This window comes from Pyrus communis, chromosome 2, assembly GCF_041283825.1.
Source record: "Pyrus communis isolate YQ-2024b chromosome 2, ASM4128382v1, whole genome shotgun sequence".
In the NCBI taxonomy this organism is placed as follows: Eukaryota; Viridiplantae; Streptophyta; class Magnoliopsida; order Rosales; family Rosaceae; genus Pyrus; species Pyrus communis.
The window spans coordinates 17305388-17376368 of NC_142566.1; the positions used below are offsets into that span (position 1 = coordinate 17305388).

Below are 70981 nucleotides of genomic sequence, written 5' to 3' on the forward strand. Positions count from 1 at the left end.
TGTAAGCCCACATCTACTCCTTCCAAGCCACACACACAGATTCTTGTTGGTGAAGGTACATTGTTGTCTGATCCAAGTCAATATCAAAGTATTGTTGGTGCTCTTCAGTACTTGACATTCACAAGACCTGATCTTGCATATTCCGTGAATATGGTTTGTCAATTTATGACACAATCAACTGATGCACATTTTCATGTGGTCAAAAGAATACTCAGGTATATTCAAGGCACTGTCAACTACGGTTTACACTATACAAAAAGTTCCAATTTTCAGATCACTGCTTATTCAGACTCAGATTGGGCTGCTGATATTAACACTCGAAGATCCATTTCGGGTTTTGTGGTCTATATTGGATCCAATCCTGTTTCATGGGTACTCCCGGGAACAGATCCAGTGGAGACGGGGTGGGGCCTGTAGCTCAGAGGTCAATCAAAGAAGCAATCTACAGTCTCCAGAAGCTCTACTGAAGCTGAATACAAAGCTTTAGCACAACGTGCCGTTGATGTGTCTTGGATTCGGTCTGTGCTCAAAGATATTCATCAGTTTCTCTCTAGTCCTCCTTCCCTTCATTATGACAACCTGTCTGCACTTGCATTAAGTTCTAATCTGGTGTTTCATTCTAAGATTAAACACCTTGATACAGATTACCATTTTGTTCGTGAGAAAGTACAAAAAGGTGACATTAGTGTTCATTATATTCCAACAGAAGATCATGTTGCTGATGTGTTCACCAAGGGATTACATAGTCCTGCTTTCTTGAAGCATTGCAGATATCTTGGCTTGGGATTGTCATTAGTTGTGTAGCAAACTAAGCTAGATTGCTCAATGCTTAGTTTGAGGGGGGAGTAATAATCATAATTGTCGGTTATGCAGTTGTGAGTTTGTTAAGTAGGATTGGGTTTTTTTAGAAAGGATGAGGATATGAAAAGGGTAGTATTGTACTTTTGTAGTAGTTAGTTTCTCTACATAAACAAACCTTGTAAGGCATTTTTCATTGTATTCTTCTCTCTCTAAAGAAACTTAGTCAACAGTATTCTCTCTAGTCTCTCTCTCTAAATCTGCTTCAGCAATACTTTCATTCTTCTTTGTTAATAATTGCAATATTCAAAAAATAAGATGTAAAATTGTTACATATCCCACAGTTGAAGAGGTAAAATATAAATTACCATAAAAGTAAACTCACCAACTACTTGTGCCACATCCCATTCACAAACAACCTGGCACTCACTTCCACCCCGCCTAGTCCTACGACCCTAGAAATTTGCATGGGAAAACACGTACACACATAACGCTGATGACATGCATATGGAAAAAGCAACTCCCTCCCTTTGCGTAAAGAGAGGCTTAGGCAGAAAGCTAGACAGGAAATTTGAAGAATAAGCACTATAAAAATGGTCAAATTTATGACCTTTAGAGGAGCTTAAATATCGCCCCCTGATTCGTTACCCCCTCCTCTTCCTAATACATTTGTTCCTTTTCCGCAAAAACCAGAGCCACAAGCTATTCTTACCTTACTCTCTAAGTCACACCTGCATAATCTAACCCTTCAACCTTCTAAAAGCCAGCAAAAAGATTAAATTCCATTAGAGGCCTGCAAAAGGGTATTGTGTTTCTTTAATCAATTTGATCATCTTGCACCAAATCTTATTAGAGCACCTGCAGGTTATTTATTTTGTCATGGCTACCTCGAACGGGGTTCTTGTACCCTTCATCGTCTTCTTGGTTTCAACGTTTGTGTTTTCCCCGGCTAGGGTGGTGTTTGGGGAGCAGAGTGGCTTGAACAGACCCGATCCCTTGCGCCACTTAAAATCCTACAATGGAGGCTACGACGTCACAAATAAACATTACTGGGCTGTAAGTTCCAATCCCTCATTTACTACATGTATTAAAAATTGCAATCCAATGGGTATTATATAGATTAGAGAAAGATCACAATCTAGCATGTATATGATTAGTAGATTAACAATATGGTAACACAATTATATGTAAAAAATTTAAGAAGATTACAGTTAATTCCTTATATACGCATATGATCTTAATTTGACCATTCATGTACAATTTGGTGACTTTGAAAACGAAAAATAAAACTAATCAAGGTTAAAGAAAAACCTAAGAGAGAAAATTTGTAATGAAATGGAATTTCTTATTTTGTGTTTCTCTCATATTTTCCAGTCTACGGCATTTACAGGAGTCCATGGGTACGTGATTGCAGGAGTTTGGTTGCTGTGTGGCCTGGTATTTATGATTTGCATAGCCTTCTTGAAGAAGCCGAGCATTAGGAGCACTTGCCCCATTAAACACTTCTTGGACCGTAACTTCATCTTAATGTTCATACTCCTCCTCCTCTTTACAATTCTAGCCATGTAAGTGCATCTCAATCGATGTGAATTTCATTTCATGCATGAATTCTAGTATGGTAGTAATTAAGTCCTTAGGGTTCCAATAGAAAAAGATAAAGAAAACGAACTTCCTTAGGTTCGATGGCTTCTAACTAACAACTGCCCAATGGGCTAGGATTAGAACAAGTCAATAGTTGGAAAGCTAGGATTAGGACAAGTCGATAATTCGATAGCTTCTAACTAACAACTGCCTAATGGGCTAATTGGTTCAGTATATTTTGCGGGAATCGGCTTTCTTGTAATTATTTATATATTTAGTATTTGTTAATTATTTTATTCAAGACTCCAAGTCTGAATCTCTCACTTAGTAGTTTAAATTAATTCGAATAAGAAAATATGTTAGGTGTTAGCCTAGCTAGGGGTTCGATATTTGATGAGGAGGGCTTTGCCTAACCTGAAAATAATAATTAAGCTATATATTGGGCTGGATATAGACCTAGCTCGGGCATAACTTACCAAAATTATTGGGAAGATAAAAATCACTATACTGAATTGGTGATTCTAGAATTGACTTTAAACTTTTTTTTAGCGAAACTAGTACGTACGATAGGTGATCATTTTCCTCTACTTATTCATTGATGACTTCTAAGTTCTAACATCTATTTGGTTTTTTCAAATTGAAGAGTGGCATCAAGCTTGGTGCTGGTAGAAAATGAAAGATCAATGAAGAGAACAGAAAAAGTGAAGGGAGCCCTAATGGGGGTGGCTCAAAATGCTCGACGAACCATCCGAAAAGTAACAACCGCAATGGGAAATATGCAGTACCTTTTGCTGCCTTATGATCCAGCCTTGGCAAGCAGTTTAAATGTCACATCCCGTCAGCTTGGAAAAGACTCGCAAGATATTCAACGTTTTGTTGATAAAAATGGGCATACAATTGAGCGGATTATTCAAACCCCGTAAGCAATATTTTCTGTTAGTACTTAAATATGTTAGTAATTTTATTTTTTGTTACAAAATATGTTAGTAATTTTGTTGCTAGGATAATTGATTTCCTTCTGTGTATTGTAGGTATGTTGCTCATATTGTGGTTGTAGCAGTCAACTTGGTCTTATTGGTCGCTGCAACTGGTAAATTTTCTTTGTTGTGAAGTGATGATGGGATTAGTCATGTGACCAAGTTACTTCTAATTTACAGATATCAAAAGTTTAAACAAGAACATATAACACATTTGTTTGCCAAATAAAGAATAAGAACAACATATTATGATAGAATCAACTTAATCAGTGATTTAGACTCAGTTTGGCAGCTGACTCACAATTTTTATGATTCGGACAAATAAGAATGTGGAATTATTGGAGAGGATTTTTGAAAAACACTGAAATAGTAGTGATCAAATAATTCTAAAGTATCATTCATATGTTATTTTACTTTTATAAAAGATTTTTGTGTGCGGTGCTTAACATATCTTATAGCCAATATATAAACAAACATGTACCTAAAATGTAACTTACTTAGACTAATGAACTGCTGCTTTGGTCATCAGTTCTGCTGTTGCTGCATTGGTACCCAGGACTTGTAATGTAAGATTTCTTTTCAGCCTTGGTCTTGCTTTTCTGCTTTCTTTATTAAACTAAACTATATATGTGACACTTTAACTTCTTTCATTTCAGTGTAATCTTTTTGTGTTGGATATTAACAACTCTAATTTGGGTCTTAACTGGCTTTGATTTCTTTCTTCAAAAGTGAGTAAAATTTAATTTTCCCTTTCCATTACAAATGGTACTATTAAGAAGAAATTTGTTTCGTATTAATGCGTTTAGGGTTTCTACAATTTTAATCTGTTGCTAAATGTGCAGTTTTGCAAAAGATACATGTTCAGCTTTTGAGGGTTTTGAACACAACAGCCACAACAGTAGTCTAAGCTCCATTCTTCCATGCTTAGATGCTACACGCTCAGAGAAGTTGATGGGTCAAATTGGCTACACCATACACACTTTCATAAATAAGGTATTATATGTCAATACATTTAGATATTTATAATCAACATATTAATAAGGGATTAATAAGATTATGTTCTAATGAAATCTGAGTATATGATCTCTTGATGATGCAGTTGAATTCTAAAGTGACAGAAATTGCTAAGACGCTTGGAGTAAACGAAGAAAATGATGATTCAGTTGGATTTCTACGTATATGCAATCCTTTCTCCGGACCACCTAACTACACCTACGTACCACAAAGTTGCTCAAACAATGGCATTCCAGTTGGAAAGTTACCAGAAGTAAGTAAAATATAGGGTCAGTTTCTGAAAAATTTAGGACTAATTTGGTAAACTTTTCCTTTAAATGTTTGTTACAAATAAAGAAGCAATAGTGGGAAGAAAAGTGAGAATTAAGGAGGAGAATGCATGAAACAAACCTTGAAAATGAAAGCAGCGTTTTAGTCTTTTGTTTCAATTTTATGTATCAAATAAAATAAAATACTACAAACTAAAAACCAAAAAAAGAAAAAGTTACTAAACGGCCTTAGAAAACTAATTGAGCTATGTTAATTAAGGCTAAAGATCACGGTTAAAATTGAGTTTACACATGAGTGGAAAACAAGAGTACAATAAGATTTAGAATCACATCTCGACTCATAGATCGACTTCATCTTGGTCATTTAAAGTTCAACATTCAAAATTTTATAAAACTTAGATTGACAAATGGCGATTCACGCTACCTAATAAGGCCAAAAGTAAGTAATAAATTATGAATTGATAGTATAAAAACGTTTCTTAAATTGTTGAATGCTATAGTTTTTAGCGAGTGCAAAAGCTTATTATCTTGATTGAAAATTCATTTTCATGCAGGCCATTTCAGGAATCACTTGTTACCAAAACGACATGGAAAATTGCAAAAGAACTGGAAAACTTGTTTCCCAGGACAACTACAACATGGCCTGGGCTTTCAGCCACTCTATTCAACATTTTCTAGATATATATCCAACTCTGCAGAGCTTATCAGATTGCACCTTCGTTAAGGATGGAATTTCCGACGTCGTTTCGCATCAATGCAAGCCATTTAAGAATTCACTGAAAATGCTATGGGTCTCCATGCTATCCCTAGCCATTTCCATGGTGTTTTTAGTACTACTTTTGGTCATCAAAGTTTTTCAAGATAGGGGAAGATGTTTCACTAAATTTGCCATCATCCCTTGCTTGCCAGTGACTCCATAGCTAGGAAAGTTAAAATTCCAATTGGGGAAGAACAAAAAAAAACCAAGAAACAAAGAAGTAGGAAAGTCAATTATATATACATTCTTTCTCCTTTTTTCTTTTATGTAAATTCCAATTGGAAAGTAAAGTACTTCATTGTTGTCGTAAGACATTTGGTTAATCCATGGAAATGAAAATGTATATACAAAAAGTTCTTAGCTGTATCTTTTTCTCTCTTTGAGAATTGAAATTTATGCACAAAACTAAGCGCAATAGCTTTCTACGATTCATACAACCGACCCCACTTAGTGGAAAATACTTTGTTGTTGTTGTTTGAGAATCGAAATTTATCAATTGAAGTGTACACCATAAAGAATGGATCTACACACCCATACCTCCCCAAACACCCTTTGCTAATTTTTGTCTTTTGATATTTTTCAATTAATTTAATCCGATTACCAAAAATAGAGAGATATGTGAATAGCACCACCCTTTCTTTTTTGTCATCAAAGCTTTGCAAATGCAAATAATTAGTTACTCCCCAAGTCAAAAAGGAAAATTTGTGGTGGCTACCTAAACCAGACGTTTGGAAAAGTAGAATTTGGGACAAACGGATTAATATCTTGTAAGTATGAGAATATTAACAATAATGGGATTAATGTTGCGATATGTGGTCGAGTTTGAGGGACTATAGAAACTAAAATTTAAGTTGGAACAAATAAAATGAATACAATAAATTTGATCATGTAACATGGTAGATAAGGAGGGATTTTTCAATGTTGCTAGAATACGAAGAGGAATATCATGTGTCATTATACAATTGGATTTTTATTTTTATTTTTTCAAGTGTTCTTCCAATTCTACAGACATATAATGTTATGCTCCGTGTTCCCTAATAAAACTAGTAGGACGTTTTATATCTAAAGTGCTACACTATATTAATTACCACTAGATTGAAAAGCCTTTACATAAGATTGATGTATTATTACTACTTAGTATTACAATTTAGTAATATTCCTCTTCGCTTGTAAGTGAGAGGTCTTCAATTCAATTCTCGCCAACAACAAATTAGAACTACATTATTGCTAGGTTGTTGTGAGACTAAGTTCACATCTTCCCTTTAATGTAAATAATATCGTTTATTAAAAAAAAATATTGATGTATTATTTTATATATTATTCTTTCGTTTTCTTATTGACGTTCTAGGAATTATTGTTCTGTATTTTATTTAATTTTTCTCTCAATTTTATAGCTTATACATACTTGGGATTGGGATTGGGAAAGTTAAGAGTTAATAATTGCAGAATCTCTTGGCAAAATTTTAGTTTTAATATTTTTTATGTTAGTTAGTTAATTAAAATAAGATAGGAAAGAGATAGACACGTCAAAAGACAACAATATTATTGTTTTGTTAAGCAACAAACACAATCATTGGTCCATAGTTTGACGGACACCAAACAGAAAGAAAAAAACTACAGGTCCATGATCATGTCGTCCTAAATACACCTCCAAATTTAATGGAATACACCTCATTAATTGGAAAATTTCTTCAAATACCACGTAAATATTAAGCTTTTTTTTCCTAGATTATTTACTTTTCTTTCCAATTTGACCAAAAAAAAAAAATATTCGTTTAGGGAAAACTTCTTAACAGTTTGAGTGATTTCAAATTAACCTCAACCCTAACAGTTCGATCTTTTCAAAGTTAAAGTGTAAATTTATTTGGCTAAAATGCGTCAATTTGGATAATTAAAACTTCAGAAATGACATGAGAAATAAAACACAATTTAATTTATCTACGTTATCACTTGATGCTAACGAACTTCATAGATGTTCACTTTTCAAAATGTTAGGTAATAACCACGAGCTGGTTATCCAGTGATAAAGGATAGATTGTGAAACTTTTTTCAAATTAAAAATTGGAGGTTTTGGGTTTGAAACTTGCTACTGGTGAGGAAAGCCAGACTTGTAGCCAGGGGAGCTGAAATGCTTCTGTGAGTCTTTTCGGCCTTAAAAAGAATTTTTTTTTTTTTTTTTTTAAATTAAGGCTAATTTAAAATCACTTTTAAGTAGATATGTGGACACATTATTTATTTATTTATTTAATAATTTCACAACCTTGAATAGTATTGAAGTTCCACGCGTAAACTGGGACTCACGAACCCTGTCGTGTTTACAGTGAAAATTTAAAGGCAAGAATTTTGTTTTTGGTTAATAATATAAGTGGTTGCTCATCAAGTAAGTAAATTGAAGTAGTAAAAATATTTAATTCAGAATCCAGGAAGAAAATATGTTTTCCTTTGAAAATCTTGCGGATATATCTTTCTCAAACAGCATAGACCTCATTTGGTCCCAAGTCAACATCATCAACCTTCAGATCCAATTTCATCAGAAAACAAGGGCCCAGATTTTGTTTTTCTCAGCTCTCTCTGGATTTTTCTTGGTTTCCCACTTTGTTCAAGTAGTAATCGAGCAACAATATCATTAGCAAAACGCAGGAATTTCAGCACAAACTCATGCTCAGATGTTTTCAGGTGAGTTCTTTCTTTGATTTTTGTCACTTTTTCTGCTTGTGGGTGGTGAAAGTTTTGATTTTTATTGCAGTGTTAGCAGACCCATGTCTGGATTCTTTAACTGTGGTGGTTAATGTGGTTTTTAGGTGAATTTTTCAAGTGGGTTTTGGACTCTGATATGCATGTTTTGAGTTGTGTTGGTTGATTCAATCTGTTTTCCGAAATGGGTCTAAGTCATTGGTTTCTGTTGTCAATTCCTGGTTGTTTCATTTGCAACTAGCTCTGTTCGTGTTTAATAAATTTTATTGCAGTAAATTTAACAGTGCACTGCTGTGCTTTCTGAATAACAAACTAGTTAATGATTGTGGGCGAGTAACATTGAATTGTGCACATTCGGCCGTTGACGGCGGATTCTTCTAGAGTTGATGACTGTTAGCACTTTGAAAACAAGTGTAATTCTAAATCATTTGAGACTGTTTTAGTGCCAATTTGTGCTGAAGTTTGTTTTCATAAATGTTCAAGCGGATTTACTACTTCCGTGCATTATAGGTTAGCGTGGTTGTGAGCCTGTGATTGTATTTGTTTGGGTTTTATTTGATATCCATAGGTTTCATTTTGTTAATTGCAGCGTTATCTTGGAGAGAATAAAAAGGATGAGAAAATGACGATCAGGAACAAATACAGGAAACCAACCACTTTCCGTTGCAATGCAGGGAGCAGATGTTCAACGTCTGCTGTGGTGTGGAGCTTGGTGGGATGTGTTCTTATGTTTCATCTGTACACTCTTGTTCGGCAAAAGGATAGGTTAGGAGGAGCAATTCAATTTCGAGCGAGTCATCACCCACTGTTCCAGGAACTTGAACAGGTGGAAGAGGAAAACATCCAACTTCCTCCGCCGCGAAAGCGATCCCCACGTGCTGAAAAAAGAAAACCAAGGCGACCAACTACTCTGATTGATGAATTTCTTGATGAGAATTCTCAAATTAGACACGTATTCTTTCCCCAGAAGCTTGATATTGATCCAATGAAGGACACAGGAAATGATAGCTATTACTATTACCCTGGGAGGATTTGGTTGGATACTGATGGATATCCTATTCAAGCCCATGGAGGTGGTATTCTATTCGATGAAAAATCAAGGACATACTATTGGTACGGGGAGTATAAAGATGGCCCCACATACCATGCTCACAAAAAAGGAGCAGCTCGGGTAATTGACTTACCTTCCTCTGAATAGTCATAAGATCAACTATGGTTTTGCTTTAAAATATCAGTCCTTGTGGCTTTTAGGGATGAAATTGCTATTTTGCACACGCTAACAGTTTGCTTTCTTTAGAAGCATCAGGGTTATGTAGTTGATGCTATATATAGATCATAATTGCATATGTGATATCTCTGTGAATAACTTAACCTTGAAAACCAAGTATATTTCTATGCTGACCTAAATGAACCTAATTTAGAGTGTTGCCTTCATATTTGTTGATATCAACTCTAGATTATGGAATTATGGCTGCTATTCAGGTTACTACTACTATAGTATTTTGTATGTGACTTTATTCCCCTACCTTGTACATACCTTTCCTACTTTAGTAGACTTTATAATAATTAAATAGGTACGGTGGGATGGTAGAAAGTTAAAACAAAAATACCATTTATAATTGCACAATAACAAAGAACCAAAGTTCCGGAGACAATAGTCTATGGTGATTCCATAGTTGTTGGTTCTTGAACTGAAAATTGCATTTAGGGTTGTCAGCATAATTGGCATCTTGTTATAGCCATCACTGTTTCTATTACAAAGATAATGACATGGAGTAAGAAAGAAATTTACCTGAAAATTGCGTTTAGGGTTGTTAGCATAATTGGCATCTTGTTATAGTCATGACCCTATTTCTATTACTAAGATAATGACTTGGAGTAAGAAAGAAATTTACCCTAGTTGATTATTGAATGAGTTACTTCTATTTACAAAAGTACAGTGACACCATGACAGTTGATCTTAAAGAAAAAACAGAATATTACGACGTAGTTGCACAGCAGCAATTAGAAAACATATCTCACAAAGGAATTAAAAAATAGACCTAAGATGATGCAAGAGCCGCTTCAATTCGCAATGGGCCCTTAGGGCCATCCCTGATAGCCACCGAACTCTTAGCTGCATCTGATAATGTGCTCTCACTTCAACAGTTCCTTGTAACACGTTCCTATGGATTAGAGCCTTTCATGTGAATACTATAAAATCAGCCACTTGGCTAATCCTAATGAGAAAGCGTTTGAGTATCACTAAAGTTCAGTTTCAAGGTATATGATTCAAAAATGTATTGATATATTAAAGATGTAGCAAGCAACTTCATGTAGTCATATGGATTAACCAACTGTAAATCATTTATGTAAAAATCAATAGGCCTGCCGAAACCTTTTGCTGGACTGAGAATATTTTGTAACGCCATGCTATAATTTATGTACCTGGGTTTTAATTGTAGACCCTTATGGCTGAGATAAGAAAGATTGTGCTCTACGATTGAACTGTATCTATATTATTCTCAGTTCTTGAACCTTTTATGTAATCAATCAAAGCAAAAAGGAGGGTTTCAGTAGCCAGTTGGTGAAGATTTTGATTTGTAGTACCAAAGAAGGAATGAAGAATCCCCAAGATAATGTTAACTTGTGGAATAAAGGCTCATTTGAATGGGCCTTTTCTGTACGTGAGAATTTGAGGACAACCCATGATTATCCTCATGGATAATTTGCCTTTCTTTTTTCATGTTGGAATCTGCAGAAGAGATGCAATCTTCTCCTTCATAGGTGAGAAAAACCATGTCAGTTAAAGTGCAATGACAACTATCTTACCAAAAAGTGGGATCTGAACTCCATCGCCTTCAAGTTGGAAATTATGGAACTTTCCGGTATTAATTAATTTTGCGTCCACTAAAAATGATAGGGTAGTGCTACTCACACACCCTTTTTTACTCCCACACACCCTTGTTAATTTTTGTCCATTGATATTCTTCAATTCATTTGATCCGACGGCCGCAAATTGAGAGCGGGTGCGGGTGTGTGGATTGCACCACCCAAAATGATATCTTGTATTTGTTTAAAACTAGAAGAGTTTTAGTTGTTCGATATGGACTTTGGGGGTTGAAAATAGTTGTTTTGAAAGGTGTTTGAAATAGACGGTTCACTTATTTTAGTGAGGGGTATGGTGTTTTTTTCCGAGCAAGTGTTACTAGCTTTCCAATAAGCCATGTGTTGCTATTCCAGACTTCATTACGTAGCATTATAATTGGATGCATACTTTTTCCACCATTGCTGCACGGCAATTGAGTCCTTTTAATTCATCTGTTTTTTTTTCTTTATTTCTTTATTTATTTATTTATTTTTAATTCAAGCACTGAATTTCTGTCTTATCTGTTATTTAGGTTGACATCATAGGAGTGGGTTGCTATTCTTCCAACGACTTATGGAAATGGAAAAATGAAGGTGTTGTATTGGCAGCAGAAAAAGCAAATGAAACACATGATCTCCACGAATCCAATGTGCTTGAGAGGCCGAAAGTGATTTACAATGAGCATACTGGGAAGTACGTTATGTGGATGCACATTGATGATGCTAACTATACTAAAGCTTCTGTTGGCGTTGCCATTAGTGATTACCCAACCGGTCCCTTTGATTATCTCTACAGCCAACAACCCCATGGATTTGATAGTAGGGACATGACAATCTTCAAAGATGATGATGGTATTGCTTATCTAATATACTCCTCCGAGGACAATAGTGAACTTCATATTGGACCACTGACTGAAGATTACCTTGACGTGACAAATACCGTGAGAAGAATTCTTGTGGGACAACATCGGGAAGCCCCGGCTCTATTCAAGCATGAAGGAACTTATTACATGATTACTTCAGGCTGCACCGGATGGGCTCCTAATGAGGCACTGGTGCATGCAGCAGAATCAATCAAGGGGCCATGGGAGACCATGGGAAACCCCTGTGCTGGAGGGAACTAAGTGTCTCGACTTGCTACGTTTTTTGCACAGAGCACATTTGTGCTTCCTGTGCCTGGATTTCCTGGTTCATTTATCTTCATGGCAGATAGATGGAACCCGGCGGACTTGAGAGACTCAAGATATGTATGGTTGCCTTTGATAGTAGGGGGGCCAGCTGACCGGCCCCTCAATTACAATTTTGGGTTCCCGCTATGGTCAAGAGTGTCAATATATTGGCATAGAAAATGGAAACTTCCTCAGGGGTGGAGCGGGTCGAAATGAAATAAGGTCTCTCTTACGTCATCTGTGTGTCTTATGTATGAAGGCCTTGGATATTCTTTCACTGGCTTGCCATGGTGGTTGTGTTACTGTAAATGAAGAGCATATAGTCCACTTGCCCGCAGAAGAAACGAATACGAGTTTGTAGAATGTTTCCGTCTCAAGCATCGCCGGTGAACCCCTCTTTTGTTTAGATTGTGTTAATATTAGCTTTGAGGAAGAATGCTTGCTTGCGGAAACAGATCGCTAATCACATAAAGGTTTTCGAATAACACTTGGTTTCGTCGTTAGTTCAAGTTCTATTGCGAGTGTGACTGAAGATTTTCCTTTGATCCCTTCTTTCCAGGTTCTTTGAAAGTGTAACATGTCCGAAAATATGAAACAAAATGAAAGATTGATTGGCAATCGTAGTAAGTTTGGTGTGTCATCTAAAATTCAAGAATACGTAGATTTGGGCTTGGAAGAAAGGAATGCCAAATTTAGATACAACAAATACCAGGTCCCATGAATACCGTGTTTCCACAAGTCAGGATTGTGGTAGAAGGAAAAAAAGGACGTGCGAAAATTATTTCCCAAAAATTTTGTTACCCTGCTAGTTGGTATTGTGCTAAAAGTTGAAAGGTAGCCTCAAATTCAAATCTGCTCGTGAGTTGAAAGCTTTCTTGTACAAGTACTATGGGATGATTAGTTGTGTTAGACGTATCGCTGTGATCCCATTATGAAAAATGTATGGTAACGCCAAGCGTTGGAGAATTGGAGGACTTGTATGGTATTGGTACATTGCTACAGTGGTGTTCTGTGCCAATGAAATAAAGACGTGTAAGTTTATAAACACATATAAGTTTTTATGTGGTGTTCCGTGTCAATGAAATAAAGATGTGCAAGGAACACTACATGGTGGTGTACCTAACGTACAAGCTTCCTGAAACACGAGTTCAAATCAAGCAGTTACCAAAGAAAATAAGTTGTTGTCGATTAGTAAGGCACTAACTTTTTGGATACAACGATATATTTACAACTAAGATGCGGGATAATAAGTAGATATCAAACTCGTTATTTACGAGTGAGGAGAAATACTAAATTTCTGGTCAAATGTTCTACCAAATTTGCCCCCACCCTCTCTATAACTCAACTGAAGGATTCAGACCTTCACGAAGTGGTGGCTTGATATCCACAGAAAATTAGTTTTGATTGGTTATTGCAGTCCAATATGAATAAACATTTGAGAGAAATGTAACCAATTAATCCAAGAAATCTGTAATGCATATAAAACAAGGTAAGGGCAAGGGCAAGAAGTACTACGAATGTTATCAGAAACTACTCCTGAAATGTTAACCTATAGAAAATGTAGTGAGAGAAAGAAGATAGTCGAGAGATTCTAGAGAGAGAGAAGTAGAAAACAGAAACTTTTAGTATATTGATTTTCTTCTTAGCTAAGTAATCTTATACAACAGTATTTATACACTTCTCACAAATCCTAACAAACTCTCTAATATGAATACAAGTGGCAGTATCTCAGCCACACAATATATGTCTATCATCCTCCCTCAATCTCATGTTTGGATGATCCTAACATGAGATTGTTACAATGAATATGAAACAATGGGGAGCTAAGGCCTTTGGTTAAGATATCAGCAAACTACTCCTTTGAGGACACAAACTACACCAAAAGCTTGTTGTTGGCAACTCGCTCACGAACAAAATGTACATCAATTTCAATATGTTTGGTCCGTTGATGTTGGACTGGATTGAAGGACAGTGCTATAGCAGAAAGGTTGTCACAAAACAACACAGGAGTTGCAGATATATAAAAATGCAGAAATGTAAGGATTTGTTGGATCCAATCAAGTTCTGCTATAGTAGAAGATAAGGCACGATACTCTGCTTCAGTGGAAGATCTGGATACGGTCTGCTGCTTCTTAGAGGACCATGAGATAGGGTTATTTCCTAAGAACACAACAGACCCTGTTGTAGATCGCCTATCATTGGGATCTCCAGCCCAATCAGCATCACTAAAAGCATGTATTGCCAAATCCCCTTTAGAGTAGGTAATGCCAAGAGTCATAGTGCCTTTCAAATACCGCAAAATCCTTTTGACTGCAGTGAAATGAGAGATCATGGGATTCTGCATAAACTGACAAACTTGATGCACAGAGAAAGCTATGTCAGGCCTGGTAAACGTGAGATATTGTAGGGCACCTACCACACTCCTATATAAGGTAGGATTAGAATAAGGGATTTATGCAATTGACATACCAAAGTTGGATTCTGGGGATCCTCAAATCCAGGTGGCTGAGCCATATACACCTCATCTTGCAAGATTCTGTGGAGAACTGCATTCTTGACATCGAGTTGCCTGAGTAACCAATTAAAGTGAGCAGCAAGTGCTAAAACAATCCTCACTGTGGTGGGTTTAACAACTGGACTAAAGGTCTCACTGTAATCTAGACCAGGTTCTTGACTAAATCCCTTGGCAACCAATCGAGCTTTATGGCGTGCAATTGAACCATCTGAATGTCTCTTGAGTTTGAAAATCCATTTACACCTTACTAAATTCTTGTTGGCTGGTAAAAGAACTAAACTCCATGTTCCTTGAGTATGCAAAGCACTGATCTCCTCCTTCATTGCTTGAAACCACACAGAACTCTTGATAGCAGATTTGTAAGTTTTGGGTTCACACATGGACAAGTCAACATCCATAGAAGGAGCAAGTGTAGACAAAAGAACCTTCTTCTTGCTGATACCACTCTTACTCTTAGTCTGCATAGGATGTATATTTAATGGTGGTATGGAGTGAACCACTTGCAGTGTATCAGGACTATGATCAAGTGCCACAGGGATGTGATTAGTGGGTGAAACTGCACCAGTAATGGACTGAGTAGAGCTCTGTGTATCAAGTAAAAGGGATGTGGGTGGAATGAACGTATTAGATGGGGGAATGGTGACTACATTCTGTAAGGAGACCACAGGCAGAGATGGCATAGCAGTAATGGGAACAAAATTGATAGAGTGGGTTGTGTTTTGTGTCAATAAATCTGTATAAGGAAACTCATGTTCACTAAACACCACATGTCTAGACACAAAGAATTTATGTTGAGAAATTGCATAACAGATGAACCCCTTGAAGTTTAATGCATCCCCCAAAAATACACACTTTGTAGTCTTAGCTTGGAGTTTGGAAGCAGTATATGGTCGTAAGAAAGGATAACAAGCACAACCAAACGTTCTCAAGTGATGAATCACTGAAACAACACCCTATAAAGCTTCAAAAGGAGACTTGTTATGTAGGAGGCGAGTAGGCATTCTATTAATGAGATAATTGGTGGTTTGACATGCAAATGACCAAAAAGGTAGTTTAGTTGTTTGCAACAAAGTAATTGTGGTTTCAATAACATGTCGGTGTTTTCGCTCAGCCATGCCATTTTGTTTTGGGGTATAAGGACAAGAAAGGATTGAAGAGACTTGCTAATGTACTCACCACCACCATCACTTTGCAATATTTTAATGTGTGCAGAAAATTGAGTGAGAACATAAGCATGAAAACCAATAAAGGTGGCACAAAGATCTGATTTATTAATCAAAGGGAATATCCAGGAATACCTGGTACATTCATCAATAAAGGTAACATAGTACCTATATCCATCCACAGATTTACAAGGTGCAGGACCCCAAAGATCACTATGCACTACTTCATAAGGAGTTACAGACTTATTGACACTCAATGCAAAAGGAAGTTTGCAGAATTTACCCTCTAGACAACTTTGGCACATAACAGGATTGGATTCTTTAGTAAATGCAACTTTTGACTTATGCAACATGAGAGACACAACAGAATTAGATGGATGGCCTAATCTATTGTGCCAGGTAGTAGAGGTAACAAGCTGACCAAGTAGAGCTTTATTTGGAACAATGCTTTGAGAACTTGCAGGATACACATTGGCTAGAGATGAGATTGGGTAGAGTCTATTACGGCACAACCCTTTATAGAGCACCCTCTCTGTGACCTTGTCCTGGATCCAAAAACAGAAGGCATAAAAAATAAGCCAACAATGATTATCCAAACAAATTGGATGTACTGATAGGAGATTCTGTGTTAATTTGGGGACATATAACACAGAATTCAGTTTTATAGTATGTATAGATGGTTTTAAAACATTACTACCAATATGGGATACAGGCAAACCTTCACCATTGGCAGTTTGAATGACTTCATTAGTGGGATAAGGAGAGGCAAGAGACAGGTTGGAGAGATCAGCAGTCATATGATTTGTTGTGCCGGAATCAGTTATCCACACTTGAGAATTAGATGAAGATGCAACTGGAGGAGATGGATGTGTCACTATAGTATGGAAAGCCTGCATTGGTGCTTGAGACTGAAGTTGTTGTTGGGCATGAAACTGTGATGAGGATCCTTAATGTGGATAAGAAGACATCTAAGAATATTGATTCCTGTGTTGTGGATACGAAGCCATCTGAGAGAGATGAACTATTTTCAGCACCAATATAGTTAGGACCCTTGTCATTGTAGAAGCAGAACCATGTATTGTGATTCAACCTGCCACAAATTTGACATCCTAACTTCGCAGGAGAATTTGATGGACAGAATGACGCAGAATGGCCATCATTGTTGCAAAGCTAACATGATAGTAATGGGGGAGCAGAAGGACTGGATTGCTGCTGATGAGGAAATGAACCAAGAACACCCAGGCTTGGAGTTTGAAGAATATGTGTTTGAGTGGGAAAATATGGCCTGGATGAATAATTCCTGTTATTTTGATGAAACCTGCCCTTGCCCTTGTTTTTGTAAGAATTAAATTGCTTGAATCCACCAGATATAAAATTAGATTGATTAGGGGCTCGCTGAGGTGAATTACTTGCAACCATAGCAGTCATAAATGGCACATTAATAGTAGATTCCAGAATAGCTTATTCAGCAAGTAATTGTATCCTAAACTTTTTCAGAGATATAACATTCTCACGCCCCCGGATTACGGTTGTAAAAGTATTATATTCTGGTGACAAGCCATTTAGTGCAAGAATGACAATATCTTCATCAACAAAATACACCCCAGCAGCAAATAGATAATCTTTGGCCTCTTTGATTTTCTGTAAGTATTGTGCAACAGAATCAGATCCCTTTTTAATAGTTTGCAGATTGGACTTCATCTGGAATATGCTAGTCTTGGAGACAGTGGAGAACTGTTCTTGCAATCGAATCCAGAGAACCCTAGAGTTTGTACTACTAATGGCACAAGACATAACCATAGGACTCAAAGAAGCAGTAAGTAACTGCATCAAAGCTTTATCATGCATCATCCAAACCAAATATTCATCACTATCAGAAGAAAATGTGGAGTTGGAAGAATTAACACTAGAGTCTCCAGATTGTCAAGGAGGACAGAGGTGAGTGCCGTCGACAAAACCTAGAATTTCATTACTCTCAAGCAGTAATTTCATTTGAAAGTGCCAATTTGAGATAGTTCGAATCATCCAACTTAACATTCACAGATGTAGAAATTGATGAAACTAGGGCAGTTATTGGAGATTGAAGAAGTTGAAGTTGAGAAGCAGTTACCATTGTTGCTGAATGACACTTCGTACAACAACCAAATATCTGCAGAAATTCTCTGAGACAATGCACCAAACACCTGGAGTGCACGAATTGAAGAAGGCGAAGACACAACCAGATCGTAGTTGCAGAACACCAGGGAGCAAGAAAACCCGACAAATCAGAGAAAACAAAGTCAAATAGATCAAGGCACCCGTTCACGAAGCAAGAATTCAGAGGAAGACGAAGAAGCTGCGGAAGACTCGGATCGAAGAAGCTGATCAAGCTTTAATGGCGATTGATACCATGTTAACCTACAGAAAATGTAGTGAGAGAAAGAAGATAGTCGAGAGATTCTAAAGATAGGGAAGTAGAAAACAGAAACTTTCAATATATTGATTTTCTTCTTAGCTAAGTAATCTCATACAACAGTATTTATACACTTCTCACATATCCTAACAAACTCTCTAATATGAATACAAGTGGCAGTATCTCAGCCACACAATATATGTCTATCAGAAAGCACAAATATCAGCTTGAATTAGTACATATTTTGAAAAATTGAAATTGATCTCTGAAGTCAAATCCACTCTTATTACCATCCACCGAAGGTGAGTAACTACCATATCACAAGAATGAGGAAATACGACTTCATCTAATCATTTACACATTTCGACTACAGTGTTCATGGTATTGGCAACCGGCAAATTCTCAGGATACACGAAAACTTCTTCTGTATGCGTTTGGATCAGATCTTCTTGTTTTTTGAAAATGTTCCCGTCTCAGAGAAGTAGGTGTTTTGAGCTCCGCTGCCAAGCTGGTGCACATGAGCCTATGGATTCGAAAGCTCAATACCCTGCACGAAAAAAGACGATTGTTAATAAGTATGAGTCTCCAAACAACTTTTTATGTCACTTAAGCTTTGGAAACCAATTCATTTGTAAATAAGAGAGAAGAACTCAAGTGCAAGTTAAGAAGTCAACCTGCACGGGCATAAATGCCAAACTTGAAGTTAGTCTAGATGCTGCACCACTACTTCCATAATGTTTTTCCCTGAACCTGACAAGAATATGATGCTCATGATATCAGTGAATCTCTATCTCACACTATGACCAATAAATAGTATAAATCAGCACAACTCAAAGATCCAAAGGCCGAGATTTAGGATACTTGGAACCTACATTTCGGCTAGCAAATGCCTTCTCAATTGAGTTCTTACAATGTCTATCCAACCTTTATTCAAAACCTCCGATGGAGCTACAACTTCTTGCACCTCAAGAGTATAAGATACTTGGAATGCTCAATCACCGGACAATCGAATCATAGGATCAAGGCAAGCTTATTAGGCAATTCCTCACCAAAACTTTTCATTTGATTTATGGTATCAAACAAACGAGTAAGATATGCAAACAAAGATTCATCATCTCTTATCCTAGTGTACTCAAACTCTCTATGCAACCCTTGCAATTTTACACTTCTAACTTAAGCTATCACCTTTGAATTCTTGCCGAAGGATATCCCAAGCTCCCTTCGAAGTTTCAAACATGACTCACGTGTTGTGCACATGACCAACTTAAAACGCCTATCTGCTATGACAGATGGCAAACATCTAGCATATAAGCTAGTTCTATTCTGAACCATTCATTTACAAAGCAAGAACAGAACTAAAGCTTATGCAGTTTCAAGGGATCCTTCGTGAATTCAACTGCAATGCTTACATTCCAACATTGTATCTAAAGTGCTTCACTAAATTAACACCAAAATGAAAAGCCTTTACATAAGATTGATTTATTATTGTTATGTTTCATTTTCCTATTGATGTTCTAGGAATTATTGTTCTGTACTTTTATTTATTTATTCTCTCAATTGCATAGCTTAAACATAATTGGAATTTGGCATAGTAATAACTGCAGAATCTCCTGATAAAACTTTAATTTTTACTATTTTTTTTATATTAATTAATAAAAATAATATAGAAAAGAGAGATTGACACATCAAAAGACAACCATATATTATTTTGTTAATCAAGAAACAAAAAATACACCTCTATTTTCCAAAGAGTAGTGTACCTCATTACTTGGAAAATGTTGTAGTCATATTAGATTAGAAATATGATCGTGTAAATCCTATCATACATATATGAGATATCTCTTAGACTAGATATTATCTTATTAGAGTTGTAATCCTATTAGGGGTAAGGAATTTACCTTCCTTACTATTATAAATAAAGGCACAATGGAGGTGAGATAATACACACCTCACAATTACACATCTCTCTCTTTCTATCTACTATTGCCACACCCTCCCTCTCTCTGTCCTTTATATGATTCAATAAATTAGGCTTAGAACACGTTATCAGTACGCTCTTAACGCTGTTCAATCAAGGGAGTATTACGTTTTAATCATTCTTTTTATGATTAATTTATTATTTTATTGAATAGATCTACATGGTATTGATTCAATTTATTTTTTTTTTTGTTGAACGTGATACAACGAATTGGAGATGCAATTCCGGCTTTCCGAGAAGGATTTTCTACAAATTCGAAGGCTCAATTGTTTTTTGTCAATCAGGTTCCTTTAAAATAAATTAGGATATTTGAAAAGACCGTGAAGCATGACAACATTCCCCATGATGTATGAATCCCCTACATTTATATTTTCCTTTCGATATATATATATATATATATATATATATATATGTTCATGCATTACGCAATTATATATCTCTATGTGGAATTGGTGAGTCAAAGAATCTAAATAAAATAGAAGCATAATTATTTTTTATTTTATTTTTTGGGTTTTGAAAACCTTAAAAAAAAATCGAAAAAACATATAGAGAAAAAAGGGGTTTTTAAACCCTAGCCATGCGCTGAGCAACGGCTAGAAGTGGACGAGCCGAGCCGCCAAGAAGTCGAACTGCTCATGCACCCAAAATCCAGAAATGACAACGTTTTCCGTCGTCTTTGTCACCAACCCTCAGGTTTGGTTGAAGTCGAACCCCTGCCATCTTTTTTCACCGAATGCACGACAGTTGGATGCTGTATTCAACTTCCAACCTTGAGATTCCAGTTGAATCTCGATGAAATTGTGAAATCCATTTTGAATTTCACTGGTTTTGGAACACCCTCGTCACCATCAATGTCGAGAAGCTCTTCCGTTGTGAATCCTAGGGTTCCTGTTCAACCCTGGCTCGTCTCGCCGTCTATGACCACCACTATCAGTGGTGGCGCCATCGTCTTCTCCGACTTGCACACACCCAACATCGCTGGGGTGTGTTTGGATCAACCCATCGAGGCCTTGGGCGTCTCGGTGCTCAACCCACATGCAAACCCAACCCACTGTTTGGGCTTGAAAATTATTTTCCAGATTGGACCTCCAGTTTTGGGCTTTCCTTGGTTCAACCTATATGGGCCCGCAGCATCCCGATACCCCTAGCCCAATCTGGGGCTGGTTTCTCTTTTGTTTTAGCCCGCAGCCAGCCTGATGCTGGGCTACTGTCCCTCACAGCCTAAATATTATTATTGGGTTATTCCCTTGCCTCGACCCGTGCCATCGCAGCTTGCTTTGCAGGTTATTGGGCTGCCCATCGTAGCCAACCCGAGGATTTAGGGTGGCTTTATTTTTCTTGTGTGGCTTGCAACCAACATTAAACAATAAATGGGCCTAGACAAATGTTATTTTTTGCTTCTATGATCAATCGCGAATGGTCTCGATCTATTGAATTAATTAAAGTAACCAGCAGTCCACTAAAATGACAAGACATTCAAAATTATTGGCATGAAGCCTACTTTTGGACATTAACGATTCAATATTTTATTTATTTTTATTTTTTTTTGAACCACTGACTCTTTTTCGTAGTCCTAAAGCATTCATACTTGAGTTCTTGAAGCAACCCAAATCTACTACACTTAGTTGTATATTGTATTCTGTGTTCTTGCGGGAACCTCTCTTTTATGAACTAAACATTCATAAACTAAATTGAACCCGTAACTTCAAATTTAGTGCCTTTGAAGCCCAAAGTTTTCATAAAACAATACACCCATGAAAACCCGACGTTTTTCATGAAAACCATGTATTAGAACCTGAATGTTCTAACTTTGATATTTATGTATATCTTATTTCCATAGCACCAATCACAATCTTGTTCTCTCTATTTAGTGGATTGTCGAACTGTAATAATTTCGATTTCACTGATTTGGATGTTTCTTAATAGAAACTACTTTATGTGGGTACAAGACGTGAATCTTCACTTGACTATCAAGAAGCTGAGAAACCATTTTAGCCAACAATGGCATGGAAAAGCTGAATAAGCCTCTGCTATGATCTTCATACGAAGGCTTATGCCCAAAGCACAACAAACGGAAATATCTCTCGAACGAGGATTCCATGGCTCTTTGAATCGCTTCTACGGACCATCTAATCATGAAAGATATTGCCTAAAGCACATCATGATTACGTCCATGAATGAGTATAATTCTGAAGTTTATAAATCCGATTGAATTTGACTGGAGAATATTTTTCTCGTCCTTCCATGTTTCTAACTCACTCCTGAAGCAGTAGTATAGAGAGTGGATGTTTACCAAATTCTCGGATCTAATTACTACCACAAATATGAGATAACGATATAGACCCAGCTTTGGCTAGAGTATACTAAACGATATTAGCCCAGTTTCGGCTAGAGTCTACTGAATAGTGGTGTTCTGCTTCGACAAGGGACGCACAAACATGCATGCTTTGTTTTGGCAGAAGTGCACCAAATGGTATTGCTTTGCTTCAGCAGAGGCCTACTGAACAGACCTCTTCGGCTTCGGTTGGAGCCTACTGAACCTACGTCTTGGTCTGTCTCACTCACAATCCAATTTCGGGTTTGTTTGTACAAATATATGATAGAATTAGGGCATGCCAAGATGTGGCATCATGCTCGAAGCATGATCCTTGGCACCTAAGACCTAAAACTTCAAGAATAAAGGATATTGTTTCTAAACCTCAACCCTATAGAATCTACTTTCGTCTCGATGAAATAGATAATTGATTATGCACCTGTTTATGGCCCTACCAATATCATTGAGGAGTACCATTCTCGTAGTCAATATGTGAGACTAATTTTGCTTCACCAAACATTGTTGAAAGAGCAGAATTTTGACATGGATGTCCTTAATGGCCAAATCTCCTTAGTAAACCATTTACTTTGTGAACATTCTTCTATGTTCTTGGATTCAAGTATGGTGTTTGTTTTAGTTATGGATAATCTTATCGATATTGTCCTCGAATATGAGTTAATTGAATCATATTTCTTCTATACATGTGACCAAATTCAATTAAATACATGATCAGGTACAAATGTGGGAAAATTAGTTGGCTGGATGAATACGGTACTACGCACACCATCTTTATACCTAAATCACATATCTAGCAACGACTTCAGGTCTATCCAACCTGATTAAGAGCATTCGCACACTCCTTGTTGTACAAATAGTACTAAATTACCATTTAAGAAACCTTATATTCTCCCCATTCTGGAAGAACGTCGTTGAGTTGTAAGAATATTCAAGATGACCATGATCATGAATGAAACCACTGAAGAAAATAGAGTGTAATATATTTGCACCACCTCTAAATATGAGCCTGAAGCTTCATTTTGGGGCCAATAGGCTACTTCCTGACTGGGTTACGCCACGTGTGGTCGGCCTGAAGTTGGGTGATTCAAGTAGTTTACTTGTCTTGGCATAACTTTTTGGGACACTTAGGTCGAACAACGATGTTACGACGCATCTCCTTACCTGAAGTAAGGATCTTGTGCCTACAAGCACATTTTGCCAAGCCTGCTCGTTAAGGAAATTGATTTTCTAAATCATCTCTAGCAATTATACGACATGGCCCTCTTTTCACAGTGAATTCAAGGGAATATATGTGGACTAATCCAACTAAAATAAGGACCATATAAATACTTATGGTTTTGGTTGATGAATCGACAAATTGGTCACATGTTTGTCCACACACATTGCTGCAAACCTCCTGGCCGATTATAAGTGTTCACCACCCTAATTATCCCATAAAGTCTAAAAGACTAGATAATGCCGGAGAGTTTATATCGAAGGTTTTTGATAAGTATTGCATTGCTTTTGGGTTTATAATTGGACATTGAATTCTCATGTTCACCCCAAATAGCCTCGCAAAGCGATCATAAAGCTCAATTTAATTGATCATCTGGACCTTGGTGAACACACCAAGCTTTCGATTTCTGCCTAGGGCTATGCAATCTTGTACGTAGCTATGTTGGTCCGCCTTGAGGCCATTGTTACCCAACCATTTTGACGTTACAGTTGGTTATTGGGTACGAACCTGACGTTTCGTACTTATGCTATTAGGTGTGCATTCTATGTGCCAGGTTGCGCGGCCACAACATACCAACATGGGTCCTCAAAGAAGGATGTGAATCTTTTTTCGATCATGATTCTCCTTCGCACTAGCTTTTTAAAGCCCTTGCATACGATCTCTTTACCGTTCATTTGTGGATGATCACTTCAATGAGATAGTATTCTTGCCGTTAGGGGAAGACAAGAACGTTAACGTTCTTGTAGAACATCGCAAATTTACGTGGATGTTACCTACTGTATCGCATCTCAATCCTTGTACCGCACAAGTGTGATAAGCAAGTACGATGTATTTTAGCTTTCACAATGTTGCTCCAGACACATTCTTTTGATCTAGCTAAAATGACGAAATCATATACCAGCTGCAAACATGCTTGCAAGGGTAGACGTACTTAATGGACGTCAAGTTAACATCATCGAAGGATGTGCCACCTCTGTTGTACAGTTTGGCTACCCTTGTTGGATGGTCCGATACACTGATGGATAGCCAATCAATCTGTCTTGGCCTGAAGCATGACAAATCACTCGGTTCATAGGATTCACTTCCCTAGAAGAGGAAGGTCACGACATAAAATGAATCTATACTCGATCATTGCCTCAAATCATTTCCATCTCATGAGATTAATCCAGATTACTCCCGAGACTTGAAGTTCTTGCTCTAGTATCCTAGTTTGGATGAGATAATGGAATTGGAATGAGATTATCATCGATGATGTTTTCACTTATATGGTAGCTACTAACATAAATGAAAAGGGACGATATCGAACCGTGTTTCGTTGATTAATGACAACGTAGAACTGATTAGACAATCGAAATTACAATCCAGGTTAAATTTCTTACCAAAATGTGTTTGGACCTATTGTTCCTACACTGCCCAAGGTAACCCTGTTGTGTTATTAGTGGGAAAAGAAGTGTAATGAGATAAATGAAATAGTATGATATGATGCACGCCTTATGGCACAAGGTTTCTCTTAAATGTTTTGTGACTGATTGCAGCATTATGAATGTTGTTAGTGTTTTTCCATGGGGATATTGATACGAAGATTTACATGTAAGTTCTCAAAGAATTACATGGATTAGTTCAAATAGTTCCAAACCACGGAACACACTCTCAATTTGTTTGAGGCGTTCACTTACGGATTGAAGCAATTCGACGGATGTGGTATGCCCGTCTAAGTGATTATTTGATCAGTGAATTATTCCATTGCGTGTTAAACTATGAAGTCTTATTTCGAATTGCTAGAGTTGCAGTTTATGTCGTTGACATGAATTTCACTAAGACTCTAGAAGAGCTTGAGAAAATTGTCTTGCACTTAAAGATGGAATTTAAGATGATGGATCTTGGGAAAACTCATTTATGCCTTGACTTGATGTTCAAGCGATGTTTTGACAATACTTTGGTCTACTAGTCGAACTACACCTCGAATGTGTTACCTTTGAGTATACCTATGATCTTCCATACACTATATGCAAATGAGACCCTTGAAGAGGTTATGGAATCTAAAGTTCCATACCTGAGTTCAACTTTGCGCTTTATTGTACTTAGCTTATTGCGTTAGATAGGACATCTCATTCGTTGTTGATCTATTGGTAAAGATGCAACATCGCGCCTACACGCAGCCACTAAATTGGTATTAAAGACATTTTTTTGCTATCTTAAAGGTACTGCGAATTTGAGCTAATCTTAATGCATCTTGAGTGGATCTGACCCCCTGATCCTCGGAATGATGTTTGCCTTATTTGTTATGCTGACGCTGATTACTTATCAAACCTGCGTAAAACATATCCCCGAATGGTTATGTCTTTACTATTAGGGATATCGCAATATCTTGGAGGTCCACGATATGACCTTAGTTGTGAAATCTTTGAATTGTTACAAGACTCACCTCACTTCACTACGTCACATGTGAGACATGGTTGAAAACTCTTGTTGAGCATATTCGAAGTACTTGCTGTTTTCATCCATCGTTGAGTCCTAACGACTATCCATGAAGACTATGTTGCATGTATCAACCCGACCAAGACACGATACATCAACGCAGTCAACGCCAAGACATATTGCGTTTACATCAGCAAAGCATTAGGAGATTGAAGTTATGCAAGTCAATCCCAGACAACCTTGCCGACATCTACAAGACATCACTGCTGAAGTCATCTTTCTAGAAGCTTGTACGAAGAATTGGTATGCCTAACTATTCATATGCAATGCTTGTAGTTCTCGTTTGGAAGTTTTGTCAAACTCAAGGGGAGTATCTAGAAGTATACTCACTTGATCTTAATGTACTTTTTTCTCTACGATTATGAGCATTTTTCCCACTAGGTTTTTACTATCTAACTAGGTTTTGACGAGGCACCCATCCTGGACTGGTCATACCCTTATGAATTCTTTTACTTGCTTTCAGAAGACGTATAGTTTTGACTTAATGCAACTTCTCACTTTTCTCCTTAGTCTATGGGTTTTTATCCCACCTTGGATTTTACCATAGCAAGGTTTTGTGAATTTTACCTTTTATGCATTCTTTCATTGATTTGAGACTCACATTCGCTTTGTGCCGACGACTTCATTAATTATACTTACTTCATCATTGAAGACCTGATACGCCATTTGGTTAAGTATTTACACATTCAAAGGGGAGTGTTGCAGTCCTATTAGATTAGGAATGTGATCGTGTAAATCTTATTAGGGTAAGAAATTTATCTTCCCTACTACTATAAATAAAGGTACAATGAGGTGAGATAATACACTGTAAACATGCAAATTCTGTAACGAATAAAACGAGAACACGTGTACAAAGTAGATTTGTATTGATGAATTTGTAGGGTTACAATCTCTGTTTACAATTTTCCTCTGATGTAGTCTTCAAATTTGATGTAGATGCGTAGGTTGTTGATCCAAAGGTCGCGATGACTTGATCTAAGACGAACGATTGAATGATTGCTTCAAATTTTGAGCTGGAAACAATGCCTGGATAGTCTTCACCTTAAAGCTACGGAAAAGGTAGTGTTGATGTAGGATTTCATTGATTCAAGGGTCTTTACAACTTAATCTTGAATCGAACGTCGTTACAAGTTTTGAGCTTGCAACAAAGTCTTGAAAGAATCGGCACAAGTGCTTGTTGATTCTTCAAGGGAATACTTTGGCTTAGGTCGAAAGAAAGTTTTGGCTTTGGTTGTACATTATTTGAAGAGAGCTTTGACAGCGTATTAGTCTTCAAGGATTTGGCAGAGGTTCTCTTTTTGTGAGAATTTCGGCCCTTCAATGTAGAAATTGTCGACCTTATGTTTGTCTTGGGACATTGTATTTATAGACTTCCAAAACCATGGTTTGACTGTTTTGTTTATTTTTGAGATGTGTTATTCACACATTTTTTAATTTTTGGCTTGCTCTATCCTGACCGCAGCCTCGTGGCTGGTGCTGTCCTAGTCTTTGTCTTATGCTTTGGAACTTATGTCTCCCTCCTTTATCAATGAATTCCTCTTCTGACCCAAAAAAGAAAAAAAAGAAAAAAAAGAAAAAAATGGAACGCGGTTGCTCAATAAGTAAGTAAATATTTAATTCAGAATCCAGGAATAAAAAAAGTTTTGCTTTCAAAATCTTCCAGATGTATCTTTCTCAAACAACAAAGACCTCATTTGGTCCCAAGTCAACATCATCAACCTTGAGATCCAATTTCATAGGAAAAAGAAGACCCAGGATATTTTTCTCTGCTCTCTCTGGATTCTTGTTAGTTTCCCACTTTGTTCAAGTAGTGGTCGAGCAACAATATCAGTAGCAAAATCCAGGAATTTGAGCACAAATTCATGCTCCAGATGTTTTCAGGTAAGTTCTTTCTTTGATTTTTGTCACTTTTTCTGCTTCTGGGTGGTGAAGGTTTTGATTTTTATTGCATGTAGGAAACCCATGTCTGGATTCTTAAACTGTGGTGGTTAATGTGGTTTTTAGGTGAATTTTTCAAGTGGGTTTTGGACTCTGATATGCATGTTTTGAGTTGTTTTGGTTGGTTCATTCTGTTTTCCGAAATTGGTCTAAGTCATTGGTTTCTGTTGTCAGTTCCTGGTTGTCTCATTTGCAAGTAGCTCTGTTAGTATTTTATGAATTTTATTGTAGTAAGTTCAACTGTGTATTGCAGTACATTCTGAATAAGAAACTAGTTAAGGGTTGCCTACACAGCGTGGGCGAGTAGTATTGAATTATGCACATTCAGCCGTTGACGGCGGATTTTTCTAGAGTTGATGAATGTATAGCACTATGAAAATAAGTGTAAATCTAAATCATTTGAGACTGTTTTAGTCCCAATTTGTGTTGAAGTTCTTTTGTTTTCATAAATGTTCAAGCGGATTTACTACTGCTGTGCCATATAGGTCAGCGTGGCGTGAGCTTGTGACTTGTATTTGGTTGGGTTTTATGGGATATCCCTAGGTTTCATTTTGTTAACTCAGCATTATCTTAGAGAGAATAATGAGGATGAGGAACAAATACAGGAAACTAACCAATTTCGATTGCAATGCAGGGAACATCTGTTCAACGTCTGCGGTGGTGTTGAGCTTGGTGGGATGTCTTCTTATGTTTCATCTGTACACTCTTGTTCAGCCAAAGGATAGGTTGGGAGGAGAAATTCAAGTCCAAGTGAGTCATCACCCACAGTTCGATGAACTTGAACAGGTGGAAGAGGAAAACATCCAAATTCCTCCGAAGAGAAAGCGACCCCCACATGCTGCAAAAAGAAAACTAAGGCGACCAACTCCTCTGATTGATGAATTTCTTGATGAGAATTCTCAAATTAGACACGTATTCTTTCCGCTGAAGCCTGATATTGATCCAATGAAGGACACAGGAAATGACAGCTACTACTACTTCCCTGGAAGGATTTGGATGGATACTGATGGAAATCCTATTCAAGCCCATGGAGGTGGTATTCTATTCGATGAAAAATCAAGGACATACTATTGGTATGGGGAGTATAAAGATGGGCCCACATACCATGCTCACAAAAAAGGAGCAGCTCGGGTAAGTGATTTACCTTCCTCTGAATAGTTCTCAACTATGGTTTTGATTTAAAATGTCAGTCCTTATGGCTTGTTAGGGATGAAATTGCTATTTTCCACACGTTAATTGTTTGGTCTCTTTACAACATCGGGGTTATGTAGTTGATGCTAAATATAGATCTTAATTGCATCTGTGATTTCTCTGTGAATAAATTAACCTTGAAATCCAAGTTTATACTGACCTAAATGAAGCTAATTTAGAGTGTTGCCTTCATATTAGTTGATATCAACTCTGGATTATGGAATTACAGCTGCTATTCAGGTTACTACTTCTGTTTTGTATTTGACTTTATTCCCCTACCTTGTACATACGTTGCCGACTTATAACAATTAAATAGGTGTGGTGGGATAGTAGAAAATTAGAAGTGAAAAGCCATTTACAATTGCACAATACCAAAGAACCAAGGTTCAGGGGACGCAATAGTTAGTGGTGATCCCATATTTGTTGGTTCTTGAACTGAAAATTGCATTTAGGGTTGGCAGCATAATTGGCATGTTATAGTCATGACTGTATTCTATTACTAAGATAATGACATGGAGTAAGAAAGAAATTTACCCTAGTCGATTAGTGAATATGTTACTTCAACAACTCAACAACTCAACAACTTCAACAACAACAACAACAACAACCAAGCCTTATCCCACTAAGTGGGGTTGGCTGTATGAATCCTAAAACGCCACTACGTTGGGTTTTGCGCCAAGTCTTCTGTTAGCTCCAAGTACTCCATATCTTTTAATAAAGTCTCTTTCCATGTCTCTATCCAAGTCTATTGAATGAGTTACTTCTATTTACAAAATACAGTGACACCATGACAGATGATCATAAAGAAAAAAATATACTAATATTATGAAGTAGTTGCAGAGCAGCAATTAGAAAACGTATCGCACTAAGGAATTAAAAAATAGACCTAAGATGATGCAAAAGCTGCAGCAATTCGCAATGGGCCCTTAGGGCCAACCCTGATATCCACCTAACTCTTAGGTTGCATCTGATATTGTGCTATCGCTTTAACAGTTTCTAGTAACATGTTCACATGGTATGTTTTGAGATGTAGGATTTCTTGTGTATCTCCTGTTGATTAGAGCCTTTCATTTGAATACTGTAAAATCATCCACTTGGCTAATCCTGATGAGAAAGCGTTTGAGTAGCCCTAAAGTTCAGTTTCAGGGTTTATGATTCAAACTGTATTGATATATTAAAGATGTAGCAAGCAACTTCATGTAGGCTTATGGATTCGCCAACTCTAAATCATTTACCTAAAAATCAATAGGCCTGCACGTTTTGCTGGACTGAGAATATTTTGTAACACCATGCTAGAATTTATGCCACCTGGGTTTCAATTTGCCTTTCTGTATTCATGTTGGAACCTGCACAAAAGATGCAATCTTCTCCTTCGTAGGTGAGAACCGTGTAAGTGAAAGATCTGGCGGATTTGCTTGGTAAAGTAGGTGATTGTGGATCAAGGCCTTTAAAGTGCAATGACAACTATCTGACCAAAAAGTGGGATCCGAAAACTCCATTCCCTTCAAGTTGGAAAGCATGAACTTTTTGGTAAAATGACATACTGTATTGTTTTAAAAAAAAAAAATAGAAGAGCTTTAGTTGTTCAATATGGATTTTGGGGGTTGAAAATTTGTGTATGAAATTGACGGTTCACTTATTTTAGTGAGGGTATGGTAAGTGTTGCTAGATTTCCATAAAGCCATGTGTTGCTATTCTAGACTTCATTACGTAGCATTATAATTAGATGCATACTTTTGTTCACCATTGCTGCACTTATGAGTCCTTTTTAATTCATCCGTTTTTTTTTTTCAGCCGGAGTTTTTTTATAAAATTTAAGCATTGAATTTCTGTATTGTCTTTTATTTAGGTTGACATCATGGGAGTGGGTTGCTATTCTTCCAACGACTTATGGAAATGGAAAAATGAAGGTATTGTATTGGCAGCAGAAAAAGAAAATAAAACACATGATCTCCACGAATTCAATGTTCTTGAGAGGCCGAAAGTGATTTACAATGAGCATACAGGGAAGTACGTTATGTGGATGCACATTGATGACGTTAACTATACCAAAGCTTCTGTTGGCATTGCCATTAGTGATTACCCAACTGGTCCTTTTGACTATCTCTACAGCCAACAACCCCATGGATTTGATAGTAGGGACATGACAATCTTCAAAGATGATGATGGTGTTGCTTATCTAATATACTCCTCCGACCACAATAATGAACTTCATATTGGACCATTGACTGAAGATTACCTTCACGTGACGAACGTCATGAGAAGAATTTTTGTGGGACAACGTCGGGAAGCCCCGGCTCTATTCAAGCATGAAGGAACTTATTACATGATTACTTCAGGCTGCTCCGGATGGGCTCCTAATGAGGCACTGGCGCATGCAGCAGAGTCAATCATGGGGCCATGGGAGACCATGGGAACCCCCTGCGCTGGAGGGAACAAAGTGTCTCGACTTACTACATTTTTTGCACAGAGCACATTTGTGCTTCCTGTGCCGGGATTTCCTGGTTCATTTATCTTCATGGCAGATAGATGGAACCCGGCAGACTTGAGAGACTCAAGATATGTATGGTTGCCGTTGATAGTTGGGGGGACAGCTGACCGGCCCCTCGATTACAAATTTGGGTTCCCGCTATGGTCAAGAGTGTCAATATATTGGCATAGAAGGTGGAAACTTCCTCAGGGGTGGAGCGGGTGGAAACGAATATAGGGTCTCTCTTATATCATCTGTGTATCTTACGTATGAAGGCCATGGATATTCTTTCACTGGCTTGCCAAGTTGCCATGGTGGTGGTGTTACTGTAAATGAAGAGCATATAGTCTACTTGCACGCAGAAGAAACGAAGACGAGTTTATAGAATGTTTCAGTCTCAAGCATTGCCGGTCAACCTCTCTTTAGCTTTGAGGAAGAGTTCTTGCGGAAACAGATTGCTAATCACATAATTTTTTTTTTTCTAATATCACTTGATTTAGTCGTTAGTTCAAGTTCTTATGCGAGTGAAGATTTTCCTTTGAACCCTTTTTATCCAGTTTCTTTGAAAATGTAACATGTCCCATAATATGAAACAAAATGAAAGATTAACAGGCAATCGTACTGAGTTTGGTGTTTCCCTTAAAATTCAAGAATACTAAGATTTGACCTTGGAAGAAAGGAATGCCAACTTTTTAATACAACGTATTGTAGGTCCTAAGATTAACGTGTTTCTGTAAGTTAGGATTGTGCACAAGGGAAGGAGGGATGTGCCGAAATTATTTCCCATAAATTTTGTCACCTTGCTAGTTGGTATTGTGCTAAGTTTTTTTTTTCTTCCGAAAGTTGAAAGGTAGCCTCAAATTCAAATCTGCTCCTGAGGCGAAAGCTTACTTATATGGTACAGTGGTGTTCCGTACCAATTAAATAAAAACTTGTAAGTTTTTGTCCTCATTTCCTTGGTAAAGAACGCCATGCGGCAATGCGCCCATCATGCCATGTTATATGTTTCGTAGAATTGACATATAATGGGTTAGGTTTAATGGCCAAGGCAATATACACGCTTCCTTCAACTCGAGTTTGAATTGAGCAGTTACCAAAGAGAATAAGTTGCTACCGATTAGTAAGGCAAACCAACTTTTTTGATACAGTGATATATTTACAACTAAGAGACAAGGTAATAAATATGTATCAAACTCGTCAAATGAGTGAAGCGAAACACCAATTTCTAGTCAAATGCATTACCAAATTTGCCCCCACGTACAAGACTGGCTCTCTCTATACCATTACTACTGCAAAAAATTTTAAAATACACAGAAAATTAATTTTGATTGGTTATTGCAGTCCAATATATTATGAATAAATATTTGAGAGAAAAGTAAACAATTAATCCAAGAACTTTGTAATGCACATAAAACAGGGTAGGGGTAAGGGCAAGGGCAAGGGCAAGGGCAAGGCCAAAAACCACTACAAATTAGTACATCCGATAAAAAAAAAAATTGATCTCTGAACTCACATCCACTCTTATTACCATCCACCGAAGGTAAACAACTACTATATCACAAGAACGAGGAAATACGACTTCATCTAGTCATTTACACATTTCGACTTGAGTGTTCATGGAATTGGCAACAAGCAAATTCTCAAGGACACATGAAAACTTCTTCTGTATGCGTCTGGATCAGATCCTCTTGATTTTTGAAAATGTTCCCGTCTCTGAGAAGTAGGTGCTTTGAGCTCCGCCGCCAAGCTGCTGCGCATGAGCCTGTGGATTTGAAAGCTCAATACCCTGCAGGAAAAATGACGATTGTTATTGAGTATGAGTTTCCAAACAACTTTCTGTGTCACTTAAGCTTTGGAAACCAATGCATTTGTAAATAAGAGAGAGAACTCAAGTGCAAGGTAAGAAGTCAAGTCAACCTGCACAGGTGTAAACGCCAAACTTGAAGTTAGTCCAGACGTAGCACCACTGCTTCCATAATTCTTTTCCTTGAACCTGACAAGAATATGCAGCTCATGATATCAGCGAAGGTCTATCTCATACTACGACCAATAAATAGTATAAATCAATACGACTCAAAGATAAATGACGGAATTTTCTAGTATGGTCCAGAGTATGTTCTATAAACCAGGGTTTTTGTCCGTTATATCCTTGGTCAAGGATCCAATGACTGACATATAACGGCCATTAAGAAGCAAGGATATAACGGCCATAAAGGAGCATTGTAAAATTTTCGCATCAATGAAAACCACATTAAGATTGACGACAGTTCACTTAGAAATAAAAGAAAAACCATAACTAAAGAAAGGTAGGAAAAGCCTACTTCTTAGCAACTTTTGCAGCAAGTTTGCTCTGACCCATTGATACACGCAGCTTGCCACTCCCAGCCTGACCAAGCATTCCATAACCTTCACCCAGTCCATCCCCTATTATCAAGGACGACAACAGAATGAGAATTAAGATATAGCAATAGTAACATATTCCATGCAATTGCACAGATCCCAATCCTTCACGTAAATGGGGCTCACATTGTCACCACCTTAATGAACAAGTGAGCTACCCATACTGCAGGTGAGAGGATGTACATGATATTGTAGGTGAAAGGATCGCCTTCCCCTCCCTTTATTTGGCCATGTAGATATGAATAATACCAATCTAAAATTCAAATTTACTAACATAAGAGACGATTACCTAACGAACTCTCTTCTGGTATACCAAATTGCATCCTGTTTGCCAGTTTCCTCATGTCTGTTATCGCATACCTGTATTAGTAAATATCAGTACATGAATCAACAATTACCGAGAAGTATAAAACAACAGAACAATACACTACCTTTCCTTCATCTTTCTTAGTCGGCGACCACCTCTCTTCTTTTTAGGTTCAGAATCAGGAACTGGAAGTGGTTTAGGTTGCTTTGCAGGAGGAGGCTCCTGCCATTTCTCAATTTTCTTACGAATCTCCTCCCGGAATGCCCTTCCAGTGTTCCCGGATGGATCTCCTCTTGTGGAATCCACCCGTGCTGCAAGTGTTGATTTTGCAGCCAAGAGCCGACATGCACGCATCCTCAATGAAGGAGGTGTAGATTGAAATATTTCTGTCTGCTCGACATAACCAACGCGGAAGTGTGATGTTGCAGTGGAAAACCCAGCAAGGTTTTTTCTCTTAGCACCAAGAAGCTGAACATTACAAGCTGGCATCTTAGCTAAGGATGTGAGACCCCCAGCCGTCCCCATAAGTTTTGCCGCAACAGCACTACCAACAATAGCAGACAGATTTGGCGCAATAAAGCCCATTCTACTTTCAACAAAATCAAGCACCATCTTCTTTGCTGAATCAAGAGCAAGGGCTCGATCACATGCCTCAACTATTTTCGCAAGGACGTCCTCTGGAAGCGGCTTGCCACTTGTAGTTGATGCTGTAACTGACACAACCATGATAATTGCTGAAGGTAGAAGCCCCTCCAGATCAACAAGGGTTACGTCCATTTCATTTCCAATTTTCTTAACAACTCGAGCATAATCAATTGGATGATGCACAAGTGATTCCAGCTCTGGAAATTTTGGACGATACTTGTCCCGAATAAAATTATGGATGATTACAATTTCATTCTCAATGTCAACAGACAAAGCATTACAGTCCACAATCAGCTGGTATTCCGGATCATCTTCCAAAACTATTGCATGATTTGACATATCAGAACCCTTCTCCAATGCACCTTCCACTTTCTGCAATTTAAACACCATATTACCATTAGATACATGCCAATATGCACATTCCAGGATAAACCTACTGAACGACAACCTAAAGACTAGAAAGGACAAAATTGCATAGAAACTTAAGTCATGAGATATATGAAGCACATATATCAGTATGAAGCACATATATCAGCACGGGTCATATATCAGCATAAGAAATAGGAAGCTACGGACAAAGTGAAACAATATAGCAAGGAAGCTTGTACACAAAATAACATTAAGATATCAATACTAATACTGCACAAAAAAAATAAGGCATTCATATATTACAAACCTGTATTATATCTGTATATCTTTGTGATTTCTGCAATTTTGAAACACTGTCCAGATCATCGTAATTAAGTGTTTCTAAATCAGCCAAGTCCCCATCAACATCTTCTTCCATATTTCCAGCATCAGCATCATCTTCAACCTGAAAAGAAAAAAAAATTATACAATGACTTACAGTGCAGATATTGAGAGAGAGATGATTTTAACATCTCCCTGACTAGCCTCTATGGTCATATTTTCCCATACGAAGGGCAGATGTTACCCACAATTATATCATCTTCATTGTCAGATAGTTCATCAAGGTCGGCGAGAAATGAATCAGCAAGTGTCGCCTGCAATTACACCATAAATACATCAAAATTTCATGCTTGCTTTAAAATTTGTTATAGCACACAAATAGAATTAGCAATGACAACAAAACAAATAAACAACTCACCATTCTTTCAGGTTCAAGATCCCCAAGCTTCCAACAGTTGGTGCCGAATCAATCTGAAAATCAAAACTCAGCACTTCAGAGACTCCCAAAAATATACGGAAACTCTAATGAATTACAAAGATAATGGAAAGGGAGATAGCAACAGCCAACAGGACAGTGAAAGGAAATTTTAAGCACCAGATGAAATTTTACTACCATTCCAGTGGTTCAGTCATAAGAATTTCTACTCAAAAATGGTTCTAACAAAGAAAATGGGAATTCGGAAAGCACGGTTTGTTTTCAATCTAACATATTTCAGAAAAAAAATCAACACTAATACCTAGCAAAGTCCAGCAATATTAGTTTGATACAGGAACACAACATGTCATCATTGTTAAACCGCAATTAATCCAACAAAAACAACTAATCAGTCCCTATTTCTGACCACACAATTCATAAATTGAGAACCCAAAATGAAAAACAAAAAACCAATCAGAAAACCCTAATTGGTGATTATATTCATAGCTGGAAAATAAAATAAGGGACCAGGCTTTTAGTACCAAAATGCTCACGGTCCACAGATTCTCAATTTCAAAGGCACCAAAAAAATCAGAAACAGAAATTGAAAGAACTTAAATATGATAAATTAATGCTTAACAGAAAATTCAGAAATTAAACCCTAAATTAGGCATACCTGCGGGAAGGAAGCCGATTGAATTACAAAGTGGGGTTGCAATCGGATTTGAAAGCAAAAGAGAGAAAGAGGGGCGAGTTAACGAAGAAATTACAGGCGAATGAGAACCAGAAAAGGATTAGAGGAAGAAGATGAAGAATGAAGGTCGGGACTTGGAACTGTGGTACACAAGGGAAAAAAGAAGCGGGTGAAATCGGACGCAGACAAGGGCCGTGGAGGAAAGTGGGCCGGGGAGGTAGTCAAACTTTTGTCTTTGGGCTTTGTCAGGCCGGCCCGTTTGAAGAAGTTTGGTTTTGTATGAGAAAATAATCAAGTAGAAGTCTAACAGTTAATACTTCAGGGTTCGTTTTGTTCCGGACTAAAAATATATTTTACTTTAAACTAATGTGAACTGTAGAGTAATAGATTCGAACTTTGGTGCAAAAGGGAGTACATTCACTCTAGTCGATGTTGATAGGCTAATGGCTATGGTTATTGTTTGTACCGATGTCCTGCTGATTGCCTGAGCTTGTTGCCCTTGTACGTACACATTGTGACCAATGTTGGAGCCAGCAATTTAGACTAGGAGGGGTCTTTAAGCCGTACAAAAGAAATTAGGCAAAATCATTTCAATTTTATTTAATTGGAGAAAAAATAAAGATTTTATTTTTTTGTATTGGCATGGAAAATTTTAATCAAACGAGTGGTGGATCTTTAAAATTTTAGTATAGAAATGATTATATCATAAGCACAAAACTTGTTTATGAGCTTTGATAAATAAATGATTATCACATTAGATTTGAAGAAAAGTTTTAGGTCATGACTCGAAATTAGATCTTGCTCTAAATTGTACAGACGGACCTTGTATTAGACCAATTGACCAAAAAAGAGGGTATAGTTTTTATACGGTAAAACAGAAGACTAATTATAACAATAAAAAAGAGGCTTGGTTCTTATATGGTAAAAAAGAAGGCAAATTATAAGGGGTGTTTTTTTCATTTCAGTTTATAAAAAAATAACAAAAACATTATTCTTGCCATCTATTTGTCTATATATATATATATATATCCTTTGAGGGAAGGGATCACGTTTTATGAAAAATATTAGATTAGTTGGGAGACTTACTCCACATCGAATTTCAACATTCCGAACCGTTTATTTTGTAAATCTCGATTCAAGATCATCCTTGCAATTTGATAATCAAGGAAGTTATCTACTCCATCCATCCATCCAACTAGACCTACGCTATATTGTAGAGAGATGTTCGACAATTTAATTCAACCTAAAACTATTTGCCTATTTAATTATTACGATAAAATTTTAATGTTTCTTAGAACATAATGTTCGTCAATTTTTTTTAATTCAATTAAATGTCTCAAATATTTTTAATTTGGCTAATATTTGTGCAAGGATGATCTTTGAAACACATTTTAAATTAAGAATAAAACAGTTCGAATATCCGTATTTTAAGAAGAAAAAAAAAGGAAATCCACCCTCTAAGGCTCCCTCTGTGTGTGTATATATATTGTCCAAATGAAAACTCTAGGCCATCAGAGCTTGACTGGGTTTTTGCTTGCGTCATATATATGATATGATCATCTTCAACACGTTGCAAGTTGAACCAGCTAGTCTCGTTTAAAGTTAGAAAAAAGGGAAACAGCTGGGCCATGGCCGAAGCGATAAAAGGGAAGAAGATTGAATCCATATAGCATAGTCTAAAAGGAGGGGCATGGGCAAGCAACCACCCCAAGCACCTCTCTTTGAAAAATACCCTAATGAGAAAAATATTAATAACCTATTTTGTTAAGCAAGTTCAACGTCATCATAAAACTAATAAATAATATGAAGAATAATTTAACTCCTTATATAAGAACATGTAAGATTTGGTAAACTTCTAATATGAGACATTTCTTCACATCAGCGCTAATCTAAACCACATATTAGACCAAAACTAATCTGCAGATTAAGTATATTTACTCTGTTGCATTCCTCTTTCAGTTCTTATTTTTATATTTTTCTTATTTATTCAAATCAAACTAGAAAAAAGTAATGGTGGAGTACATATTGAGAATAATATTGTAGTGCGAAAATTTACTTTTCTTACGTGATTTTAGGTTTCCATCATAAAAATATTGAATAATTTGATCCTTTTGTGGGAAGAGCGATGTAGAACAGATGACTGAAAGGATAATAGTTGGAATGTGTACTTGTATTTACGACACCAAGGGCTAAGTGTTACACATTTAGGTTCTAGTGTTTGATTCGGATTTATGACATGCTATTTCAGAAAATGGCAAGGGAACAAAATACATCGCTTAGCCTTGACATAAGGCAGTTTTGGCCAAATTTCTTCATTTACTAGTTTAAGACGGGGTTATAAGACCTTTTAGTTATTTTCTTATTTGTTTAATTTGTTTATTATTTTGTACTCTTAGAAAGTTTAGAGTTGAGAGACACTTTACAATCAACCTCTAGAGTGCTAGGGTTGTTATTTTTCCATATATTCGATAAAAAGGTTGGGGACATTTCTCAATTCCTGATGAATTTCAAGTTGCTATGAATTCCGGCATGAGGTGCTAGGGTATATTGTTCGATTTCTTTTTTGTTTATATCACGATGCCCCAAGGGTGAGTGAAGGAAAAGTGGGCATGTCAACGTGGAGGGGCTCATCTCAAAAGGATTTTAACATACGCAACTCTCATTAAAAGAAACTCCCCCTTTAAAATCTTGTTAGATATCTTCAATCTTCACATTTCATGTGTGTCCCCCTCCTTGCCGTGGGCCAAAAAGTACAGTTCCGCCACCACCACCACAAATGCAAAGTGTTCGGATGTGAAGCTTTTGGAAAAGGAAGAGAGAAAAAATAATAAAGGAGGAACCTGAGGAAGAAGAAGAAGACCATATCAAAATCATAGACAGCGTGCTGGCCACCAAAACCCTTATGCCACTATTGACCAAACCACCTTTTTCATGAGATTCCCCAAACACAACCCAACCAACTCCATGGCCGTCCTAATATTCTACGGCACCAAAAATAGATCACGACCTTTTTATAGTTTAGTTTAACCCAAAAATTAATTAATTAAATATTTAACACTCTTCAATTATATTAACAAAAACACCCTTTTTTTGGAGCTCTTAATTATTTTTAGCTGATCACATCACCCCCTAAAACTAATACACCAAACCAAACCACCCCATTTCAATTTTGGACCCACTCCCCGAAAAATTGAACGAAATTAAATTCAGAAAAACCAAAAAACACAAGGTTGCTTAATTTTGTAGTACTTCTGTCTTAGTTGACTAATTGTAGGTTAAACACAGAGCTAGAGATAATGTTGCTGGCCAACTCTAGTCAAAGTTAGACCTAATTAGTAGCTTACAGATTATTTATTTATTTTTGGGAAAATTAGAAATAGGTCCAATTTTATAGACCACCTTTTGAAATAGGTTCACTTTTTAGTGACTTTTGACTTTTGAAATAAATCCAATTTTTAGTTACTTTGGACCCATATCAAAAAACCCCTTTTTTTTTTGCTTACACACACACACACACACATATATATATATATATATATGTATGTATGTATGTATGTATGAGCATTTGAATGGGACTCCACTCATTCTATACTAGCAAAACACTCATGGATTAGTGGGAGTTGATTTGGTAACTAAAAATGGGACTTGCAGACAAGATGGTGAAAATTCAAAACCATAACCTATTTAATTTCCAATAAAAATCAAGAAAAAAAATCACAAATAATTAATAACAAGGTTGTCCACGAAAATTTAAATTAATTTACTTAATTCTATTCAAACCAAAGCACTATTATCTTCCTCCCTCCTTTTCCGAACACAAGTGCCATTCCATGCACGTGCCAGAAAAACCAAAACACGTGAAATATATGATCAATAGCCACCGTATCATCAAGGCCTCCAAGCACTAGCCCAAACCACCGGCTGGTCCTTCCACGACAAGAATATTCCGGCGACGGAATCTGTGCACTGTGTCATTGCCCAACCTTCCTTATACCTCCTCAACAAGGCGCGTACGTCATCACACACCTCATCACTAAACATCGCAGGACTAAACCCCGCCCCATGCATACGCCTCGACCAGCGACTGGCGGTCTCGCGCCGCTCCACCGACTCCGAAGGTGAGCAGGCCACCAAATCCACTACCGCTCGCCCGGCGGCTCGCTCGAGTATCAACCGCTCGTTGCTGGTCCTGGAAAAGCTCTCGTCCAATGCCTCGAAGTAAACCCTAAACCATCTCAAGCACTCTTGAAACCCATGAACGAAGTCAATCCCGTCAACTCCAACGTCGAGATCAGCCTCTTCCTCAACGAGAGTAATGATCCTCGGCCTCAAGCTCCGAAACGCCGAAACAAGATAATCGCGGCGGTTCCCGACGGACTGAACCGAATGTAGAGTGCCGACGCAGTTGATTGCCAAGGCCTCATCGTCTCTGATATCGAATTCTGATAAATTCAGCTCGGAAAGATCGCCAGAGTGATGGACGGCGTTGAATTTGAAAGGCACGCCCATCAACCGGGCAAACTTTTCCATCCTCGCGCCAATTTCCTTCATTACTTTCTGCGCGGCTGCGCCACCAGAACGGTCGTTGGCTCTGTTAGCCACAACAGTGGTGAGACGCAAGTGCGGCGTCTCATCAGTTCGAGTGGCCAGCGCCTCGAGCAGAGTCGGCCATTGGGTGCAGTAAGTGTTGCTGATGTCGATTATGTGAAGCTTTGGCTCACCATCAAAAGCCTCCATGATCGCGCCATTGCACGCCACGTGTCCGAAAGTGGTCCAAGGGCTGACCTCCTGAAACTTGAGCACCGTTTTTCTTGTGGACTCGAAGGAACAAGTTTTCTCCGAGGCGGATATTAGGGTTCGGTAGCAGCTGTCACCGGAGTCGGTCATGCGGCTGAACAAAGCTTGGAGGAAATAGGAGGCGAGTTTCTGGTCGGTGTCTCCGTACGGACTGCCGAGCTCGTTGAGCATCCACATGAGCTGCTGGACGCGGGAGCTGTTCTTGTCAGCGATGGCTCTGGCGGTCTCCAAGAGGAGTTCCGGGGCCCACTTGTCGTTGGAGAGCTCGAAGTTGACGAGGGAGGGGGAGAAGGAGAAGTCGGCTGGGGTGGGAGTGGTGGTGATGGTGGGGAGAGGGTTTGGGGTGGGAGGGGTTGGGTGGTTCGATGGGAAGTAGTGTTTGGAAGAAGACGAGGAGAAGTCTTCTTCATCCATGAAAAAGTTGAAGCATTCTTCTCCAACGTCGTCGTCTTGGTGGGGGTAATTAGGGTGAGGAGGGTTACTGAGGAAGGAGGATCTGGAGCTGCTAGAAGTGGTGGTGGTTGTTGTAGGTGTTGAGGTTCTGGCGGTGGTTGAGTTGGTGAAAGATTGATGGTGATCAGATTGGAGATTGACTAGCCTAAACAAGGTATCCATTTAACCTGCACAGACCCACATCAATAAACTTAACTTTCAGAGAGGGAGAGAGAAAGAGAAAGAGAGAGAGAAAGAGAAAGAGAAAGAGAAGGAGAAGAAGAGAGAGAGAGTGTGTGTGTATGTGCGTCTGCACAGTCTTGGGTTGTTTTGGACAGCAGATAGATGGATAGATAGATGGGTCTTCGAGTTTTTAACTGTGGGAGAATGGGGGATAGAAAATGATTAGAAGGTGGAGAGGATAGCATCAAGTTGGATTTTAGCTTGGTTAATTTCAATAACCTAGGTATAGGACTAGGAGAGGGGAGGTTGCGTTGGATAAGTAAAAAGAAGGCTATTGAGAACTAAACTAATCATCTATCATAAACAAATATGCATGACTTTATTAAAATATAACTAATTTCCTACCTATAACTATATATTAATAATAGATGAAAATTTTCAAGAAAACATTCATAATTTAATTAACATAACTATCTGACAATTTAACATGTTATATTAAAATCTAATTAAAGTATAAAACTCGTATACAATATAACCTTTAATTGGGTGAATTATCTTAGCAAGAGGTAGATGTGGAGGGTAATTTGGGAATGTTAAGTAGGTAAGATTTGCTTTTCTCTTGGTGTAATCGATGGGGAATATATGTGAGTGGGGGGTTTGGTTTCTTCTTTTCTAGCTTAAGCCTATTCCATGGAGAATATATGAGACCATGTGAGTAATGGGAATCTAATGGATAGTTTTTCCTTTTCTAAATAAACAGATAAATGGTATTGATGGACAACCAAGACTAACTAAAAATTATATACAGGGAGGTTTCCGGTTGAAACATAGAATGTGGAATGGACTGTCTTGGTGGTGTTTTTAGAAATAGAATTCCATCCGACAAAAAGATGAAAAAAAGACCAAGAAAAAGTTAACAGGGTCTAGATCACCAAATGGGTAGTGGATATCTTTTCATTCTCACTCTCTCTCTCTCTCTCTCTCTCTAGTTTTGGAATAGTTTTGAGTGGGAGCAGGCGTGCCTTTTGGGTTTTGAGGGAAGAGAGAGAGGGAGAGATGAAGACACCAGTAAAGCTGCCGGCGTGCATCGTCATCATCATCAAAGCCACCACCACAGAATATAATTAAAATCCACTCCTCACAACAATTTCTTGCATCCCAAGTCCCTTTTGAAAGCCCTTTTGCCCTACAAACCCTGCCAAAATTCCCATCACTTTTTCCTTTCTTAGCTGTTACATTATTAACCCATACACCAATGTCGTATATCTAATGTAGTAAACAATATCAGAATGTACCCTTCACCAAAACCCAAGGGCATCCCTTCGCACTTTCACTTCTTTTCCCACACTTTGCCTTTCTTTTTGCTCACTCAATGATCAGACTACATATAATTTGATTGTTTATAAACACAAACATGCATGCTCTCTCTAATCTCTCCACTCCATAACATATTATAGCAATACAGCTAGCCAACCATTATTTTTGTTCATAGTTTCAAATTTTCTCTCAAAAATCTAAGAATTCCATGCAGTAGCTAGGTAGCTAGGTAGCAAATATCTATCTGGTATTGTTTATATATGATTGATTGTATTCACCACAAGTTCCCAAGTCCCCAACTCGATTTTTCATTGTCCTAACCTTGTTGTCTTGAAGCTCAAACATAATTCCTTCTAGAGAGAAAATCTTTGTCTCCTTGACCCCCAGATGTCTAGGCTGCTAGTTTCCTCAATTTCAAATGGAAAACATTATATGGTGCTTGTTCTTATGTGAATTGTGAAGTTGGTCAGTTTGTATTTTGTAGAAGGTGTTGAAAATAAAAACAGGAATTTTAATGGTTTCTTCTTGTTCTTCTTGGTTTTCTTCCTGAATCATTATTATTAGGAAAATTCCATGCTTGGACTACTCTGTCTTTTGCTGAAAAGTGGGTTTGAAGAATTTTTCTTGGGAAGCAACCTTTTTTTTTTTTTTTTTTTTAAATACATATAATAGCAAAGAGGGGCACCGTCCATCTTGAAATTCCCAAGAAACTAACAGAAGAGATAATATTCCCTATGAGGAGTTCCAATATACCATATAGTATATAAAGTATACAGAAAATTTAATTCATCTCATTAAATAATTAACTTTGTATTTCAGCAAGGACTGAAGGTGACTTGGGTGAGTTCGGTATCCGGTTCAAACTGCGTACCAACTTAACTGCACACTGCAATTTGTCTAAATTCTAAAAACAACCAAATTAGCAAGTGACCTTTTTTTACAATGGTGAAAAGATGTTAAGCTCTTGCATTTTTCGTTTGAGGAAAAAAAAAAAAAAAAAAAACCAAATTACAATGACTTAATCAATTTTTTTTTTTTAGTACACCGATATTTTTACACTAAGGGGAATGTGAGTTTTGCTAAGCCACACAATAGATAGCCTAATTTGTTATCGAATTCGTCATCCACTAGATTTGAACCTAAGACCTAAGTGAAAAGGAATATCATCAGACCGTATTACTGAGTGGCAAATTAATCAATGTTATTAGTTAACCAATATTGCAGTTTAACATGCACTCACCAATAAAAATTTCAAATGCTATGTAGAAATAATTGTTCAGAAAAAAAAAAAAAAAATAAAATTACACCTACCAATTTAAAAAAAAAAAAAAAATTATCAACTAATTGTCAACCTCAAATTTAAATTTAGGCTTATTTTTAACTATACCCCATGGAATTCAATTTTAATCTCACTTTACTTCCTATAACTCAAAAGTAATCACTTTACTCCTTGAAACTCAAAATTCGTTTCAGTTTGCCACCTGAAACTAGATTTTGATCCCAATTTACCCCTTGAAATTGGAAAGTCGTATGTATAAAACTCAAAATTCACTCCACATTGCCTTAGATCTATTAATTTCTCATGTGTGTTTGATTTGGGTGAGCCAGGCTAATCAATTTCTTTTTTATTTTTTCATCTCTTGAATTTCTTTGAAACTTAATATTCTCTGATTGTTGAATGTCGATGCATAATGAATAGTTTTACTAGGTGTTGGGTCCCACATATGTTTTAAGAGATGACCTATAAGTTTCAGGGAGAAGAGAGAGTTCACAAGTTAAAGTGAAACGAATTTTGAGTTTCAGGAAATAAAATGGTGACTTTTGAGTTATAGGGAGCAAAGTGAGATTGAAATAGAGTTACAGGGGGCTCAGCTAAAAATAAATCTTAAATTTACAATCTCATAACTCCAAAATGTTCAACAAAATACTAAATTATAAATATTTCATATATATTATTTGTATTAAATTAAAAAAAAAAAGTTGTTTAATTTGGTTAATCTACGATTTGAAAATATAGTATGACCTCAAACAAACTTCCTAATTTTTCCTTTGCTATATAAATCCTTGTTAATGCGAATTAAGAATAGGATAAACTTGTAAGAAAAGAATAAAGTAGAGAGAAGGTAAAGGTGATAAACTTTCAAGGCCAGATATAATTAAGGGATGTTTTGTTTGTGATAGCTCATTGTTTGATTTTATCATCACCATCACCATCATCATCATCATCATCATCATCCTCCTCTTATGAATAATGTAGATGAAATGTCACTGCCTCAACAATAGAAAATTTGTTCTCTATTAGGACCGATGGCGATGATTTATGTTCTTAATGTAGTGGGTTTAATTTTAGCTATTTGTTAGAAAACTATTATCTTTTATAGTTAAAGGAAAGTCGGAATATGGTTGAACTTGAAGAAATAATTAATTGGGAGTACTTAGACCAACACACTTATAATCAAATCATGTGTTTCAAGAGTATATCTTCTTAATTTGTTATGGAAACTGAAAATTGTAGGCCCGTGGTTACAAAGTTGCAGTCATGACCACGTCTTTTTTTCTTAATTGATCATTCTTAGGAACTAATTAATCTAATAACCTTTTCGTGTTGATGATGTTAGGAGGCCCTACCTGTGGGGTTAATTGAGAGTTGTTAACTAAATTGAGTCTTTTCTTTAGTAAAATAAAATAAAATATTGTAGTGGAGTGATGTTTGAACTAATTTAACTATGATTAAGTAGAGCTCCATCCAAACAAGATATATAGAGCAGTTCATGGACCTGGGCAATTCTTTGTTTTGATGATCTTCTCTATTGATTGTTCACTTACTACTAAATGATATTGTTGGAGTTGTTCTAATTCAGTTGATTCAACATGTTTACTTAACAAAAATGAAAAAAATGAAGGAATCTGAGAACTTAAAATGAGACAAAGTAAGGCAAGGGAATTGTATCAACTAGTCTAGTCCCGCCTAGTTGATAGAAAACCTAATTTTTAGTTATTTGCGTCTTACTCAAGCTTTGGTCCCCCTTTGTAACAAAAAATGAAGGATATAGAACTCTAAAGTCCACATCGTAAACTATACCATGTGTGGAGCCAAAAATAATCAAGAGCCGGCATGTGGATTTTTGGATGAAAATGACAAAATCACCCTCGAGGCACAATGAAATTCCTACGCACGAGTAGTGGACAATCATCCCTCAATCAAGTAAAAAATGCCCAAATAAGTATTTATTTTTAAACCTATTTCATCCATCCTCATCAAATCCTCTCCACAAGGTAACCCCCAAATCATTCATTTTTAATTATATTAATTAGCTAATTAATTGATTTATTATTCAATTATTCCTAATTAGCTACAAATCATGAACCTCACCAAAAATATCAACCAAGTGGCCGGCCCTCCTCCTCCTAAAGGGGCCGGCCACACCCTATAAATACTTCCTTATTCTCTTCAAAACTCAAGTCAAATTCTCTTGCTAAATTCTCTAAATTCTCCAAACACTTTTCCCTCAAAATTCTAACTTTGGCATCGGAGGTTTTTCAGCCATAGCCCCCAACACACAACCCCCCCCCCCAGCGGGCCCAAACATTCATCGTGGACGCGTGAAGCTCTTGGCCTTGAAATTTGCATCCACACCATGTACATGTTTATTAACTGTTGAGAGTTTATAGAAATTGCATCTTCATTTGGTACTAATATGATTAATGAGCCTCTCCAACAAATGGAAACACAATTTGCCAATCAATTAGATGAAAAATACAATTTGCAAATCAATTAGATGTTTGAAATACGATATCAAATTGCAGAAATCATTCGATGATACTTCAAGTTCTTTAATTTCTTTTTCTTTTTTTTTTTTTTTTTTTTTGCAACTTTGTCATCAAATTTCTGAGATATGTTCTGAAAAAGAGAGATTGCTTTGAACACCATGTAGTGATTCAGAGATATGTTCTACGTACACCCCTGTCATCACTAGAGAAAGCATGCAGTATGCATGTGCTTGGACACACCCTTCTCTATTCAATATTTGTAATATCCTAAATTCAATTTAGTTTGCAGCTTGTTCTATATTTTTAGTAAACATTTTTTTATTACAAACGATAATACTAGGTTTTCCAAACAAATAAAAATAATACGAGTTTAAGCTACATGAAAGAGAAGAAGAACTGAGAGAGTTTGAATCCAAAGCATAACAGGTTGAAGAAAAAAACTTATACGGTAAGACAATCCAGCACTCGATTTTTTTTTTTATAAATATTAGTTGCAGCTAGTCGAGTTCTCCCTGCCTAGTTGGCATGGTGTAAGCGTACGCAGCGATCCAATCTTATGCCCTTGGTTTGTTTTTCTATTTATTTATTTATTTTTCATGTTTAGACTTTATAGCAAACCTCAATAAAGCTTGGTTCTTGTGGTACTTACTTTTCATGTCAAAAGAGAACTACAATGAAGAGAACCCTTGGATAATTCAAGGTAATAATTGGTTTTCTGATTTTGGGGTTTTTTGTTTTTTACCCGGTTGTTAAGTATCACCATACATATCAACTTTTCTAAATATTTTAAGCTTTGGATATAAACTAATGTAATTTGATGACTAATATGCATTTGGTATTCACAGGTCCTCAAATGACGACCCTTGGAGAGCAGGACTCCGAAAGTAAAGCGAGTTCAAGTGGTTAAGAGTATTCACCAATACACTGAAAGTCATATTGAAAACTTTTGTTATTTGATTCTAATTCCAAATTATTAATTGAAAACTTTCGGTATTGTTACTTTCAAGAACATCCATAAGCAATGTTTTTTTATTGCTCGGACGTTCGATCTGCTCTTTGTATACCTCAAAAAAATTAGGTTACAATGCTCTGCTCTGACTACTCACTCGTCCAAAACATTATCTACATATGGTACAATACAACGTTTGGGATATTTACCGACTACCATGAAGAAAAATCATTAAAATTTGACGCGGAAGCTCCTGATTTTCTTTTCTTTGTCGAAGGAAGCTCTGTCAGACCGGCATCAACAGCTGCGGATTCAGGTAGAGCATTCCTTGCTTTCAAATACTTCCCAACACCACCACCACCACCGCCACCACCAGGGCCAGATTCTGTTCCCGTACCAGGGTTGCTATACCAAGACCCGACCTTGTCCTGAAAATAACACAAAATGCGGTGCTTTATTATTGTAAAGAACGGAACAAAGTTGAAAAAAGCACCGGCACAAATTTAAGGGTCTAGTAACAAACATTATCTTCATCCTGAGCTTTCTCCTCAGCTTTGGCCTTTTCTTCTTCTTCTTCATCAGGTTCCGTGTAAGGGTTAACAAAAATTGTGATGCTTGTTATCTTAATTTCCTCCTGCATAAGACAGCAGAAAAAAAGAAAGTGAGGCCTCGGAAACCAGGAGATTGATCTTAGTTGGAAAAAAAACATGTGATTCAGTAAGTTATATGTTGTGGTGACTAACATGATTGAAAGTTTAAAACTCATAACAATTTCAGCTACTACTACTGATAAGATGAACCACTATAGATAGTGTGTGTGCATGCACAAAGACGATACACAAACTCTGCAACAAGCGGGAACTAGTTTTTTTTATAAAATGGTAAAGAGAACTAACAATATTACGTTAGGGCTTTCCATAAAGTCTAGCCAGCATGATCTAGACTGAGAGCGACAATTTGAAACAGTATTAAACGTTTCAAAACACATAAAGTAGATGGATGATTCTTACTAGGATGATGCACACCTGATAAAATGCTTACAATCAAATCAATAGACATGAAAACTAATTTGAAAAGCCAAAAATTATAAAGCATGAATGTAGGTCTCTAGTTTTGATAAAAGAAAAACTATGAACTTACCAAAGGTCGGTCACTGTCATCAACGGGAACCTTTTCCATTGCTGCCAACGTGGTCAACCCACCAACAACTCCACCAAAAACCGTGTGCTTGTAGTTCAAATGATTTGCAGATTTGTAAAGGATGAAAAATTGGGAGCCATTAGTGTGCGGCCCACTGTTAGCCATGCTGACAACACCCCTTCCAGAGTGAAGTAACTTGGAGTTCACTTCATCATTAAAAGGCTTTCCCCATATAGATTCCCCTCCTGTCCCGGTTCCAGTAGGATCACCACCTTGAATCATAAAATTCCTACACAGAAAAGAGAATCATAGATTGTAAACCATTGCTATTTTCATTCACAAAAAGAATTTAACATGAACATGGAATTTAAACTAAAGAATATCACCATACCTAATGCTTCTATGAAAACCTACTCCATTATAATAGCCACGTTCACAAAGAGTGATGAAGTTCTCGCAAGCTCTGGGGGCTATATCACAGTGTAGCTCAATGTTCAGATCACCATGTGTTGTATGTAGCTGTACATATCCTTTCTTTTTTGGATTCTTCTCAACTTTGACATATTCATATTCATTTTCAGTAACAGGAGTAAAGGCGGTAGAAGTGAAAGACCTCGAAGCAGCGCCAGTGGTGAATCTACTCTTTACCTGAAATTAATAATTGTGTTAAAACAGACATCGAGGAAAAATAATTGATGCTGGAAGAACACCACTCTTTTAAAATATAAACACAATCATACTGTAGCTCCTACCATTTAGTATTGGGTAAAAGAGATTATAAATAAAATTCACTAACCATCTTTGCATTCACTGGTGCCCTTTCACCAGCCTTGTGCATAGCTATTCGGGCAGCCGTTTTGTCACTTGATGTGGCTCTGGCGGCGGCAGCACTTCTTCCATGCACAGATGCAGAAGCAGCATCCACAATACTATATGCCTGAGCTTTCACCTCCCCATTCGGTTTTGATTTCGGATCCTCTTTAATACGTGATCTTGCAGCTAAAATGGCTTCAAGTGCAGCAGCCCGTTCATTTTGTGCCTTGCTACCACCTCCTCCATGCAGTGCAGCTAGCCTTCCTTTTTCAGTTCCAAGCTCTTTGAGCATCTGCTTGATATCTCCATTTACATTTATATTATAGGTTGGGTCTGCACTCATTCTCTTAAAATCTGAAGGAAAAAAAAAAAAAAGAGATGAAATGAAAAAGAAGAAAATAAATAGAAACTATTACAAGAAAAATAACACTATTAGTTGACCCACAAGGGTAATGAAGCCTCTAGCTCACCTTCATCGTCAATTTTCAGACTATTTTTAACATGATCGAACTCCACAAGGACCTTGTTGTCAAGTGCATTGGGATTCTGCAAAGAGCATCCATAAATACCAATGTGATATTCAAACAAGAACTTGCAACATATTGATAAAACAGGAACCAGGATTTATCTCAAAATTGTACCTGAATGGTTATCAGGTCTTCCTTGGAAAATGGTTCATCTGTGAGGAGTTCCTTCCAATTCTTGGTCTTGATGTTGAGTTCTTTAACTGCCTAAAAAGAGAAAGCCAAAGTGAGATAATAAAGTATACAGCACAACTGTATGTATAACATACAATCTAAATATAACTTACACTATTGAAACTATATAATAGCAAGAAAACGAACCTCATAGGAGAAGACATTTCCAGTTGTCTTCACAGCCACTATGTGTGTAAATTCAGTGAAAACTTTGTTCAAAACAGGACACTGAAACTCTCCTACACAACAAGTGAAAAAAAGTTTTCAATCATCGAAGAGATGATACCTAAACAACAAATTATGAACTGCCAAATCAGAAGTATAAAAATTGTGAAGCAAAGAAGAAACCTCTGGCTGACATACTCATATAGAGAGGAAGAAACTATGAAAATTTATGCTGATAATATCCCCCACAAAGGTTGACAACAAGACCAACTAATTGTTAAAAAATATCCATCATAATGATTCTGGATGATGGGCTTACCCAAAAATATAAAACTGTGCTTAGAAACTAGTTTCAATAAGATTTCTGTCAACAGCAAGGTAGTAGAAATTGGTTTGACCAAAGGGGTACCAGAAACACTTTTAACCTCAAAGTTCTAACTGGACATGTAATTACTTAACGGTTTACGACTTTCTGCTATGTTCCTTTATGCAAAACTTACATAGTTATATTGGTTCTAAAACTGGGAAAGCAATTACCACTTCACCTCATGGAAGCAATTTCTTATTTTGCATTTTCTATGATTATTATCGATAAACCACTAAATTCATGCAAAAATTTATGTATACATCTATAAACATTCTCCAACTCGCTGGTTGGAGATATGCAACGAAATTTCCATTACAACTTCAACTCTTTTATGCACTCAGATAGACTTGTCCTGTCCTGAATTTTTCACTAAAAAATTCTACGCTCATTTCCGTCAACACAAGACTGAAAAAATAAACATCGATGGACTGCCATAATTCCAGTTTTGCTTATATTCCAACTTCAACTAACTAAAACAGGTAGTACTATCCCACATTTTCTCGTATCACACATGAACCCCTATCTACTCTATCCAATGAAAACATAATTCAATAAACGTATACAAAAGTAAAGTTAACAAGCACAAACCATCAGAATTCTTGTGGAACGTTAGCGGTATGAGCTCCTCCTGCTTCAGCGGAGCTCCAGTAACAGGATGCTTCCCATACTTTCTGATATATGGAATTATATTCCTGCACCCATTTCCCAAAACCCAAAAACAAAATTCATGTCACACAAAATTTCCGCTCTGCAAAAACAATGAAGCTAATGAAAAACCCTCAAAATTAAACGTGTCCAAGAATCTCATAATATGAAAAACTCACAGTATATCAAAAACACTGCCGTCTGCGGTGCACACTGGATCTTCAAAAGGCGTAAACGTAAGCCTGCAACAAAAATTAAAGAAAGGCACCAAATTTAACAAACAAAACTTGAAATTGAGTCCAAAAAAAAAAGTGCAATATAGAGAGAGAGGGGTACGCGCAGCAATAGAAGGGGAGGCGCTTGAAGGGAGTGGAGGTGGGCTGGGCTTTGGCGCCGCCCCATTCTGTGGCCCACTCCGTTTTGGTTATGAACATTCGATCTTTGCTGTGCTGCTTCTTCCCCATTGTGGACGGATACTGAATTTATTGATCGATACTTAGGGTTTGGCTGTTCTTCTTCCCCAATTGCAATTGAGTTTCTCTGTTTCTTCTGGATATTTGCAATCGATCGGAATCTGCAGTAAGCTAGGGATTCGTTTTGAATCCTGCAACTGAGGCGGTGAAACGCAGTCTACGCCTGTTTTCAGGGGGAGAAGAAAATCGTTTCGGCGCCGATGTTTCGGGTCACGTTTAAAACTGTCATTTTGGTCTCAAGATTAACTTAACTTGGGGGCATGTTCACTAAAAAGTAAAAGTTTTATATTTGATTCTCGTTGAAGATAAATTTGAATTACTTTATTACTAGTTTATTGTGAGATTTAGCCTACTCTTTTAGGCTCATAATGGTCTACTCCCCTACATTCTAATGGTCTTCTTTTTACATGCATGATTCAGTCCGTCGGAATACACAAGTGTTGGCTGTTTAAGTTCACGAGGTCATGGAGAGCAAGTTCTACAGGTGTACAATATGAAGATGAAGTTGATGATGAGGATACAGACCTTTATTGCCTTTCAAAAACAATCGAATACAGACATTTATTCTATGGTTAAGATCCAGTTTACCTCGTCTAGACAATCGAACTTGCATACAGACATCTTCTTAATCCATCAACCAGCGGACCGTTTGAACACTAGTTTACCTCATCCATGAAAAGGTAGTTTGTAGCTTTTCTGACTTGACCATTTTCATGCGGTTCTTGATTAAGCAGAGAATGCACTATTTCTCAAACTGAACTGAACTAAAAAATTAGATCAAGAAAGAGATTCTATTTATGAAGCTTGACAGAAAGAGACATTATTTATGAAACTGAATCAAGAACTAGATACTATTTATGAAACATGACTAAGAATTAGGCACTATATATAAAAGTGAATCAAGAACTAGACATTATTTATGAAATTGGACCAAGAATGAGACACTATTTATGAAACCGTACCAATTATTATACATTATTTATGAAACTATACTAATTACTATACATTATTTATGAATCTGGACCAATAGATAGTGTAATATTGTTCATTTTCATAAATAGTGTAATATCATTCAGTTTCATAAATAATGTAGTATCATTCAGTTTCATAAACAGTGTAGTACCGTTCAGTTTCATAAACAGTGTCTTTGATGGATGAGGATCAAGTTTTTTTTTTTTTTTTAAATTTTTTTTTATATTAAAGTTGTGTGTTTTTATCAAAATTTAAGTCCTTTTGTCATCTTTATTAAAATTTAAGGATTTTTCATTAAAATTTATGTTTTTTTTTTCATTGAATAAAGTTATACCACGGTTTTTTTATTAAAATAAACTTAGTTCAAACCCTTTTCATGAAACCTTCTCTTTTTATTTTTTATTTTTAATTCAATTTTGAAAATTGTTATTAGGACTCCAGAAATTTTATTTTGCACTCTATACCTTCTATGTTTAGAAATAAAAATACACTTTTGAGAAGTCCAAAATGAAATTTTTGGAGTGGTAATAACGACTCACTAAATTATTATGTAACATATAAACTATCATAATTTTTTCTCTAATATTTTAGTGAATGTTGTGATGGTATGAGATGTAAGTTCAAATGATTACGAGTTTCTAGTATTTTACAAAATATTTTTTACAGGTGATATGAATTTGTTAACCCTAAAAACTACCAAACCTACGTGGCGCGCATGCCGAGTAACTAATGAGCTAACTACGTCATTCGATTATATGCGGGGCATGCCAACTCGACGGCCGAGCTCGGCCGAGGAGTAAAATATGTTGATGTCGCGTTGAGCGCACTGCTGACTTCTTGATCTTGCGACTTCGGCTGAGGAAGGAACACGTCTCGGCCTTTGGGTTCTAGAGCCTGAAGACAAGGATGCTAGATTTGTGAAGTTCACAAATCGTTGGCGCCAGGTTTAGTCACGGTGATTATATTCGTGAAAGTATAAGCACGCCAAACTGACAACAAACTATATAGACACAAATACTCGAAAGAGATGTATGTCTTGATGGTAAATGTGGTTCGGCCGTCGAAATGTGGAAATCTAAAGTGTACTTGTAAATATCCAATCATAAAACAACTCGGCGTTCAACGTGTCTAGCCTAGTGACCTGTAACATCTCACTTCGCCAAGAAGGATGATGAGATGACCTCTACCAACAAGGACTCGAAAATCCTTGTCGACTGAGACTTGGATAAATAACCAGTCGGTCTTGAAGCAGTGCTGTTTATCCAAACTGAAAGTGCTTATTGGTCAATTGATTCTACGACTCTAGTGTTGTTTATCCAAACTAAAGATGTCGCTGGTTGCCTTCACAGTGCTGTTTATCCAAACTGAAGATGTGTTGGCGGGAAGAAAGGGGGAGAAGATAAAATCTCAAAGGTTGTTAAGAAGCTTTGCACAGGGCAATTTGTGTGTTGAATTGGAGGGGCCTTGAATGATGTACTTATTTCTCTATTTATAGCAGCGAATCCCCTCATGGCCGATCAGGTCTCGGCCAATCCTAATTCCTAGAAGACTTCGAACCAAGCTCTTTAACAATCCAGATTCATCCCCTAATTCTCAGCATCCTTAGCCTTAAGACTCATTATTGCATTAAGATTTGACAAAGTCACCCTTATCTAAACCAAACCTCTTCGTAATAGGATTCGACCAACCTTGATTGGACGGCCCATAACAAGATTCTAGATAAATACTATTGGGGCGAGAATGACTATAAGTTCTACCCAAGCGCATTTATTAAATAAGATTGCACGATCTCTTAAACCTGTCAGATTCCCTACCACGTGGCAGTTCCTCAGCCCACAAGGGCGGAGCCATGACTTTTTTCTTGGGTGGATTAGCTAAAAATAGTACCATAAAATTATATGTTTATTTTTTTGCTTATATAAAATTATATAATAATCAATATAAAAGAACAACAATATAATATAAACTATTCTCAAAATCATAATCCTAATTGATAAATTCAAGGATCATATAAATAATTAACCTACTATTTAAATCAAGAATAAGTAAATAAAGAGATTAAGAACGTACCAAAGGTGAAAAGAAAATAAAAAAGTAGAAAGTAATAAAATAGTAGAAAGTTACGCATGTCGGATGAAATGGTTGTTGCTATCTGCTACAATAACGACTCATTGGTTTAACTGAATAACTAAATAAAATAGATAGACATTTCTCTTCGTCAAAATGCCCACCCGTAATCCAGCAGATAAAGTACATTACATAGTCCGTTTTAGGGATTCAATTCAACACTTTGTTCGTTCGGGTTTGATTGTGTCGTAGCTCTATGATTCGGACGTTCCAACAAAAATACTTGTATGCACCAAAAACCCCAGGTTCGGCGAGGTAAATGTATTAAAAAGGGACAAATTTTTGCCGATCCGCCATGAAATGATATAATATAACCCATTTGTTGCTCTCCAGAAATGCCCGATCCCCCAATCCCAATACGGAAGAAATCCATTTTATGATATATCTATACCACTATTTATTTACTCTCTTTTTACAAGAAATTCTAAAAAGAAAGAAGATGAGTTCTTCTTTCTTTTATCACTTAGGAGCCGTGCGAGATGAAAGTCTCATGCACGGTTTTGAATGAGAGAAAGAAGTGAGGAACTGATGTAAGGAAAGATTGAAGATTTAGGTTGTTATTTTTTCATATTTCATATTGTAAAATCAGTAATATTTAACAAATCAAAATTTCGGAACGAACGGTTATCTTGATTCATTAGAAATTGGACAGGTAAGGAAATTTATTTTATTATATATATAATATAAAATATATAATTTATAAAATATTATAAATACTAAATAAATTATATATAATGCGGATATAGTCGAATGGTAAAATTTTCATTGGAAAATTGCAACAGAAAGTCAAGAATTGCGGAGATAGGGATTAAATTGTGTATTTAAAGAACTTTATTAATCTTTTCTTGAGTAAAAAGCACAGAAGCTAAATTACATAGGGTAAATGGTCTTTTTCTTTAAAGAATAGAATAAAGGGGGAATGGAGATAGAACTAATTTATAATTTTTAGCATAAAACGTATTATTTACTACCTCTATCCTCTACTAAATATACATTAAATAATATTCCGTATTGAAATTGAGTAGGCTATAAGCATGAGTTTACAAAAGAATAGATCTATTCACAAACCCATTTTACTTCCAACACAACCTTATTAATATTTTGTTAGTGATCATCTTGAATTCATTCAATCTGAACAACCAACAATTAAGAGAAATGTGCAAGAAGTAAAAATGAGTGCATGGATAGCACTACCTTTATAGAAAACTTCCCTGGGCTACAACCCACCTTAGCTTTGTGGGTGGCTATGCCATTGTCAGCCCACTTGTCCTTCCTTAATAATGACGTCAAAGTGTGCAGGCACTGAAACGTCCATTCGCCATAAACCTCGCCATCACACGCAATAGTGCATCCTTGATTCGCAAGCTTTTCGACATCTTCACCTGGATCTTTGAATATCTGTCATGATTACAAAACTCTTTGGTTGAATTTACTCCTCATTCTTTTAAAGTCAAATTGTTGATCTTTTTCCCAAGTGCCTATAAATACCCAGCTTAAATTCACTTGACATTTTACGCTTTCAAAACTTCAGAATTTCTTACCATTTGCTCTTAAACCCAAAAACCAAACTTTGAAACCTAGAAAACCTTCAAGCTTTCATCAATGGCTGCCAATACCTTCATCACCTAGCTTACTGAGGAATACAACAAGTGCCGAGACATCATTGATCGGAATGCCATCAAAACTATCCGATCCGAGGATGACTCGAGAGCCTCCCACTAGACTCTGAGACCCTTCTTCAAGAAGGACATCCCATAAATCATCACCCAGATGTTGAAGGCCAACTGCCTTAAACCTCTATTTCAAGGGTATGACTGGCCGAAGTAGGAGTCGACCAAACCTTAGGGAGCTTGGCCCTCAACCCTTGCGGCCTAGGCTACTTGGGTTACTCGGATGGAGCCTCACTATGGGGCGAATGGAAAACTCTTGACATTTTTTATGCCATTAAACTCTTAATCATTGAAATCAACATAGATCGAGAGCTCTTAATGGTCGCCCTGAGCTTCTGATGTTTGGCCACCAACAGTATGGTCCTTCTTCTCAGCCTCATTGACTCGACTATGTTGGACGTCACAGCCATACTTGGCATTTCCCCTTCTGGTTTTCCAGTTCATTATGGTATTCCAGTTGATACCATTATTTCTCGGTATCAATTCGACTTCGATCTGAACACAGTCTTCGACGAGCATACCGTTGAAGCCTTAATGAAAAACGACCAGGAACCGTCGAAAAACGATGTGCACAAGCTGCAGAAAAACTTCTTCAATTACAACACTTTGATCACCCACTTCGCTGGCTTAGAGGGGGAAGATCTCAAGAACAAGGAACACAAAGCCTTCTTGTTATATTGATACAATAAATTCATTTTTTGTACCAAGTCGAATAAGTGTCTAGCCGAGAATATGCCAGTGGCCGAAGCTCTGGCTAATGGCCACATCCTAGCCCTCATCCCAACCATTCTCGCCAACCTTTCTCGGTGCTTGGTTGAGGCTTCAGTAAGGAGAATTGATCTGCACTAAAACGGCCCGCTCTGGGTCTTTTAACTATGGCTGCAGGTTTACTTCTGCACATTGAGGCCGAAAAATTCCTAGCCTTAATTCTTCCGAAGCGATGGGCCTCTAACTGGCATTGCACCCCACTCATGCGACTGAAGATGTCTTTAAGTACTTCTTCGGCCCTAAAGATTCACCGGACAACGAGTTTCTGGTATGCCACCTCCAGAAATACCCTTCTTTCATCAAGTTCCCTACATCGGAGTGGGAAGAAGCAGAATATGCCGATTTTCGACAAGCTTGAAAGTCATTTGTCTTCACTCGTGACCTTCTATTCGGCTGCGATGCTCGACGGGCCAATTGGGAAGTTTACCACCCTCACTTCACGGCTTGTCAGCTGGGCTATTTTCAGGCATGTCCTATGCCACTCCTCACTTCTCGCTCGCTCTTGAGCCGAGAACGCTTTTCTAGTTCCTCGGAAAGGGAATGCAATGAAGCCGAATGGGAATTCCAAGAGCGGTGCACTAAGTTCCGCCTTCAACTGAATATCCCAGAAACCCATTGCACCAGTACCTTCGCCGATTGGTGGGATGCCTATGTCAACGATTTCTTCGGTACTTCGGTCGAGGAAGTTTCAAAGAAACTTTTCGGCGACTAACTAAGGAAGATTCTCGCCCCAAAATCCAAAGAAACGGCTCAAGGTATATATATTTTACTTCTGTTAGTTTCCTTCATTTAAACTTCGTTTTGACTCAAACACAATTTTCTAGGTGATCATGCCATAAAATGAGCCAATATGGTTGCGATGGTCGCAGCAAAAAATAAAAACTTGCTCATCCTCCTAAGAAAGTTGTGACCACCGCTCCTTTAACCAAACCAATTCCAGTAGCGGCCCCTGCTGCACTGACCGTACCGAGCAAACAGCCACACCTGGAGGCCGAGACTACTGGTAACGTTGCCCAGCGACAAAAACACCTCAAGAAAAAAGCAAAGAAGGGAGAGCGGGAGATACATGTTATTTCGAGTCAAACCACAAGAGCAACCACTCTTAGTGCCTCTCTCATTCTTCCGTTAACCAGGTCTCGGTAGAAGTGCAGCTAAACCCTTGGCTCCAATCGTGGGTCAAATGACAGTTGTTCAACCCGCTATGCAAGCCGTTGTTGTGGTCGAACCGGTCGCTGCACCTGTGGTCGATTAACTTACACCTCCAGAGTTGGTCGTTGCTCTTGCTAATATCGACCCAGCAACTACTATAGTGGAGGTGGTGGCCACCACGGCCGAGATAAACTCTCCCCTAATCCAAAGGTGACTCCAGTGGTCGTCCTGGAAGAAGAGGTATGAAAATCTCCTTCTATGTTCTTTTATTTTAACTATATCTCCCAACTGACAACTAATCATCCTTTATGTCTAAGAGGATGAGAGCGAATGACCCTCACTGGTGAAACGCCCTCGACCGGCTAAACTTTCAACCAATCCTTAACCAGAGGTCAAGGTGGCTGGCCAAGTCGATGCTCTTGCAACCGAAGTAAGCATGGGACATGAAACGACACCTCCTGTTGAACCAAAAGCGACGACAGAGATGCCAGTTCATCCTCAAGACCAGAATCTCGGCATTCCTCTTCAGGAGATCACTTCGACCTTTGTAAGAACCCTCATCATTTTCTTTTATTAATTTCCTGCCTTGGAATTCTAAACCAAAAATATATTAAATGCCAGTGCCCAATCGCTTATTTCACCAAAAATTCTATACGCCAAAGGGCGTTATTTATATTTCCTGGCCACCCGAGTGGCCATCAAACATAGATAGCCTTCATCGATCGCATGAATGAAAATGCTGCATTAAACACTAGGCTCGACCATTAAGCTTTCTGGGTTCGAGCAACGAACCAGTAGACATGGCTGAAGTTTCTTCTCGGCAGGTCTAACACAACTTCCTTATCTACCTTCTTTTTAATTTCTCTTTTCTAACAACTCTTTATGTGCAGCCTTCATAGAAGGTCAAGCTCGATGCCCTTCTCTTCAGTACCTCTGGGAAGGCTGCCGAGCCTTTTACAACCATGGCCAAATCTATATATTCGCCAAGCTACAAGAGTTTCTGTCTTTCTTGACCTCACAAATCCTACAATGCAAAAGTCTCGAATATGTGGGATAGTGCCTGAACAACTTTGCATCCGGCAGCCTGCTGAGCAATGAGTCTGTTATTCATTTGTCATCTGTCCTAGAAAGAACTCAACAATATTTTACTATTTTCAAGAGGGCTCTTCGGGCAAATGACAACCTCAAGGTTGCAATGGTTGCTCATAAAGCTCTCCATCCAAAACTCAAGGCAATAAAGGCGAAGAAGGAAAAACTGGGCGACCTTGATCGTTAAATTACCAAACTTCAACATCAGAGGTTGGCGTTGCTTCTGAGCTTGAAAAAGATTTTGAGTCGAACAAACCTCGATTAGCGGAGTATGCAGTTTGCGCAAAGCAGATTCAGCAACTGAAGCTTAACAAGATAACACGGCAATCTGAGGTTATGATAGACGAAGTAAAGTGGCTAGAACTGAAGGCTGTTCTTGAAGCTTTTCTTCCTTCAACTCCTTAGGATTTTGTCTTTAGTTGTAGGATGCTTAACTACTTTTAACTTGTATGCCTTTTTAAAATCAATGAAATAAAATTTTGGGTTAATCTCAGTTTACTACTATGAAGTTTATTGGTTTTCAACTTTTGGTACATCAAGTTTTTTCATCCCAGAGTGGTACATGAAGTCATAATTTTGGAACATTTTCATACATCTGTTAGGGTTGCTGTTAAATCAACCGTTAATTGGTGGCGTGGCACTTACATGGACAATGACATAGAGCCAAGTGTCAATATGGCCACGTGGATATTTAAAAAAAAAAAATTTAAAATTTAAAAATTTGGGCTCAATCGTCTTCCTCCGAGAAGTAGAGTTTGATCTCCCTCCCTTCTCTTATCCGCGTCCCACCCACCTCTATCTTCTCCGAAGTACCCACCTTGTCCTTGCTATTTTCTCCGACCAACTATATCCCACATCCACTTCTCCTCCCGACAACCCACTCCGAAACTCCCTAAACCGCCATTTTCACCAACACACCACACCCAAACTCCCCAACGAACCCGAATCCAAGAAGACCAACGGCTCAACCAGCAGCACCTCCCTCCATAGAGAACCCAGGTCCCCCTACTTCGTCTTCATCCCACCTTCTGCGACTCATCCCCTTACAAAATTCACTTTGCCAACAATAAGAAATGGCACCGACCTCAACTTGTAAATAACTTACAAAATTCACACAAATCCGCTTAGAAATTTGGATTTAACAATTTGATTCTCTCATATGATCCAAAACACACTTCAATGTTCTGGAAGGTAAAGATTTTTTCCTATTTTTCCTATTTTTCTTGAACAAAATTGTTGGGTTTTTTTTTAATAATATTCAAAGTTTTCCATTTTTAATCTCTTTTCCTTAGAATTTTTTTTTTTTTTTATTCCAAACTTGTTGAAGTTATTAGGTTTTGATTACCCATAAATATATATTGCTAGGAGGCGGCGATGTGGGTGAAATCGGGGTGGTGGGACTGAGTGTATTAAAAGAAGAGGTAGACGCACCGCCATGAAAGGGGGAAGGAGTTGCAAACCTAGAGGAAGAACTCATGGGTGAGTTGGAATGCGGAGGAGTTGAGGTTTGAGTGGAGACGTGACTCGGGCGAGTTCTATTGCTGGTGGAGAATGGTGCAGACCTGAAGGAGGTGGGCCGGGTTGACCAGGGATGGGGTGGCGGCGGCGAATTGGGTGGGTGCGGAGGATCGAGCGAGTTCTGTTGGGGAAGAAGACGACCTTTTTCTTTTGTAATTTTTTTATTTTTTAATGTTTAATTTTTAATTTTTAATATCCACGTGAGACCCTTATTGACACGTGGCACCCAGTCATTGTCCACGTGGGCACCATGTCATCAGTTAATGGAAGACTTAACTGCCGGACTAACAGATGTATGAGACTGTCCCAAAATTAACACTTTAGGTATGATTCTGGGACGAAAAAAACTTCATGTACTAAATGTTAAAAATCACGAAACTTGAGGGTAGTAAACTGATATTAACCCTAAATTTTTTATTCTTGCATTTTCCAAGTGACCAGATAATATTTCTTTAAGAATTTCCCATTGATTGACAATTTATGAATTAAACCAGTTTGATCCTTGAGGTGGTATGCCCCCTTGCCGAGAACTTTGTGCACGACGAATGGTCCTTCCAAATTCGGTGACCATTTACCAAATCTAGGGTCTTTAATCCCTACTGGCAACATGGTTTGCCATACTAATTCACCTTTGCCGATCATCTTTTGCCTAACTTGTCGATTATAAGCTCATTCGGCAATCTTTTTTTGCACCACCAGTAAGTTATAGGCATCGAGCTAAGCTTCATCTAAGTCTTCCAACTCTTGCCTTATGGCCTGACTATACTCTGCACTGAATAAACTGTTTTGTTCGATAACTCGGAACGAGTTTCTGCTTAGCTTGACCGATAACATCTCGTCGTGTCCATTAGTCAACACATACGGGGTTGTCCCTATTGCTGACCGGAGTGAAATTATGTATGCCCATAATGCCTCGTTTAACTTCAAATGCCACATACCAGACTTTTCTTTTTTCATTTCCTCAAGGATACCGATCAAAACTTTATTACTTGTTTTAGCCTATCCATTTGCTTATGGGTAATACGGCGTGGACTAATCAAGATGAATTTTTAAACTCACCGTGTATTCTCTAAACTTGTCGGTTGTGAAAATCATGTCGTTGTCCGTTATAATCGTTTTTGATACACTGAATCTCGTCACAATATTTTCCTCCACAAAATTGCAGACCTCTGTAGATGTTAATTCGGCGTATGACTTTGCTTTGACCCACTTGGTGAAGTAGTTGGTTGCTACAAGTATCCATGCATGTTTCACCGATCCAGAAGATGGCTTAATCTTACTGATCACATCCATAACCTATCCTCTAAACGGCTATAGCTTAGTGATTGAGTGAAGTAGTTTGGCCATGACTCTCTGTACGGGCCCATGGATTTGACATTGTACACAACCTCGAGCGTATTCGATGCAACCATCATGTTTTGCGTCCGGATTGATGAGCCTCGCATATTGCTTCATGTACCTCCGTAATAGCTTAGACGACTTTTTCCGGGCTGAGCACAATAACAACAGACTGTCTTCACCTTTTCGGTATAGCTCATTTTGATACATTATGTAATTCGTGGCATGTACCCTTGTCTTGCAGTCGTGTTTACTAGGATTATCAAGATCCTACATAATTAAACTTATCAAATCGTCTAGTAATGTCTCGACCGCGCAGATATCTACAGGTTTCTCTCGTTCCAACAACAAAGGTAAGGACATCACTTGTGTGCGGATCATATGGTATGACCCGGCCTAATTCGCCCCTTAGGAGTTATTCTCCAGAGGCTATTTGAGCCAGTTTGTCTGCTTCAGTATTTCGAGTTCATGAGATGTGCTTAAATGTAATGCCTGCAAACGATTCGGCTAAACAACTGACAACCATATAATAGGGTGTCATAGTACAACTCATGCAATGAAATGTCCACGTTGAGTTGGTTAATCACAAGTTTTGAATCACCAAGGATGAGTACGCGAGTTGCCCTCAAGCCATGAATGACGTTAAGGTCGATGATAAGAACTTTGTATTCGGCCTAATTATTTATATAATCGAAATCCAACTTGAGAGAAAAATACCATCGATGGTGGTCAGGGGACTAAATGACGATTCTAATGTCAGCCGAGGTCGAGGTACTAGAGCCATCAAAATACATCGTCTAATAATTGTCACGTGTTTCTACCATGCCAATTTCGACATCGTTGCTCCTAAAACTGTATGGAGAGGGGTGTTGAGCTAAGAAATCGGCCAGCGCCCATCCTTTTACAGCTTTTTGGGGCACATATTGCGAACTAAATTTGGACAGTACCATTGTCCATTTTCCAATTCGGCCTTTCACTATCGGCCAAGTAAGCATGTATCGAATAACGTCTATTTGGGTGATAATTTGGGTAATATAAGGGAGCACGTAATGCCTGAGCTTAGACGCAGTGAAAAACAAAGCTAAACAAAGTTTCTCGATGGGTGAATAATTTTTCTCAGCCAAGTTAAGGTTCCGGCTAAGATAAAAAATGGCATGCTTCCGCCCTATGTCGTTGTCTTATGCAAGAAAACAGCCAACGGACTCCTCGGTGGCCAAGATATACAATTTGAGGGGTTTGTCGCGCCGAGGTGGAACAAAGATATATGGGGTAGCGAAGGAAACCTTAATTTGTGTGAAGGCGTCCTGGTGCTCCTCGCGCCATTCGAATTTGTCAGAATCCTTAAGTTTTAGGAGTATGGAGAAAGCTTTCATCTTCCCTGCCGAATTAGAAATGAAATGGCGGAGGAAATTGATTTTATCGAGTAACGATTGTGATTGCTTTTTGGTTGTCGGGGCGGAGCATCAATGATTGCTCAAGCTTTATTCGCATCCACCTCGATACCACGATGATGTATAAGGAAACCTAAGAAGTTGTCGGCCGATACACCAAAGGCACATTTGGCATGGTTCATTTTAAGGTTATGTTGGCGTATACGAAGGAAGGCCTATCGAAGATCATCTAAATGCGTTCGACGATGTTTCGATTTAACCACAACATCATTGATATATACCTTAACGATGGTGCCAATTAAATCATGAAAAATAGTATTCATAGAGCGTTGGTATGTGGCACAAGCATTTTTCAGGCCGAACGACATAACGACCCATTCGTAAGTCCGGAGTGCCCCCGGGCAACGAAAATCGATTTTGTGGACATCGGCCTCGGCAATGAAAATTTGGTTGTAACTAGTATAGCCATCCATGGAGGATAACATCTAATGGTTTGCTGCTGCATCGATTAACAAGTCTGAAATTGGCATTGTATATTCATCTTTAGGGGTTGCCAAATTCAAATTTCGAAAATCGATACAAATACGTAGAGCACTACTTTTCTTTAAAACAGGGACGATGTTCACCAACCATTCGACATATCGAATGGCCCATTGGATTGTGATCTTCATCTTCTAGAATTTCCGGGCAAGGTATCTTACTCATGGGCATTATCCGCCTAATCTTATTTGGTCGCCACGATAATACGTTCATGCGATGCATCCACTAGACGCGTTTTGTTTTGGCCATCGACTTCGGGCTCATTCAGCATGAGGACCTTGTGTTGCTCTTGTGAAGCCTTGCGAGTCCGCTCCTGATATGCGATGCGGGTGTTTCTCATATCCAGGTAAGCATTTAATTGCGCCATAAGTTCCTTCTCATTGGTCTTGAGACCGAAGAGGGCAATGGCCGAGAAAACTTCAAAATGATACCGCAAATATTGGAGGTTCTCAAGGGAGAAGGAAAGGTCGACATGATGAATATCGGTATATAGGTTTACCTCAAAGCAGAGAACTTGAGCCTCGTGTATATACTGGAATCTAGCCTTTATCCTCGGATCCATGGTTTTTTGGATGATTTGTTCGATATCAGGGCAAGTTAATGCCAGATCAAGAGCCTCTTGGCATGCTTTTGGTAGACCCTATCACTACTACAAAAAAGCCTTCTAATGTCAGTAGGTGGCGTCGGTTTAATATAATATAATGTCAGACTAGACAGTTGCGACACTTATTGCACATGACGTTGGATTTACCATCGCTTATAAGCGTCATAAACATTTAATGTCGTTTTTAAACCGACATAAACATTTAATGTTGCTTAAAACCAACATACATTTTAATAATTTTTAAATACTAGTGTCGCTTTAAATAATACAGTGTCGCTTTTAAGCTACATAAAATATTAGTGTTGCTTCTAGTCGACGCTAATTATTGTTTTTAAAATATTTTAAAGCCTGTGTCGGTTCTTAGGGACATAGATTTTAGTTTTTTTAAATATTTTGAAACCCAGTGTTGGTTGTAAGCGACAAATTGATGATACACTATGTGACATCCCGTCCCGGGATTATTAAAACGTACGTGTGAAATTACAATTTTGCCCCTAGTTCGATTTTGTCACGTTGTGGGTTGTTTGGTGTGTTGGGACATGTGTTTGGAACCTTACACACTCCCACACACACACTGACACTGCTCTCTCTCTCTCTCCCTCTGTCTTCTCCCTGTCTCCCTCTCCCCCGAGCTCCCATTGCCACTGTACACGTACGGACACACACCAAGAACCATTATCCCGTAGCAGATCGAGGAAACCAAGGGTGGAGTTGTGATCGTGAGGTCGAGGGGAACACGAATATACCCTTTTCAGGTAAGAACATCGACGTTTTCACGTCGATTTCTTAAACTCCGTTTTGGGTACTGTTCATGCAAAGTTTATACATTGAGTTTTTGGACTTTTGAAGCTTGTAGATGTGTTGGTGAGGTTCCCAGGAGCTTGGGAGTGGCTCGTTGGTTGAATTTGGACGTTGGAATCCTCGGTTGTGGAGTTGGCCGGTTTTGGAAAGCTTGCACAGGTATAATCTAGTGAGTTTTAGACCTTAAAACGTGTAGGGTTGTGTTCTACTAGTTTAGGGCTTTAATTTGGTGCAAGAAACGTGGAAAAAGGTGGAAAAACGAGAGAGTTATAGCGATTTGCAGGTTTTCCGGCGACGGCGCCGGCGTCGGGGACTGGCCGGAGAAGAAGCAGGAATATTCCGTTAAGTTTAACGGAATATTCCTGACGGCAGGGGTTAAGTTTGACGGAATATTCCGTCAGTTTGACGGAATATTCCTGACGGCGTCTGTTGACTCCGTCAGTGTGCCTGGCACGTGGCCGCGCGTGGGGGCGCGTGGGTCCGTGCCTGTCCTGGCGCGTGGGGGCGCGTGCGGGGTCCAAAAATTATTTTAAAAATATGGTTGTGATCCTGAGGTTGTGTAGAGCACGTTGGTATATTCATTTGTCCATTTTGAGTAATGTATGAGAAGTTTTTACGAGAATTGGGTTATGTGCTTTAAAGTTAACGTTTTTATAGTTGTTTCGCATTTAGGTGACACGTACCCCGAGGACGAGCGTGGTCACGCGAGGCAGGGGGGCTACGACCCTTCCACGTATCAGTGAGTGGGCTTTTGTTTTCCGTATATACCTATATACATTTATATTCCCAGAAATTGATTTAAAAAGGGTTATTTGCCTTATGCCATGCTTATTATTATTATCGTTTATGCATCATTGCACGCATTAGTAGTGGCATACATATATATATGCATATTGGGTGCTGTGGACGCACAGGTAAGTGCCAGGTAAGTGATATTCGCATTTACTTTCAGCAGTTGTTTGAGATGTTTAGAGAGCTCATAACCTGCACCCCCGGTGTTAGTGCTCCCGCCCTGGGCAGGGCACAGGCCTTCACGTGATGTTCACCTCCCGCACCTTATGCTCAGCTTGGATCCAAGCTAGGTGCACAGGCCTGTCGTACAGACCACATTAGGTGGTTCCGACTCGTAGGTGACCCGCGATTATTCGCCCAGGCTTCACGTGATCGTAGCACTTATTTACACCCAGTCCTGTCGTACAGACCACTTTAGGTGGTTCCGACTCGTGGTCAGGTTCAGATATTGAGATTGAGATTAGAGCTCTATATGCAGCCGTACAGGTCACGTTAGGTGACTCCGGCTGCCAGATTACACGATGTTGATATGATTATACCTGAGCACTTGCATATCTTTATGAGATGTCGGCATGGCATATTATCGAGCATATGGCATATATTTGAGCATGCTTAACACATTTACTATGCGTATATATATTTTCTGGGAAGTATACAGGTTTTACGGCGAGGGGTTAGAATGTATTTTGCTAAATGATTTTCAAAGAGCTTTGTTTTTGCCCACTCACGCTTTTGTTTTTGCGCCCCTCCAGGTTCTAGTTGCTTAGCCGTTGCGGTGGTTTCCCCAGAGGGTTTTTCGGCGTTTCTGACAGACACTCACTATTGTAGGGTCGCCTTCGAGCGTACCACTATTGTCGTTTCATTTGGACTGCTATAGACCTGCTCTGAATTATTGTTTCACTTGTATTAGCACTTATTCTAGGACTTTGTATGCTAGTTTTAATTATTCGTACCTTTATATTACTACTTTATTAGCTTCCGCACGTGCACATGTGATACGTGATTTATACGCACACAAATTAAACCCTCTTTTTATCAATTGTAGTAAGTATGCAAGTAGGGATCGTTCTGGACCGGGGATTAGGAGGGATTGTTAATCACTTGGATTTGACTCAAAAACGTAAAATAAATTTTAAAACACTATACTAGACTCAAAGAATTGCAAAACTAAACTTTAAAACACTCAAACAAACCAAAAGACTCAAACAGTACCCAAAGCACTTACAAACACAAACTAAATGTATTTCTAATTAATCTAACACTTTAAAATAAATGGGGGATTGGTTTTGGATGAATTTAAACTAAAACAGAAACTTGGAATTAAAACAGATTCTAAAAAAAAACGAAATTAATGAAATAGAATGATGAAAAACTAGTTAGAGGGTACCTTATCCACACATGAACATAAGCATATAATTTGACTCCCAGTTATGACTTCAACAAACGATGAATGACAATGCTCCAAGTTAATTAGGTCCGCTTAAATTAACCTTCAGATTTCCCTAGATTCATTGGATTGAATGGGATACGCATTACAACCAAATTATTCCTAATCAAAGTCTCTCACATGGAATACGCATGATAGAGACATTCAACAAAGATCATTAAGTTCAACGGAAATCATAAACATTGACTAGGCATTCATAACTATGGAATACGCATGTTAATCCAGCCTAGGGTTTACTAAACACAATCGTGACTAGCGATTTTTACTACTCATGAATATAAGTTCATAACGATTAGGTGAAATTCCCTTATATCCTAGCATCAAGTCTTAGGCATGCAAATTAAGTGTCGACCCTCAACCCACATACATAAACAAGTTCTTAATCAAAACAGAAAAGTAACCCACATCTAAAGTTCATGAATTCATAACTGGAGTAAATCAAATCATAACCAACATATGTCCATGGCTTCAAATTCGCCTCTAACTAAAAAGAAATTAGTTTCACATGTTTAACATAATTGAATAACAAGTTAAATTAAACATGAAAACAGAAACAAGAAAAGAAAGAACAAATGGATGGAAAGTTAGCTACGGGGTTCATCTCCACATATGTTATACTTGCATAATAAAACGATTTCCAATTGCATTTCAACAAATCATTAATTCTCAACGCCCCGGGTCAATTAGGTCCGCTTAAATTAACCGTCAAGTTTTCCTTAAGTTAATGAATTGGATGGGTTAGCGCAACGCAATTCACAACATTCTCCAAAAGTCCTTTACGTGAAAAGCACAATAAAGATACAATCAAAGATCATTAAGCATCACTTGAAGGAAGATTTGTGAAAAACATGTTCATTTAAGCAACATCAATAGCATGCAATTAACAATTAAAGGCGGAATCATGCTTGTATGCACTTAAAACAAAACATTTACCCATGAAATTCAAAGCCTAGTAGATAGGTGAACCAAGACTCAACTCAAAACAAAGTGAGTTGAGAAATCAATACCTTTGTAGATTCCTCTTTGCATAAGCAAAGGCTAATCACCCAAAGAGAGGGCCTTCATTCCTTGCATCTTAGATCCATGGATTTGGATGGATGAAAAGGTTTCTCCAAGTTCCCAAAATTGAGAACCTCTAATGATTCATCACCAAGGCATAATGAAGAAGAAATGAGTGACCTTGGAGGAGTTTGATTGCTAGATGATCCCTCCAAGGTGGCCTAAATTTTAGAGAGAAAGGAGAGCTTGTGTTCTCATCCTTTCCCCAAAAATTACCATGTGTAAATTTTAGGCTATAAAGTCCTTTATATAGTCCCTTCAAATAAGTGACCTAATGGACCAAAAGCCCTATTCTTCTAACATGGCAAGCCTATAGGGTTTATTGGGCTTTCAAGCCCTTTGTTTATTCAAGTTGTCATACAACTTGAGTTAATGGGCTTGACATTCAAATCCCATTGGGCCTTGCGGCCCAAAACTAACCCGAGGTCTTTAACGAACTTATTCGTTTGATTAATTAACATATTAATTAATCCTAGCCTTAGATAAATAATTAAACCATTTAATTATTCTTACTCATCTCCGTTGTTTCTTCAAACTCTACCTTACTCGGTGAACGATCCATTAGGTTCCTTTTAGCGAGGCAGTGGGCGATTAAAACTCTTTCTAATCGATTGTGAATTGAAACTTACTTTCAATTCTCCCGTTAGTGATAATACACTTTTAGGGCTTCCACAAACCATGGTTGACGCCTAGCAGCATGTCATGGTTACCCAAGCTAATCAGAAGAGGTGGAGAACCTATTCAGTTTTAGGATTACAAATGCAATACGGTCTTTCTCTAATACAATACTCTTGACCACATTGTTTGGTTTGATAGTTTATTCATGTCTACTATCCAATGTGAGTCTTGTGCTTATATGATTACCTTGAATGTGATTTGGAACACATTCCTAAATCTCATTCATACTTTGGCCAAAGATTCTTAATCATATCATAGAGTATTCTCCCTCAAACAGTTTGAAGGTTAGAGATCCCTTGTTGCGCATTCACTTGCCTCCATGGCTAAGTGGCTTAACCCCAACGATGCCATGGACACC

The 70981-nt window shown here is 37.8% G+C and overlaps 7 protein-coding genes and 1 pseudogene across 10 annotated transcripts; 3 read left to right on the plus strand and 5 right to left on the minus strand.

The window, feature by feature from the left end:
- Positions 1–1542: 1542 nt before the first annotated feature.
- LOC137747862 (uncharacterized) lies at positions 1543–5833 on the plus strand. 2 transcript variants are annotated; one of them, XM_068488002.2, is made up of 9 exons: positions 1543–1854; positions 2173–2363; positions 3023–3298; positions 3411–3469; positions 3886–3922; positions 4013–4084; positions 4199–4349; positions 4456–4623; positions 5194–5833. In XM_068488002.2, exons 1-9 carry the CDS (start codon positions 1678–1680, stop codon positions 5557–5559), a joined length of 1497 nt encoding a protein of 498 aa, XP_068344103.2. In that variant the 5' UTR covers positions 1543–1677; the 3' UTR covers positions 5560–5833. The 2 variants fall into 2 exon arrangements, with proteins under 2 accessions (XP_068344103.2, XP_088541100.1); XM_088684974.1 differs by having other exon boundaries at positions 1716–1854; positions 2189–2363; positions 5194–5765.
- Positions 5834–7666: 1833 nt separating this feature from the next.
- Positions 7667–12615, plus strand: LOC137748132 (uncharacterized). Of its 2 annotated transcripts, none has more exons than XM_068488219.2 (3): positions 7667–8072; positions 8680–9261; positions 11471–12615. In XM_068488219.2, the coding sequence occupies exons 1-3, from the start codon at positions 8055–8057 to the stop codon at positions 12059–12061; spliced, it is 1191 nt and encodes a 396-aa protein (XP_068344320.2). In that variant the 5' UTR covers positions 7667–8054; the 3' UTR covers positions 12062–12615. The 2 variants fall into 2 exon arrangements, with proteins under 2 accessions (XP_068344320.2, XP_088541102.1); XM_088684976.1 differs by having other exon boundaries at positions 7688–8072; positions 8765–9261.
- A 1364-nt stretch (positions 12616–13979) lies between these two features.
- LOC148698661 (uncharacterized) lies at positions 13980–17897 on the minus strand (annotated as a pseudogene).
- A 9749-nt stretch (positions 17898–27646) lies between these two features.
- Positions 27647–32395, plus strand: LOC137748689 (uncharacterized). Of its 2 annotated transcripts, XM_068488863.2 has the most exons (3): positions 27647–28061; positions 28753–29249; positions 31159–32395. In XM_068488863.2, exons 1-3 carry the CDS (start codon positions 28043–28045, stop codon positions 32014–32016), a joined length of 1374 nt encoding a protein of 457 aa, XP_068344964.2. In that variant the 5' UTR covers positions 27647–28042; the 3' UTR covers positions 32017–32395. The 2 variants fall into 2 exon arrangements, with proteins under 2 accessions (XP_068344964.2, XP_088541105.1); XM_088684979.1 differs by lacking the exon at positions 27647–28061 and having other exon boundaries at positions 28686–29249.
- Positions 32396–33097: 702 nt separating this feature from the next.
- On the minus strand, positions 33098–37178 carry EMB1220 (pre-mRNA processing ribonucleoprotein binding region-containing protein). Its single transcript, XM_068487026.2, has 9 exons — positions 36913–37178; positions 36240–36292; positions 36070–36135; positions 35808–35945; positions 34611–35503; positions 34469–34539; positions 34101–34203; positions 33697–33772; positions 33098–33565 (listed from the first exon to the last, which is right to left on the minus strand). Exons 2-9 carry the CDS (start codon positions 36240–36242, stop codon positions 33458–33460), a joined length of 1458 nt encoding a protein of 485 aa, XP_068343127.1. The 5' UTR covers positions 36243–36292; positions 36913–37178; the 3' UTR covers positions 33098–33457.
- Positions 37179–40590: 3412 nt separating this feature from the next.
- On the minus strand, positions 40591–43146 carry LOC137748612 (protein SHORT-ROOT-like). Its single transcript, XM_068488780.2, has one exon. It carries the CDS (start codon positions 42340–42342, stop codon positions 40819–40821), a length of 1524 nt encoding a protein of 507 aa, XP_068344881.2. The 5' UTR covers positions 42343–43146; the 3' UTR covers positions 40591–40818.
- A 5215-nt stretch (positions 43147–48361) lies between these two features.
- Positions 48362–52940, minus strand: PUB49 (plant U-box 49). The gene is made up of 11 exons (XM_068488589.2): positions 52544–52940; positions 52387–52449; positions 52151–52254; positions 51178–51269; positions 50974–51063; positions 50803–50878; positions 50316–50686; positions 49911–50167; positions 49520–49808; positions 48903–49013; positions 48362–48807 (listed from the first exon to the last, which is right to left on the minus strand). Exons 1-11 carry the CDS (start codon positions 52669–52671, stop codon positions 48592–48594), a joined length of 1797 nt encoding a protein of 598 aa, XP_068344690.2. The 5' UTR covers positions 52672–52940; the 3' UTR covers positions 48362–48591.
- A 9750-nt stretch (positions 52941–62690) lies between these two features.
- LOC148698662 (uncharacterized) lies at positions 62691–63266 on the minus strand. Its single transcript, XM_088678633.1, has 2 exons — positions 63033–63266; positions 62691–62894 (listed from the first exon to the last, which is right to left on the minus strand). The coding sequence occupies exons 1-2, from the start codon at positions 63264–63266 to the stop codon at positions 62691–62693; spliced, it is 438 nt and encodes a 145-aa protein (XP_088534759.1).
- Between the last annotated feature and the right edge of the window lie 7715 nt (positions 63267–70981).

Coding starts and splice junctions, on each gene's coding strand:
- LOC137747862 (XM_068488002.2), top strand. CDS start 1,678: ATGGCTACCTCGAACGGGGTTCTTGTACCCTTCATCGTCTTCTTGGTT. Junction 1,855..2,172: donor CAAATAAACATTACTGGGCT/GTAAGTTCCAAT, acceptor CATATTTTCCAG/TCTACGGCATTTACAGGAGT. Junction 4,624..5,193: donor CAGTTGGAAAGTTACCAGAA/GTAAGTAAAATA, acceptor ATTTTCATGCAG/GCCATTTCAGGAATCACTTG.
- LOC137748132 (XM_068488219.2), top strand. Junction 9,262..11,470: donor ACAAAAAAGGAGCAGCTCGG/GTAATTGACTTA, acceptor TCTGTTATTTAG/GTTGACATCATAGGAGTGGG.
- LOC137748689 (XM_088684979.1), top strand. CDS start 28,701: ATGAGGATGAGGAACAAATACAGGAAACTAACCAATTTCGATTGCAAT. Junction 29,250..31,158: donor ACAAAAAAGGAGCAGCTCGG/GTAAGTGATTTA, acceptor TCTTTTATTTAG/GTTGACATCATGGGAGTGGG.
- EMB1220 (XM_068487026.2), bottom strand. Junction 35,504..35,807: donor GATATACAGATATAATACAG/GTTTGTAATATA, acceptor TTTAAATTGCAG/AAAGTGGAAGGTGCATTGGA. Junction 33,773..34,100: donor GCTGCAAAAGTTGCTAAGAA/GTAGGCTTTTCC, acceptor TATTCTTGTCAG/GTTCAAGGAAAAGAATTATG.
- LOC137748612 (XM_068488780.2), bottom strand. CDS start 42,342: ATGGATACCTTGTTTAGGCTAGTCAATCTCCAATCTGATCACCATCAA.
- PUB49 (XM_068488589.2), bottom strand. CDS start 52,671: ATGGGGAAGAAGCAGCACAGCAAAGATCGAATGTTCATAACCAAAACG. Junction 52,255..52,386: donor GGCAGTGTTTTTGATATACT/GTGAGTTTTTCA, acceptor AAATGGGTGCAG/GAATATAATTCCATATATCA. Junction 50,687..50,802: donor TCTGAAAATTGACGATGAAG/GTGAGCTAGAGG, acceptor TTTTTCCTTCAG/ATTTTAAGAGAATGAGTGCA.
- LOC148698662 (XM_088678633.1), bottom strand. CDS start 63,266: ATGGATGTGATCAGTAAGATTAAGCCATCTTCTGGATCGGTGAAACAT. Junction 62,895..63,032: donor ACAAGTTTAGAGAATACACG/GTGAGTTTAAAA, acceptor TGGCATTTGAAG/TTAAACGAGGCATTATGGGC.